The sequence below is a fragment of the Neophocaena asiaeorientalis genome, unplaced genomic scaffold (genome assembly GCF_003031525.2).
Source record: "Neophocaena asiaeorientalis asiaeorientalis breed wild unplaced genomic scaffold, Neophocaena_asiaeorientalis_V1.1 scaffold43, whole genome shotgun sequence".
In the NCBI taxonomy this organism is placed as follows: domain Eukaryota; kingdom Metazoa; phylum Chordata; class Mammalia; order Artiodactyla; family Phocoenidae; genus Neophocaena; species Neophocaena asiaeorientalis.
Genome location: NW_020173674.1, coordinates 10,382,461 through 10,454,549, shown reverse-complemented (window position 1 = coordinate 10,454,549; position 72,089 = coordinate 10,382,461). Strand labels below are relative to the sequence as shown.

At 39.9% G+C, this 72,089-nt stretch overlaps 1 protein-coding gene and 1 pseudogene across 1 annotated transcript; both read left to right on the top strand.

The window, feature by feature from the left end:
- Nucleotides 1–13,752: 13,752 nt before the first annotated feature.
- On the top strand, nt 13,753–28,607 carry LOC112402490 (B-lymphocyte antigen CD20-like). The gene is made up of 7 exons (XM_024749461.1): nt 13,753–13,918; nt 20,049–20,211; nt 20,661–20,780; nt 21,953–22,009; nt 23,728–23,964; nt 24,939–25,040; nt 25,904–28,607. Exons 2-7 carry the CDS (start codon nt 20,065–20,067, stop codon nt 26,135–26,137), a joined length of 897 nt encoding a protein of 298 aa, XP_024605229.1. The 5' UTR covers nt 13,753–13,918; nt 20,049–20,064; the 3' UTR covers nt 26,138–28,607.
- Nucleotides 28,608–61,948: 33,341 nt separating this feature from the next.
- LOC112402001 (membrane-spanning 4-domains subfamily A member 12-like) overlaps nt 61,949–72,089 on the top strand; it is a 10,909-nt pseudogene continuing 768 nt past the window's right edge.

The following is a 72,089-nucleotide window of genomic DNA, read 5'->3' as shown; positions in this document are numbered from 1 at the left end:
GTATGGATGCAGGGTGAGCCTGCAGCGGCAGAAGCTGGCGTGACATTGCAACAGTCTGAGGCACGCCGTGTATTCTCCCGGGGAAGGTGTCCCTGGACCACGGGACCCTGGAAGTGGTGGGCTGCACAGGTTCCTGGTAGGGGAGGTGTAGATTGTGATCTGTGCTTGCACACAGGCTTCTTGTTGGCTGCAGCAGCAGCCTTAGTGTTTCACGCCCGTCTGTGGTGTCCACACTGATAGCCGTGGCTTGTGCCTGTCTCTGGTGCTTGTTTAGGTGGTGCTCTGAATCCCCTCTCCTCGTGCACCCCGAAACAATGGTCTCTTGCCTCTTAGGCAGGTCCACACTTTTTCCCGGACTCCCTCTCGGCTAGCTGTGTTGCACTAGCCTCCTTCAGGCTGTGCTCACACAGCCAACCCCCGTCCTCTCCCTGGGATCTGAACTCTGAAGCCTGAGCCTCAGCTCCCAGCCCCCGCCCACCCCAGCAGGTGAGCAGACAAGCCTCTCGGGCTGGTGAGTGCTGGTCGGCACCGATCCTCTGTGCAGGAATCTCTCCGCTTTGCCCTCTGCACCCCTGTTGCTGAGCTCTCCTCTGTGGCTCCGAAGCTTCCCCCGCTGCCCACTCCGCATCTCCGCCAGTGAAGGGGCTTCCTAGTGTATGGAAACTTTTTGTCCTTCACAGCTCCCTCCCAGAGGTGCAGGTCACATTCCTTTTTCTTTTGTCTCTGTTTTTTTTTTTTTTTCCTTTGCCCTACCCAGGTACGTGGGGAGTTTCTTGCCTTTTGGGAAGTCTGAGGCCTTCTGCCAGCGTTCAGTAGGTGTCCTGTAGGAGTTGTTCCACGTGTAGATGTATTTCTGATGTATTTGTGGGGAGGAAGGTGATCTCCGCGTCTTACTCCTCCGCCATCTTGAAGGTCTCTCTGGATGCTTTCTTTTTCTGCTTTATTGCCCTGGCTAGAACATCCAGCACAATGTTGAACTGAAGTTGCAAGAGCAGACACCCTTATCTTTTTCCTGTAGTTAGGGAGAAAGCATCTAGTCTTTCACCGTTAAGTATGATGGATGTTGGCGGAGGACTTTTTTCAGATGGACTTTATCATGTTGAGGACATTCTCCTCTCTTTCTAGTGTATTGCACATGTTTATAATGAGTGTTGAATTTAGTCAAATGCTTTTCTCTGCCTATTGAGATGATCTTGTGGTTTTTGTCCTTTATTCTATTGGTATGGTGTATGGCATTGATTTATTTTTTTTTATCTTAAATAGACCTTACATTCCTGGGATAAATCCCACTTGGTCATGGTGCATGACCCTTTTTAAATGTTGTTGGATTCAGTTTTCTAGTATTTTGTTAAAGACGTTTGCCTCTATATTTATAAGGGATATTGGTCTATAGTTGTCCTTTTTTGTGATGTCTTTGACTTTTTGTGTCTGGTTAAAACTGACCTTACAGAATTAGCTGGGAAATATTCTTTCCTTCTTATACTTTTTGGGAGATTTTGTGAAGTAATGGTATTAAATTTTCTATAAACGCTTGTAAGAATTCACCACTGAAGTCATCTGGGCTTGGGCTTCTCTTTGTGGGAATTTACAAAATTACTTGTTATAGGTATATTCAGATTTTCTATTTCTTCTTGAGTTAGTTTCAGTGGTTTGTGTCTTTCTAGGAGTTTGTCCCTTATTGTCAGCATGCAGGAATGAAGAAATATGCCAATACTAATTTTCAAAGAAGACCATCTTGGTAGTACCATGTTTGTAGGGTTGTTTATCAATATTCTAGAACATTGAACTAACCCAGAGAGGAGAAAATAGCCAAGAGGGTAAGCACATCACCATCAATGGCATCTGTCATTTGTTGGCGGGTGGGGGGGTGGAGTTTTGTTCCAATAGTCTTGAGTGAAAGCAATTTACTTGGTAATTCTGAGGTGCTTGGGCCACCTGTCTTTTAGCTGTCCTATCTTTTGGACCATTTACTTCTGGAGAAACTCTAGAGGACTACAGCTTTAGGTCAGTAAAGGTATGTGGTGGTAGTGATGGTGGTGGTGTTAGTAAGGTCTTATCTAACAAGGCTCAAGTGTACTCTTTCTCTGATGAAGTATCCGAAATAACCAATCTCCTGCCTAAGGTGACAAAGAATGATAAATAGCTGTCAAGGGAAAACAGTCCAGATCTGTTAGTGGAACAAACTGACAAATTTATTACATAATCCATATTCTCAGAATGGGAGTCAAATCATGCATTGACATATAACACAGAATTAATTTCTAAGGACTCAGTCAATGATTAACCAGGAAGTAAGAAGATATTAGGAACAGTGAGAGCCTTGGAAATCCACCCCTGCCTGCCGACATAAGGAATCAGCTGGCTCTGACAGGTGGAATTTGTGAAAAAGAATCTCTCTGACAGCCAATTTCTCGTACATAGACAAGACTAAAAAAAGTCTTCTAAGATTTTAATGAGTAATTAAAGATAGTTGGTGCTAGAACCGATATTGGTCAAAGAGACCTTTCACTCATTAGTCCCTGTAGCTGCCTAAGAAGACAGAATTATAAAATCTATCATGACTCCTGCCCTATGACTTCTTCTTATAGATGTACAAAAGTATAGATAAAACGCAGATGGGTGGACAGGATGGCTAGTGGCAAAGTTCTGGCAGAACTTCACTAGACGAAAAAGAAAACAAGAACAAATCTGAAGAGACAATGAAAAAGTCCTGGGAGACCAGAGTCCTAGGACAAATAAACCCTGATCAGTGACAAGTGCTACACTCACCTCACCAGCATGGATGTGCAAACCCCAGACAGGGAGGCTCACTGGGATCCAGTGAAATAGGCACTAGATGAGTCAAAGGACCAGGACCATAATGGTGAGGGGTCTGGCTAGACCTCTCTGGGGCCTCCATGACTGTCTGGCACCTTCAAAGACCACTAGGAAAATCTATGACAATTAAAAGCTTAATTTATTAAATTTGCTAACAGAGGAGAGTACAGAGTCTCAGACTCAACAGGGGAAAGTAGGGAAGGGTATTAATAGGGTTTCATCAGCTCGAGTTAGTCGTAAGGTGGTTTTAGGGGACAGTAACAGTAGTCTAGGAAGGAACTGGCTAGATTTGCAAACTACAAGAGTTGCAGGGACAGTCAATGGTCTTATTTTTGGAAAACATGAATTAACATAAAATTGCCATTAAAACAGTTCTCTGTGGTCTTATCTTGAATAATAATAAGGCTCTGAAAAACCTTATGTTAAAACCTTGAACTTAGATAATAGTCTTGCACACCATGCTTTGGTACACTTTATCAATTTGCTGAGTTATTTTTCAAACCATGGTTTCTTTTCATTTCTTAATTCTCAGTAATCATAAGTAAAACTGAAAAAAAATTCAAAGAATATGAAAATTACAAAAAGGAGAAAGTTGAAGCAACTAGATGGACAGCTAACTTCCCAAAAGCATTAATAAAAGCCAGAAGACAGCAGAACAATATCTTCAATATGCTGAATAAAATAACTGCCAACCAATAATCTATTGTTACACCCATTAAAATATCTTACAAGAATGAAGGTGATATGAAGAATTTTCAGAGATACAAAAATTGAGTTTGCCTCCTGCAGACCCACATTAAAGGAATAATAAAGAATGAACTCCAAATAGAAGGAAAATTATAGCACAATGAGATGCAACAAGTAATAAAGAACAAAGGATGGGATAAATATGTGGACACTCACAAACAAATCCTGCTTGTGTAATGCAGTAATAATAATATATACTAGGATTAAAAATAAAGTATTTAAAATACCAGGCAACATTAACATACAACTAGAAATGGGAGCAAATGATGTTTTTGCTATTTGTGTTTGCTAAGGGCTTTAGTTTTACCTGAGAAGAGGGTAAAGGTTTGAGGAACTTTAGACTTTGGTATGCTTTAATGCTTAAGATATCATCAAAAGTAAGAAACTAGAGCTAATAGATATATTTACCCAACAATGACAGAATACACATTTTATAGCACATACCAATAAAAATGACTATATATTGGTAAATAAAACAACTACAGATTAATACTGAAGGTTGAAGTCATACAGTGAATGTTTTATGCAAAAAAACCAGAGCAATTAGAAGTAAAGAAGGAAAAGAGAGGAGAGGAGAGGAGAGGGGAGGGAAGGGGAGGGGGGGGAAGGGGAGGAGAGGGGAGGGAAGGGGAGGGGGGGGAAGGGGAGGAGAGGGGAGGGAAAGGGGGGAGAGGAGGGCAGGGGAGAGGAGGGAAGGGGAGAGGAGGAGAGAGGCATCCAAATCAGAAAGGAAGAAATAAAACTGCATGTTTGTAGATGACATGATATTATATATAGAACACGCTGAATACTCCACAAAAAAATTGTTAAAACTAAGAAACAACTTCAGTAAAGTTGTAGGATATAGAATCAATAAACAAAAGTCAGTTGCATTTCTATACACTAACAAACTATCAGAAAGAAAAATTAAGGAAACAATCCCATTTAAAATTGCATCAAAAAAAGATAAAATGTACAGAAATAAATTTAACCAAGGAGGTGAAAGATTGGCACGCTGAAAACTATGACATTGATTAAAGAAATTAAAGAAGATATGAAGAAATGGAAAGATATTCCCTGCTCATGGATTAGAAGAATTAATATCATTAAAATGTCCATACTACCCAAAGCAATCAACAGAGTCAATGCAATCCCTACCAAAATTCCAATGGCATTTTTTACAAATATAGAAGAAAAATCCTAAAATTTGTATGGAACCACAAAAGACCAGAAATAGCCAAAGCAATCTTGAGAAAGAGAAAGCTGAAGGCATTACACTTCCTGATTTCAAACCATATTACAAAGCTATAGTCATCAAAACAGTACAGTATTGGCATAAAATCAGAGAGATGGATCAGTGGAACAGAATAGAGAGCCCAGAAATAAACCCACACGTATATGGTCAATTAATTTATGACAAAGGAGCCAAGAATATACAATGAGGAAAGGACAATCTCTCCAATAAATGGTGTTGGGAAAAACCAGACAGTCACTTGCAAAAGAATAAAACTGGACCACTATCTTACACCATACACAAAAATAAACTCAAAATGGATTAAAGACTTGAATGAAAGACCTAAAACCATAAAACTCCTAGAGGAAAACATAGGTGGTAATCTCCTTGACATTGGTCTTGGTAATGATTTTTTGGATTTGACACCAAAAGCAAAAGCAACAAAAGCAAAAATAAACAAGTGGAACAAAATCAAACTAAAAATCTTCTGCACAGAAAAGGAAACCATCAATAAGATAAAAAGTCAACCTATGGAATAGGAGAAAATATTTGCAAATAATATATCTGACACAGGTCTAATATAGAAAATATATTTGAAAAGCCAATCAACTCAACAGCAAAAAATAAATCCAATTAAAAAATGGGAAGAGGGTCTGAATAGATTTTTTTTTTTCCAGAGGACATACAAAAGGCCAATAGGTACATGAAAAGATGCTCAGCATCATGAATCATCAGGAAAATGCAAATCAAAACCACAATGAGATATCATCTCACACCGGGCAGAATGGCTATTTATCAAAAAGACAAGAAATAACAAGTGTTACAGCCAGAATGTGAAGAAAAGGGAACCCTTGTGCACTGTTAGTAGGAAAGTAAATTAGTGCCACCACTATAGAAAACAGTATGGAGGTTGCTAAAAAACAATTAAAAGTAGAACTACCATAGGATCTAGCAATTCCACTCTGGTATTTATCCAAAGTAAACTAAAACAGTAACTCAAGAAGTGTACCCCCATGTTCACTGCAGCATTATTTACAATAGCCAAGACATAGAAACAACCTGTCCACTGAGGGATGAATGCATAAAGAAAATATGATACACACACACACACACACACACACACACACACAGATATTATTCAGCCATGAAAAAGAAAGAAATCCTACCATTTGCAACAACATGGATGGACCTTGAGAACATTTTGCTGAGTGAGATATGTCAGACATTGAAAGACAAATACTGTATGATATCACTTATACATGGAATCCAGAGAAGTCAAATTTATAGAAACAGAGTAGAATGGTGTTTACCACGGGCTGGTGGGTGGGAGATTTGGGGAGACATTGGTCAAAGGGTATAAACTTCCATTTACAAGATGAGTAAGTTCTGGAGATCTAGTGCACAGCATAGTGATTACTGTTAGCACTACTGTATTACACACTTGAATGCTGTTAAGAGATTAGATTGTAAATGTTCTCATCACAGAAAAGAAATGATAATTATGTGACGTGACAGGTGGTGGCTAACGAACACTAAGGTGTAATATATAAATGTGTCAAATCAACATGTTGTACACCTTCAACTTACACAATATGTCAACTCTACCTCCATTTTTTTAAAGAAGTAAGTGAAAATGGAGGCACAGAATGGGAGATAATCTCCTCAATACATATATCTGACAGAGGACCCATATCCAGAATACATGAAGCACTCCAGAAAATAAATAATAAAAAGACCAAAAAATAAATGAGTAGGACCTGAAGAAGCAGTTCACAAAGAAAGACATACCAATAGCTAGTGAGCATGTAAGTATGTGCTCAACCTTATTAATTACCAGAGAAATGCAAATTAAAATCACAATTAAGATACCACTACACACACACCAGAATGACTTTAATTAAAAGAACTGGCAAAACCAAGTGCTGGCAGGAATGTGAAGCAAATGAAATTCTTATCCATTTTTGGTGGGAGTGTAAAATGGTTCAACCACCTTGGAAAATTATGTGGTAGCTTTTAACAAAATTAAGCATAGACCTGTTTTATGTCTCAGAAATACATACAAGAATGTTCTTGGGAAATCTATTCATAGCAATTAAAAACCTGAAACAATTCAAATGTCTATCAGCAACACAGTGGCTGAACAAACTGTGACTATTCAAACAACAGGATACTGATGCATGCAGCAACATGGATGAAATTCAATCCATTATACTGAACAAGCAAATTCAGATACAAAAATTAGCAGGCAAATTTAACAAATGGTGTTTGAAATCAGAATAGTGGTTCCCTCTAGAGGGGGTAGGGAGATTGACTAGGAAGAGACACTAGAGAACTTACTGAGGTGATGGAAATGTATGATATATCTGATCTAGAAAGCAAAAAAGGGTAAAAAATATATACATTGACATTAAAACTCTGGCATGATAAAAGAATTGGTAAACTATTTTTAAAGCAGACAACAGCAAAGTTTTAATGTTTTTATATACAAAGAGAAAACAGAAGTGACAAAAAGGCAAGAACAATGAAAAAATAGGCAAAGATTATGAGGAAGGAACAAAAATGCAAATGTAGCAGCCAAAGACACTCAGAGTGATGCTCAAATTCAATAGTAGGGAAGTGCCAAGTAAATTAACAATAGACTAGGATTTACATACACTTGATTGGCAAAAACTAAAGAGATATAAAAAATTACCACTGGCAGGGAAATGGTGAAAAGGATGCTCCTGGATTGTATATCAGTGGTAGAAATGTGAACTGTTACTACCTTTTTGAAAAGCAAGGAGACATTCACTTATATGAAAGATACACATAACTTTAACCCAGGTAGCCATCCCCACAGCAATTACATCACCTATATATAGGATATGGTGCAAGAATGCTTATTGCAGCATTGTTCAGAGTAGTAAAAACAGAAAACAGGCAAAAACACCCAAAGAAACAAAAAGCAGAAAAGAAGAGGAAATAAATTCTTTCCTGTCACTAAAGAATTAATGAATTATGGTAACTATACCAAGAGATACTATGTGACTCTAAAATAAACAATTCTTCAACCTAGAGTCAAAACATGCAAACATGACTGCAGAACAGAATGTTGACCATATTCACCTTTACAAACCTCTGCCAGCAAAATACAAGTGTGTCCAGCCTCTGGGCTCCTGAGGAGGTGTGCGTCCCTGTAGGCACTCTTAGTTATCAAAATACAAAATATTTTAAAGGTCTTTAGTGGTAACAAAAAGAACACAAGAAGTTACTATTAGCGTCTTTTGATGTGTCTTCTTCTGTATTTTCCTCTTTTTCTGAGCCTGTAGTTTTCTCTTCTCCCCTTTTTCTTTCCTTTTCTATTTTTGCTCCTTTTTCGTGCTTCTTAATCTTCTTTCTTTCTCCAACAGACCACTTTTTTTTGTGTGTGTGCGGTACGCGGGCCTCTCACTGTTGTGGCCTCTCCTGTTGCGGAGCACAGGCTCCGGACGCGCGGCTCAACGGCCATGGCTCACGGACCCAGCTGCTCCGCAGCATGTGGGATCTTCCCGGACCGGGGCACGAACCCGTGTCCCCTGCATCGGCAGGCGGACTCTCAACCACTGCGCCACCAGGGAAGACCAGACCACTTTTTAAATATTATTTCTTTGTATTGCATATATTTGTGAAATGGAGTATTTCCTACATGTAATTTAGAAAGTAGATGATTTTGTTTAACGTTCTCTAGAAAATAACATGCTGTTCTATACTGTGTTCCGCTGTGCCACGCTGTACCATACTGTGCTAAAATAGCTGCATGCTCTCCTGATCCTCCAGTAATTTGATTCCTGAGCATCAGATACACTTGAGACACGTGGAAGAGCTTTTCTTACCTGGGCACTGACAGCTACCTCATCATCATCAGAAATTACTATTATATTAGTATTACTGTACTAATACCATGACTCTTTTCTCTTCTTCTTCTGTTACAGGGAATTTTGATTAAATTGATGGCATTCAGCATTATTGAATTATTCATTTCCCTGTCTTTCTCAATGATGAGGGGACCAGCTGACCGTGGTGATTGTGAGGAATGCTGTTGACTAGCACTGTGAGAATAAAGACATGATATAATATTACTGAGAGGTGAATTATACTTGTGAGGAAAAGCCAGGAGGCACATAGAATCTTAAGGCCAGCAACTCCTTGAAGCAAAGGGGAGTGACTCAACGGAGTGGGGTCTGGGAACATTTTGGCTGATAAAACACATCCTGCCTCTTTGTAAGGCCATCTCCTCCTCTCCCCAAATCACATGGTTGCCTTGGTGTCACCTCCTTCGTTAGTCATGCATTCACTGAACAAAAGGACAGCAACGGGTTGGTTGTCACGGTTTAAACAGAGAAATGAACCAGAACCCAGGGTGTGGCGAGACCAGGTCCAAGACGTCTCCTGCTGCTTTCTCCAAGAGACTCTACCTAGGGGTTCCTGCTCCACTGCTGTGTGGGAAGATGAGTTGGCTGGAAGAATGGCTTGGCCCACAGGTTCTACATCGACCAATGCTGGCCACTTATAACAACTAGAATCGTTAACAATAATTAGGGCAAATAGTGGTGGAAGCCACTACAAGGTTCCAGGTGCCACGCTAAGTGCTCATTTAATCTCACAAAAATCTAAAGGGCAAATTTTATTATTATACTCATTTAACAGGCAATGAAGCTGAGGCACAGAGAGGGTACGTCATGTACCCAAGGTCACAAAGTGTGCAGTGGCAAAGTCATGGAATCAACAGGTGGTCTGGCTCCAGAGCCCAAGGTCTTACTCTCTATACCAACATACCAATGTCTCTTAAACTTTTGGTCTCAGAACCCCTTGACACTCTGAAAACTTATTCGACTCATTACACATTAATACAAGTAACATTTTTACTAAAAGAACTCTATTTTCCAAAATAAAAAAAATTAGTGTGGAGAGTGGCACTGATATAGTTTTGCAAATCTCTCTTTATTTTTAGGTTACTTGACACCCTTTTATTTTTATTTTTAACTTTATTAAGTTGTAGTTTATTCACCAAAAGCACTGCACACTTTTAACGTGTGCATATGCCCCAGTACCATCACCATCACCAAGGTACTAAGCATATCCATCACCTCCAACATGTTCCTTGTGTTCTTTTGTGGGGCCCTGGTCTCGGTTTTTGGTAGAAAACACTTAACATGAGGTCTATCCTCTTAACCTATTTTCAAGTACACAATTCCGTATTATTAACTATAAATACTCTGCTGTACAGCAGATCTCTAGAATTGACTCATCTTGTGTAACTTTACACCCACTGAAAAACAAATCCACATCTAATTTGACTGCACATTCAAGGGGAACTTTTAGAAGGCCCAGGGCACCGCACACCGCCACATACCAATTAAATCAGAATGTGGTGAGAGCCGAACATCGATCATTTTTGAAGGTTCCCAGGTGATTCCAATGCAGAGCAAAGCTTAGAAACCACTGCTTCACTCTGGCTTACCAGAAGACAGCTCGATTCTCCTGGCTGCTTTTGCATTCCATCTGTCCTAGTGTCGCATGTCCTGTAGCCCGTGGAGAATACTGCCGTAAGCCCGTGCAAAGGGGAAATAAGGCCTTAGCATTACGATGAAAATTGTTCTGAGGTCACAGACCCCCTACAAGGGTCTCAAGAACTCCCGGAGGTTCCCAGACCGCCCTTTAAGAACAGCTGCCTGACGTTATACTGCCTTCCACTGACAGAATACCTGAGAAGTGTTAAGGATCTTACCTCTATCATCATCTCAGTTACTTGTCATGACCGCCCTCTGACAGAGGTATAACTAGCCCAGGTCACAGACGTGAAACTGAAGCTCAGACTGGTTAACTTGTCTGAGACCACAGAAGCGAGTATGATTTAGAACAAGGATGTGATTCAAGATCCCTGACTCCAAATCCTATTACCCTCTGCCTCTTTTGGCATAGAAAAAACTCAGCACACTCCAAGAATAACCTAGCAGGCTTTCATTTCTGTGACAAACTGGGAGGAGAAAGGCCTACAGTTGCATAAGTGAAGGCAGGGGATGGGGGCCAGTGGGGTTCCTATGAAAAATATTTGGCAGCTTAGTTAGGTTCTGACGGGTGGGGTTTGAGATGTATTTAAGGGTGAGAGGCCTGGTCACCTAATGGTAAATAAGGGTTTTTAAGTCAGGCCTGGGTTTAAACGTTGGTTTTGCCATTTAAAGTAAAGTGACTTGAACAAATCATTTAACCTTTGTGAGCCTTACATTCCTCCACTAAAATGTAATAATAACACCCACCTGATGCGTTTTCTGTGCGCCTCAAATGAAACATGGGAACTGATTCTGTGAATGTTTGGAGCTTAAAAAACCACTCAGAAAATGGTAGGTTTTCTTTTAAATTTATAACTGAAGTTTTCTTGCTTCCCAAACATCACTATCACTTACTATGTGACTTTGAGCCAGTCTCCCCCCAAGTTCCCACTGAACTTTGGTTTCCACAATTACAACACTGTAGGTGTTATATGGACAGTGCCTGGCATATAAGCAGATATTCAACTAATGTTATTTTTTTAATGTAAAGTAGTCCCTCAGAACAGAAGGAAGGCCTCATAAACTACAAAGCTCTTAAGTACTCGAAATTATATTTTCCTTAGTAGTAATTATTTTTTATAAATACAACATTGGGACTTTCCAACTTATAACCAAGTTCTATTTGCAAAAAGATCTTTATAGTTTCACCTCCGAGGGACCCTGCGTCTCCTTTACCAATTCTCTGAAACCAAAACGCTCTAACACCGAATGATTCTGGGTACCAATGCCTTGTTGAACAGTTGGGAACACACCATAATATTACTTTCTGATACTGGATAGCATTGTGATAGTCATCTGGATGGGAGAAAAAAACCACATCAGGACCACCGCCTCTCACAGCACCGCAGAGAACATGGCGGTTCAGAAAAACCAGCCCTGCTTTCCAGAGACGCACAGGACAATGTCGGAATAGGGCAAGGACACAAACAATTATGACGTAGAATGTAGTTCTCATAAGAGTGGCAAAATGTCTCAAGGATAAAAAAGATGGGAGCGTTAGGAGGTGGGGGGAATAAAAGAAAGACAAATTCCTATGAGGCAAATATTAACTTAATAAAAGGTTAGTTAATAAACTTCGATGTAGACTTTAAGGAAGCAATCATCCTTTGGAAGCAGGAAAGCCACTAGACAATCACAAGAGGTTTAACCGAGAGAGAGAAATATTAGATGTGTAATAGACCTAATAAAATAAGCTCAAACATTACAGAGGGGAAAAAAAGATGGAATAAAGAAAGTCCTACTGAATCCAAATCCAGATCATAGGAGGATTTCAACACAAACACTGAAAGGTCAATTAATCCAAATTGGCACCAAGGTGAACGTTTATATAAATTCAAGTTCAAGCTTATTACAGGAAGAATCACACATAAAACCACCTACGTGATCTCACTGTAGCAAACCAGAGTAGCAAACACCCCAAGACAGGCTTGGGGAAAAACACAGGGCCTACACAGAGATAAGGATGTGAAAAATCCGGTTGTGAAACTCCAATTCAACCCTCATTAATGCATTGCGTTTGCCAAGTTCTGACCTGCTCCCACAGTCACTGAAATGAAGGCACACTCCTCCAGCCACCCGTAATCCAGGACTCAGACCTCCGGCCTCACAATCATCCACAACTCAGACCCAGTGTCATTAGCATCCCTACACCACCAACCATTCAAGCACTTCAGCAGATATCCATAGACCCCCAACCGGAACCTTAAATGGGTGGTGGATCTTATGTTTCCACTTCTCTTCTCTCTATAGCATTAATGAGAGGTGACCCCCTGGCTCTTACCTGTGTATACTTGATGACAGCAAGTTCTCTATTCAAACGTTAGCCTGTTCCACTAACGAACTGCTCCAATGGTGGGTGGGGACATGGCATTTTTTTCTATGTTGCCCCCAAATCAGCCTCTCCAGAATGACTTTTACCCATTGGTTCTAACCCTCTGATTCCAAACCATCTTAAAGAAAAGAGAGGCAGAGGGAGAATTGGAGAAGAGAGGAGAGAGAGTGAGAGAGAAGATATGAATGAACCTCAGATTCAGCAACAGAGCTGCCACGTTTCAGCCCTTTAGACTCGGCAAACGATTACCTAACGGCAGCCCTGGGTCGCTAATGAAATACATCAATGGATAAGAAAATGACAAAAGTAAGAAAACTCCAAAATATGAACATAAAGGTTGTATATGGTAGGGCAGTGGATACAATACCTTTGGGCAAAACTTTCTTTGATGCGTCTCCCAAATGTTTACTCTCCTGGCCACCAGCTTCCTCTGCTTCCTCACCTGATCTAGTGCTGGGCTTGATGGCCACACAGCTCTGGCCCTGACTGAAAAGAGAGGGGACGCTAGGGTACTAGACAGATGGAGGGAAAAGGTGGGTTTGTAGGTAAAAGTACTATTTCAATGTACATCCCCAAATATGGAACTCTTGCCTCAAGCTTCTGGGGACATGTTCCACAGCACCAAAAGATATTTTTAGGCCATTTCTACTAAATTCAACACGAGACATACACGGTCCCACTCGAACCCTAAGTGCGGCCAAATGAGGATGACATTTGAAGAGGATACACACGACACTTCCAAGGGTACGGGCTTAATAATTTTTCAATCTCTCTGCATGGATGCCTCCTTCCCACCCACCCATTCCTTAAAAAGTAACAGAAAAAGGTAAAAGTCCTAACAGCCCATCTTTGCAGAATTTCTAGAGCCCTTCGTGCCCTTGGGGACCCCCCATCCACACCTGCTTACAGGGTGGGGGCCTACATAGTTCTTCTAATTAAGGCAGTGTAAAGTACGCCCGGCAGTCCCCTGGGATCTTTTTCAAGAAGTGAAACCTCCTGGTAAGGCAGAAACTTTTTTGTATATCCTCTCCAGCTCTGATAAGTGTGTATTAAACTAAAGTAATTGGGGGCAAAACCCAAGGTAGCAGAAGCCACTAATTTCCTGTCACCTGGTATCTATCCGCAATCCCAGGCCTGGTCCATCTCACTCGCCCGCTGTGTACTTGAGAACCTGGCTGTCTAAGCGAACTCGGCAGCAAGCATCCACGTCAGCCCTTGAGCCTTACGACCTTGGAGACTCAGGTAAGGAATCCATTCGCCCTGCTTAAGTGTCTAAAAGGAGTGACAGATAAGGCATGAGGCATAGGATGGTTTGGGAGACTGGAGATTCTTGGCTTTAATTCTAGGGCTTCCCTGGTCAGGTCTTCTGATAGTGTCATCATTTGAGGAAAGGCGATACCAAGGCCTGCTGTCTGTCCACCTACTACCTTAACCACTCACTCTCTCTCTCTCTCTCTCTCTCTCTCTCTCTAGAATGACCCTGGCCAATCTACAAAAGTAGTAAATTGCCACATGTAGATTAAAGCACGGTTACTACCTGCTGGGCTCAAACCTGAGCTCTACCATCAACAAGCCATATAACCTCAGGCAAGTTACTAAACCTCTATGCTCCTCGGTTTCCTCACCTATAAAGCGGGGGCAATAGTAATACCCACTGCGTTATGAAGAATAAATGAGCTAAAATCCTAACGCTCTTAGAACAGCCTCGAACCAAATAAGAAAATAAACAGTCACGGCTGTAACGAAAATAACTCCACGCCTCTCGCTTTAAATGCTTTTGTCTCCAAAGCTATCCCACTAAATGTGAATACCCCTAGATGTTGTTAAGCCTCTCGGGCGAACATTTTCTGGAGGGGATTGGTGGACACCAAATCGAGCACAAAACCCTGCCTCAAATCCATCACAGAAACCGAGAGAGAGAGAGTGGGCACTGGAGACTAGAGGAAGATCTGATGAAGGCCGACAAAGACGACCTCTAACCCTGCCGTCACGGTCTCCTGAAACCAGTTTATAACATTCCCTTCCCCTGTTGCCCATAACATGGCTTGATCACACTGACTGACCGGTGAGAGGAAATCAATCACCTTTTGGTCCGACATCCCGAGTGTCTGTAAACCTGTCCCGAGGAAGTAGTTCAGTTTAATGTTCAGTTTACCATTTCTTGAGCTCATGGTGTACAGGAAACAGGTTCCCTGTGTAATCCCAGTAAGGCGTTCCCAAAAGGAATTTACACTCCATTAGAGGGACTAACAATATGACATGAGAAAGAGAACCCTTGGTGACAAGTAAGGAATGCAAAGAGCTGTGGGCTTTGAAGGAGAATTCCTGGCCAGGAAGAGCCTCGGGTGATGTGAACGTCTGATGGGCAGCGGCACTGAAAGTGAAGGGGGTGGGAGGAGAAGCATTTCAAAGTTGAGAGGGTTCAAAGAAGAAAGCGGGAGAGGCATCCAGACCAGTGGCTCTGTGGGGAGTAGTGGGATGTGAGCTTAAGAGATTACGGAGAGGCTGTGAGCGACCAGGTAAAGGGTTTTCCCTGGCAGGCAATGACAGATCAGAGATGAGTTCAAGTTCAGCGTCACTTCGGCAGGGATTTAAGGGAGTCTGATCTAGCTGCCTTGTGGGGGATGGGTTAGAAAAGAGAGAGACAGAAGGCAGAAAAGCAAGATTTCTGTGCTAAACCAGTAGAGGAAATGAGAGGAGAGGAAATGAGAATGAAACTCATGAGGTGACACTGGCACCTGCAAAATACGATACTTTACAGAGGTAGAAACTACCTGACTTAGCTTCCATGTGGGAGACGAAGGAGCTGGAGCGGAATATGGCTCCAACTTTTTAAGCCTGGGTGACAGGGATACAGATGTGAAGCCATCCGAGGGATGATGCCTGGCTTTGCAGCACGTTCTTTCTCTCGTGGAGCTTTTATGCCCCCACCTCGCAGCATGCGGGGTCGTAGTGGCATGCAGGATCTTAGTTCCCCAACCAGGGATCAGATCTGTGCCCCCTGCAGCAGAAGCACAGAGTCTTAACCACCGGGATGCCCGGGAAGACCCTGCAGCACAGTCTTTGAAGAAGGCAGTTTCACCTGAGTGGCTCTGGCAGGAAGCAGCCGCCGAGTGTCGAGGAGTGAGTGGGTAGTGAGGAAGTGGAAGCAGAGAGGAAGCTTTTAAGACGCTGGGAGTATAGGACTGGGGAGACTGGGCAGTGGCTGGGACAGTCCTGGATTAAAGGAAGGGGTTTTGGGACTGGGGAGACACCGCAGCACATTTTAATCATAACAGAGGTTCCAGGGATGATAATTATTCGTTGAGCCTTTAGTAGTTTATAAATTGCAAATTATCTCGTGTTCTCAAAACAAAACTTTGAATAGAGAGATCAGATCACAAAGGTAGCAAGCAACAGAGCTAGGACTAGCTCAATACTCCCCAAATATAGCAAGAGATTGAAGATGCAACCAATCTCTTTGAAGGACTAACGACACAGTAGAAGGAGACGGGCTGTAGAGCAAAGGCAGAGGAAAAGGAAGTATTAAGAATATTATTCCTCAGAGACAAGCGCACAGGAGGCCACAAGGGATGAAAATGCAAAACTATTTGAGCGGCAAAGGAGGAAGTGGAGGTAACAAAATCTGGGCAGCTTTGAACTTCTGAGTAAATGATGGAAGTATTAGACCTAAAAGTCATTATTCAAACCAAAGCCCATAAACGCTGTGAGATCTTCTTCAGTAGAAGGACATGGAAATAGTGGTGCCTTTTAAGAACCCAAGAAGATTTGCAGAAATTGCTGTAATAAAACAGGGCAGTGTCTGATAAACTGAGTCCTGATTTTAGCATAGTTCGGTGATAATAAAATCTTATGACCGCATTTTGACCAATGTGATCAGTAACCACTACTAGTGTACCAACTCGTCTTTGAGCATAACTGTGTGTTGGAAAACACACAGTTGGGACAAACAGTCATGGTGAACAATTAAAGAAAAAAAATATATAGGGTAAGGCTACAGGAATCTACAATAACCTGATGAGTCTGTGGTCTAGTTTCACATATTCCCATAGAATAAAATGAATAAAAGCTTTCATTACCCAGTCAGTCTACAATGACCTGGCATGCATATATATATACACACACACACACACACACACACACACACACATGCCATAAAAAATGAAGTAGCATAGAGAAACAAGTATGTTTGTGTTTATAAACTATTTTACAGTGGTATGTGTTGCAGGCTTTGTAGAAATATAGTGGCCATAGTGAGACATCATTTTAAGAGAAATAAAATATTCCCCTCCAATGGTCATTGTTGCCATTAGTCATGGCAGACAAAGCCCAAGTAGGACTTGTTCACATAAGAGGTTTATCTGACTAATAATATAGACACAGCCTTAGGCAGATGAAAAGTGAGAAGAAATTAGAACAATGGTAGTCCAGTCATCTCCTTCTGTCCAGATAATTGATGACCTTTGCTTTATAAGTTGTCCTCATTAAAACGAGCCCTCTGGAGAGGAGTGTGGTAACCTCAGCTCATTCCATACTTACGGTGGGAAAATTAATTAAGCTCTCAGAAGCCCCATTTCCACAACTGCAGAAAAGAAGAAACTGCCCACTTAGCAGGGAAGGTGCGGGAGGGTGGGAACTAAGTAGCACAGAGTGCGCGCTCAGTGAGCAACTCTAACTGTGTGGTCCAGCCCGAGGTGCAGCAGAGAAAGCACGAGCCTCGGAGCCCTAGGGGCTGCCGTTCTGGCTTGGTTCCATCACTAAGTGCAAGGTCTTTAACAAGGCATGTCTCATCCTTGGGCCACAGTTTCCTCATTTATCAAATGAACGGAATGGTTTCTGAGGTCTGACTGGCCCTAAAAACTCTGCCTGAATCCGTCTGTAAACACCTTAGTGGTCTATATTAAAATATTCCCTCCTGTTGGTGGTCTTGCGGGGTGGTTTGTGGTGCAAAGCGGATCCCTAAGAGCACATGACATCTGGTAATCTAGGGCTGGGGTAAAATCAGGTGTGAAGCTCCCACAGCCTCCCCTCTTCCCCTTCAGCCATGGCCCAGACAGATACTCTGTTTTCAACTGATTTATAGTCATCCAAATCGCACATCTATTTGAAGGAAAAGGAAGAGATTCATAAGTGAAAGGCTGAATTCCTATTCCCCACGGGGGACAAAGCAGCCTGGTACCACAGAGACCTTGTTGGCTAGGTCCAAGCCCTCATTTTAAATCTCTGATGGTTGTGTAACTTTGAACAAGTTACCTAACTTCTCGGTGCCCTTGTTACCCTTTCTACAAAACAGAGGCCACGATTCATCCCTTGTCTGCCCTGTGAGGCTCAGATGAGATGCCAGATGTGAAATGTCTTTGTTACTAGGAAGTGGGTACAGATGTGAGGCCTGGGAGACTCCCGAGCCCCTGTCTTCCAGCATACCTGCAGGTGCCCAGCCCTGTGTGACTTTAGGAAGATAAGTAAGCTGGACAGACAGCCTTGGCCTCCAAGGCCCCTTACGTGACTTACAGTCGGTAAAGACAAGACCAAAATTGCGTCCCTAAAGAGAGATTTCCAGGTCCCAGGAAAGACCCAATAGAATTCATGAAAGTAACTGACATAAAGAAATGAATACTGAAGGGAATCACGTGATGAAGAAGGTAGAACAGTCTTAAAATGTTAGAGCTGGAAAGGGACATTTCTATTCAGAAATTGATCACGATGAAGGACGAACAGCATTTACTACTTTCTGCCTGTGTACTAGGCACTTTCACTTACGTTAACTTATTTATTTCTCACAACATGTCTCTGAAAGTGGTATTGTTCTCATTTTTCAGATGGGAAAAATAGAAACTACTGCTCCTAAAGGTAAAAATATTAAGAACAAGAACAAAAACAAAAGCAGCTAATAATGATTCAGACATGGGTGCTTTTTTTTTTTTTTTCTTTTGCGGTACGCGGGCCTCTCACTGCTGTGGCCTCTCCCGTTGCGGAGCACAGGCTCCGGACGTGCAGGCCCAGCGGCCATGGCTCACGGGCCCAGCCGCTCCGCGGCATGTGGGATCTTCCCGGACCGGGGCACGAACCCGTGTCCCCTGCATCGGCCGGCGGACTCTCAACCACTGCACCACCAGGGAAGCCCCAGACATGGGTGTTTTGCATACATTTACTTCTTCAATAATATTCATGAAGAAACTACTAAATCCAGGCATAATTTTAAATACTAAACAAGAGAGAACACAAGGAATTTATATTCTAGTGGGGAGAGACTGACAGTAAACAAGCAAGCAAATACAGTAATTCCTCACAGTGATAAGTGCTACCAAATAAATAAAATGGGATGTTGTGAGAGAGATGCATTGTGGATTGAGGGTTCAGGAAAGGGTTCTTTGAGAGGCTGACATTTGAGCTATCCCTGAACGGAAAGAAACCAGCCATGCACACACCATCAGCCCATTTAAGTCTCACAGCAACCCTATGAGATAAGAATGATTACTATCCCCATTTTACAGTTGGAGAAGTTGAGGCCCAGAGAGTTTAAAGAACTTACCCAGAGTTTCACAGCAAATAGAAGAATCATGATCTAAACCTAGGCAGTCTGATTCAGAGGCCACAGTCTCACACAGAACCTTCAAGAGCCTCCTTGAAGTGATTTACTCAAGGTGGCAGAGTTAGCGGGAGGAGGGAAGATTGACTTGGCCCCTCTCGACTCCAACAGTCTTCACCATCCTCCATCACGGTGACTTTGGCCCATCCCAATGGACAAAAGCAGGTAAGCAAAGGGACAAGGACGAGCCCACACAGAACACATTTTCCAATATGAAAGCACGAGAAAAGCATCCAGAAATGACAGACACACAGAACATAGAGAATATGAGCGTGACGTTCTCAACAAAGAGAAAACATGTCCCAAATGTGTCTGTCAAGAATACTGGCAGGGGCTTCCCTGGTGGCGCAGTGGTTGAGAGTCCGCCTGCCGATGCAGGGGACACGGGTTTGTGCCCCGGTCCGGGAAGATCCCACATGCCGCGGAGCAACTGGGCCCGTGAGCCATGGCCGCTGAGCCTGCGCGTCCGGAGCCTGTGCTCCGCAACGGGAGAGGCCACAACAGTGAGAGGCCCGCGTACCGCAAAAAAAAAAAAAAAAAAAAATACTGGCTGGGATCCCTGGGCCCATAAACCCTTGCATGAGATGCCCCCTCCAGATCCTGCCTTAGAACATGGCAGGAGGCCTTGCTTTAGATCCAAAGTCACTAGGAAGAGGCCGTGTCTGCCTTCAGTGACACCCACAGAGAGAATACAGAGGAAAGTATTCAGGTGTACAACACGAGATAAAAGACTGCCAAGAATCCTGTTCTCTCTCCTCATTTTATTATTTGTTTTATTTTTAGGACTTTTGAGGGTGAAATGACGACGCCCAGAAATTCCATGAGTGGAGCTTTCCCGGCAGGCCCTATTGCCATGCAGCCTGTTCAGAAACTAATTCCCAGGAGGGTGCCTTCAGTGGTGGGCGCCACACAGAGCTTCTTCATGAGGGAATCTAAGGCTTTGGGGGTAAGTCAGTTGCCCTCCATTCCACATCCTAGGGACTCTCTGGCCTACAGAAGCAGATGCTGTAGGCCAGGTACAAAATTCAGTCCGACTGGAAGGTATCTGATTCCACCTGAGGTGATCTTTATGTCTGACACAGGGGGCCAAATCAGGGACGTACAGAGAGACTATCATGGTGATCGTATGCCCCCACTTGATCTTGAGGCTTGCATAGTTAGGGGTCTTCCATCCCAGTTCATCACCAGCATACCACATATACCTGCCTTGGAAACGCCCCAGGTGGTGGGGAAAATGAATCAGAACAAGAAAAAGGTCTTGGCACCTTCACCGCTTGCTTTGGACATCTTACACAGCCCCATCCAGGTCAGGAACCAGGGCTTCCGGCCTCACTTTCACTTTCTGACCTGACGATGACGTCAGTTCATCCATCAGTGCCCCTATTCTCTCCCCAGGCTGTCCAGATTATGAATGGGCTCTTCCACATTGCCCTGGGCGGCCTCCTGTTGCTTCACGCGGAGGTCTATGCACCCATCTGCGTAACTCTGTGGTACCCTCTCTGGGGAGGCATTATGGTAAGTAAAAACTAACAACCATTTGGGGGGCGATACAGACAAAAAGGTTAAAAAGCGCCACAGAAATATACCAGGTTATTTCTGTGTTGAGGAAAGCACAGGAGTAGGGAACAGGTTATCTGGTTGACGTGATTTAGTGGAAAGAGAGGTTGACTGCATTGAGCATGAATCCCATGGTTGAGAGTCAGTGGTCATGCTTCATGGGAATTCAGAGAAAGCTGCCCTACATGGATCTACACAGGGAGGAAAGACTTCTCAGAGCAGGACCTCTCCAAAGTCAATGTCCAGCATGAAGCGGGCTGGGTACTATACGTTTGGACTGTAGAGCATGGTGTTTCAGAAAGCAAACTTCCTCCCACCTGGTCCTTCTTCCCTACAATTCTCTTTAGTTACTATCTCACGTGGTGAAATTAGTCCCATCCCAAGTAAATCTCCCCTCACTTATCAGCAGAGTAGTACTCCTTATGGCTGTTTCACATGCCTGTTTTCCAAGCTTGTAACCCTGTCTGGATGTGGTATGGGACGGTGATGTTTTCATCACCATTACACCTTCATAGATGTGACTGTGAAGACAGGTCCAGGATTGAAATTTTCAGCACAAGGAGAGATGGATTAGTGAAAGAGTTTCCTCCATCTTACAGCTTGAATAGTAGAAAAGGAAGATGAGAAATAATGACCACTTCCTGTAGCAGCCCATGTTTGAATGAAGTGCCTACGACATTCAGGCCAAGTATTCCTTCTACATCAATTCACTCATCATTGCCATCAACGCCATTTAAAACACTGTGAACTCCAAAGAGCAATTCCCCAAATTACAAAAAGGAAAACTGAAAATAAAACTTTTAGATTCACAGTGTGAGTACTAATTGACGTGGAAATGTGAATTCTGCCTCTGGTCTTACTATATTCCTAGTCACAGCTCCCCATCTGATTGAATAAAAGGCATGGACTGCATGGCATTGAGCTGAATAAAGGAGAAATATGCTGAAAAATGAATAAATCCATTAAAAAGGACGGGATAGCTTAGTGAAAGTGGTTGAAAGTGTGGATAGCTTTTTTACAACCAGTTCTCAATGTTAAAAAGTGATCTCCTTCTCTGCCCCCCTCTCTCTCTCTGCTGCTTCTCCCGTCTCGCCCCTGCCCTTCCCCACCCACCACCTCTCTTTTTACAGTATATCATTTCTGGATCACTCCTGGCAGCAGCGGAGAAAAACTCCATGAAGAGTTTGGCAAGTAATCGTATGTCCTTTCCCACACATCAGAGAAGTAGCTATTTTCTCAGTTGAAAAGAAGGACCCTTGAAGACCTTTGGAGTTACAGTAGCACTGAGTTATCGCTCAATCCGAAGAAGCAAAAGATCCTCTATGATGCCGTTGTGATTTCATTCATAAAAAACATGGAAATGAGATATTCATGGAAACAGAATTAAAGGCAGATCGTTGAAGAGCATGCTTATGGTCTTAGGAATGTGAGATGCTGTGTGAGACTGAGATTTCTTTCAAAATCTTGTCATTTCTCTCAGACCAGCATTTAGGAAAACTGTTTAATCAACGCTATGACTGACTCAAGTCCTAGTTAACCTTCAGCTGTAACCCTGAGCAAGTCAGTTTACCCCTATGTACCTCTGAATTTTATTTTATTTTTTGCGGTACGCGGGCCTCTCACTGTTGTGGCCTCTCCCGTTGCGGAGCACAGGCTCCGGACACGCAGGCTCAGCGGCCATGGCTCACGGGCCCAGCCGCTCCACGGCATGTGGGATCTTCCCAGACCGGGGCACGAACCCGTGTCCCCTGCATCGGCAGGCAGACTCTCAACCACTGAGCCACCAGGGAAGCCCTGTACCTCTGAATTTTAACCTATAAAATGGAGATAATAGTCCTTGCTACCATATGAAACTCTCCTGAGGATAAAATGGAGTAATATATATGAGGGTGCTTCAGAGGCTATAAAGAGCTAGAGTGGTCTTGTGCATATAACCCCTCAGGACACATTTACACCCAGAAAGAACCCCGATTCTGTACAGGTCAAGAGCTTACCAGCAAGCTTCCTTCTTCAACTTTTCTCCACTTACTAAGCTGTTACTAATTTGAGTCACTTCCGAAGTCAATGGAGATAGAGGAGATTGAGATGGCTCCTGTCTAGAGGTGGTCTGACAAACTCAGTTTGGGGGAAAAGAAAAACTGTTTATGAAGATCAAGTTGTATTTATTCTCCAAATACAGTCAGTCCTACTGACTTGCCATCTGTAGGTCATACAACCAGGGATGAAATATGTGTCTTAAGATAATGATCAATAACCCCACACCATTATGGTACTTTTTGCACATACCTTCTTGTTTCGAACTCTTATCATCTCGGCAAGGTAGAACATTCACACTGACATCCTCTTACCTGTGCTACCCGGAGACATCAGCCTTAATTGTATTTTGAAAGATGATAGACTGGGGCTGACTGCAACCTGGGGCGAGAGGGAGGGAATAGGTGTTACCATTTGCTTGTTTCCACTTGATGGTACAGACCTAGAGGGCTCTATGTGCTCTTTCCCTACCTATACCCACAATACCATCCTGCTTCACTGTGATCTAATCTGAATACTATTCATTTCATTTACTCAACAATTGTGTATTGAATGTCTACTAGTATTCTGGTGGCAGTGGCAGTGAAAGGAAGTACAAGGATTACTCCTAGGATGTTTTCTTGATGAACTGATTGGATGGTGGTGGCATAAGTGAGATGGGGAAATCTGCGAAAGGGACAAGGTTCAGACATGAAGCTTTTCATTTTATAGTGACAAAGAGACTAAAAACAACTGAGAGAAATAGAACTTAGTATGATTTAGGTGTAGTGCCTTTCTGAGTCAGGGGAATGGGATCTGGAATTCCTTCCTAGCTTATATTCTTCAATTGGTAATTAAACTCAATTAATAAATCTTTATGTCTCTATTTCAGGTCAGAGGGAGAATAATAATGAACTCATTGAGCCTCTTTGCTGCTATTTCTGGAATAATCTTTTTGATCATGGACATATTTAATCTGACAATTTCCCATTTTTTTAAAATGGAGAATCTGAACCTTACTAAGGCTCCCACACCACACATTAACATATACAACTGTGAACCAGCTAACCCCGCTGACAAAAACTCTCTATCTATGCAATATTGTGACAGCATACGGTTTTTGTTCTTGGTAAGTGTGAAACTGGATTTATTTTCAGGGAGGAAGTATGGCATTTTTCTTATGACCATCAACTCTAGATCCAGACTGTCTGTGTCTGCTACTTATTGCCTATATGGCGTTGAGCAAGAATTCTGATCACATTGTCTCATTTTCTTCAACTGTAAAATGGGGAAGGTGATAGTATTTATTACTGTTTATAGTATTTATAGGGCTGTTTTGAGGGATGAGTTAATACATGGAAAGCACTTAGAACAGTGTCTGGTACAAAGAAAGTGCTATTTAAGTGTTTGCTTTAACATTTATTATTATTATATCATTAACAGAAAATTTATTATTATTATTGATTAAGATGAACACTGAAGAACCTAAGTTGTATTAAACATCATTTGCCTCAAGGAGTTTTTTTTTTTTTTTGCGGTACGCGGGGCTCTCACTGCGGTGGCCTCTCCCGTTGCGGAGCACAGGCTCCGGAACGCACAGGCTCAGCGGCCATGGCTCACGGGCCCAGCCGCTCCGCGGCATGTGGGATCTTCCCGGACCGGGGCACGAACCCGTGACCCCTGCATCGGCAGGTGGATTCCCAACCACTGCGCCACCAGGGAAGCCCCCTCAAGGAGTTTTTAGTGTAGAGCTTGAAGGGGAGAAAAATGCATCTCCCAAGTGTGGAGAGGTTTCCTTAGTGTGATACTATACCACCTAAAGCTGGATACAGTTCAATTTGGGACTCAATAATTGTTCTCGCCTACACAGAATTGATTCTTCAACTAATTATTACTGCTTTACTTTCTGTCAGCAACATGCCCTATCTGTTATGTGCCAGGAGTTGTGCTAAGGGTTAGGGTTATGCGGATACTAGCAGTTCTCACAGTCAGTCATTATTTCCCTAAAGAATCGATCTTTCAGTCCACAGTCACTTACTGAGCACCAGCCATGTTCTTGTATTTTCATTATTACCTTTTCACCCTCACTTTTCTGTTCTTCAGGGCATTTTTGCAGTGATGTTGCTCTTTGCCTTCCTCCAGAAACTTGTGACAGCTGGCACTGTTGAGAACGAATGGAAAAAAATATGCTCCAGACCCAAAGCTGTAAGTAGAAGCCATGCTGTTCACAAACTCCCTGTAGGAAAATCACATCTACAAAGAGTCATTGACGCAGAGTGTAATCTGATGAGCCTGGGAACATCACGAAAAGTGATCCTAGCATATTTCTGGAAAGCAGAAAATACCAGTAATGGAGAAAAGTGTCTTGAAATCTGAAATAGATTTAAAGGTTAGACAGAGGATACAGTCCTATGCTATGTACATCCTCTTACTAACCTTGCTGGACTTCAAGTCATCCCTCTTGACTTCAGAATTCCATACTTAATGCATAAAAACAAGATGGCTGAAGGCTGATTAAAGCCACTATTTCTTGCACCTCATTTCTCAGTATTCCCTTCTCCTCCCCTCTTTCTTTCTAATCCCTCTTCCAAAACAATAGGTTCAAAGAGGCTCCACAATTGGGAGATATGAATATCCCAGTGACAGGTCTATTATCAACTGCTTCAGAACCATAGGATGTTAGCTTTGGAAGAGAATTTAGAAATCATCGTCAATTCCTTCATTTTGCAGATGAGGAAGGCAGGATTGGAGAGAGAAAGTTACTTTCCCAAGGTTATCTCCAATAAAGGCCAGTCAAAACTAAAATCTAAATTCCTCTATTATTGCAGTGTTATTTCCCAGACACTGTGCTATCATTCCAGGCAAGTGTCTGCTCGCCTTGAGGATGAGCCTTGATAAGTGATTTGATAAGGATCTGAGCATCTGGGAGATCAATCCTGGTACTGGGAAGCATATAGAAAGTAACATGAATAGCATAAAAACCAGGAGGCATTTGATATGCATACAGATTGTTGAGAAATGTGCCAGTGATAAAGGTCAAGAAAAGTTGGTTCAATTTTGTGTTCCAGAACGTAGTTCTCCTGTCAGCAGAAGAAAAAAAGGAACAGGCAATTGAAATAAAAGAAGAAGTGGTTGAGCAGATTGAAATTTCTTCCCAACCAAAGAATGAAGAGGACATTGAAATTATTCCAGTCCAAGAAGAAGAAGAAGAAGAAGAAGAAGAAGAAGAAACAGAAATAACCTTTCCAGAACCTCCCCAAGATCAGGAAGCCTCACCAACAGAAAATGATAGTGTCCCTTAAACTAGTTTTTTTCTGTTTTCTGTTTTCTTTTTTTTTAGACATTAACATTCACAGCTTCCAAGAGACTTATTTACCCCCATTTCTGAAGGCACTCTGCACGCAGCCTCCATGTCGCTCTGGTCTTTGCATGGAGTGACCACAGCTCCCTTCGCCCCGTCCTCATTCAGAGGATGAACATAGGCCATTGTAGTAGACTGTATCATCATGTTTCTTGTTTAGGACAGCTTTCTTACGTTAAAAAAATAGGCTGAATAAGGGCTTCAGAATGTGGTTTCTCACTGGCCTGTTCCTTGGATAAGGTGTAGTAGTAGTCACAGCAGTAGTAGTTCGTTTGTTTTTTCATTTTTTCCCTCTGCAATAGGGAGACTCTGCACCAGATGAAAAATGTAAGTGACTGCTCCATGCCGTCCCTAAGCTATCTTTAATTCCTTCCACATCTACATTTTTCGAGGAGTCTCTTTTGCACCACTGCTTTCAGGAAAGCAAAAAATAATAATGAGGTACAATAAAGATCCCATTCCGTCTATCTTTATATGGGGCTGACACTGTGGCTTCCACACCCCACTGGGGCAGCTCTAAGTGGCCAGTCCTCACCCCTGTCTTTGTACAAACTGCACCGCTTACACATCTCCGTCTGTCTTAACTTCCCCTAACTCCTCTTCTAGGCTCTTGGTTGCACTGTCTACCTACTTCTAGCCTTTAGGCAAAGGAAGAAAGAATGATAGAAAAAGTGCCATGAGGAGTACCCAAATTACAAAGGATAATCAATACTTGTATTTGTATAATATTTTCCAGTTCACCAAGTATTTTATCAAATAATTGCAATTGAGCTTCCACGATCAAGGAAAAAAAATCCCTATCCCTATTTTACAAATGTTCAAAGAGAAAATAAGTAAATAAATAAGTAAAGGTAATTTGTCAGTGGTCACAGCAAGTAATTTTGAGAGCCTGTTTCATACCTAGATCTTCTTATTCAAATGCTATAATGCTTGAAATAACCAAATTGCCTATCCAATGTCTACATAAACTACTAGAGCCAAGTCAACAGGTTTTATCAGCACCTGCTCTCTGACCAGCATGAAACAGGTGTTGAGAAACACACAAAAGAGTCAGAAGTCAGGTTTTACCCCTTGGGGACAAAAAGACTTAGACATTCACAACCTTTGAAAAATCATTAATATACAATTAGCTGTCAGATTATAGAATGCAGACACTAAGTGCTATAGACATTCTGAGAAAGAAGATCATGCTTGAAAATAACATAATTACTTATGATGCCAAATCTCAGGGAATATTTACCCTATTTCTAGATTCTTTTTCATACTCAGAGACGTTACTACCCTACATAAAAAGAATGTTAAAATAGGAAGACGTCACTATAAGCTATCAGCTACATTTGAGCATTTGCTACATGCCGAGTGCTGTCAGACTCTGGTAGGTACACAGACAATGTAATTTCCACTCTCAGTGCTATTTCCACTTTGACCACCAATGGAAGATAATTCCTGTGATTAGGAAAAAAAAAAAAAAAAAGGAGGTGGGACGTTTCAGTCTATGTCCTCGAAAATGGCTTTAAATGAATAAAACTATATGTGTGTTCTCTTCTACAGCAGATGACTCCAACATGGTGTTTCTCTAATCTTCTTTACTCTTGTAACATTCTGACCATGGGTGGCTCCAGCAGCCTTAAGCTCATATTCACATAATCCCAATCTGGGTTTGAACTGTAAGATGTCAAGACATCGACTATTCACGTCAACATATTCTACCACACACACATATTCCTGTAGAAAATTTTCCTGGAACAGGTCATTAATAACACATTCCTTGCTGTCTGCGGTCCAGAATGTGACTGGAATATATGGTGGTAGACTAGGACCAGTGCCTGCCTTGGACTAGGGGAAAGGGAAGAGGTTGTGGCAATGGCAGACTCAAGGCAAAATTCAGTGAGAAAACCTTCAAAAGAGACAAGATCTTATTTCTATCTCATTTTCTCCACTTCTGAAATATATATGAGCATCCTTCTCCAAACTCATGGTTTCCTTAAGAATTTTAGTTTATTTTATTCATTTTTATGACCTCAAATAGTTAGTTTTTTCTGACCTCACATTAACTCCTTATAACGAGACACCACTGATGTCTACTCTTAGAAAAGAATGAAAATCCTTGCTATGACCTTCTCCCCAATTATCTCTTAGGCAATTTGTTCATAGTAGGGTGACGGACCACCCCACTCTGCTCAGGACTGAGAGATTTCCTGGGATACAGGACTTTTAGTGCTAAAAACCAGATAGCCCGAGGCAAACCAGGATGGTTGATCACCTTAGTTCACAACAGTACATAATTTTACCTAGTTGCAATCATTGCACAATGTAATCTTTTTATACTTAAATTTATATCATAAATATGTTTCTTTACTGGTATATAATTTTCTTAAGTATTATTTTTAGTTGCAACTTGGCACTTCATTGAATCAATATAGAATAAATTCACCCTTCCTCTATAATTGGATACTTAGCGTATTTCCTTTTTTTCTTTTGCAAATCACTTTTATAGCTGCAGAAACCATGAGCAAGGAAGAAACATATTTCCTGTTCTCATTATTCAAAATGTGTTTTCACACATTAGGCCTTGTCAAAGCCCACCAATAGGAAGTACTGGCACTGGTTAAAAACCAGGGAATTCATTTTTATTACACTTTCAGAAGAGAAAAGTCCAATACACAGAAATGGTAGCTTGGATTTGATTTGTTTTAAATTCTTGGTACATCACCTAAAACACAAATCGGAAAATTTCCTAAGTCTAAACCTTAAAGGGGTTTCCTTTCATTCAAAACCTGGTTATGTGTTCTGAGCTTAAGAGGACCAAACAATCTAAAATGAATATGGTAGAATCATATGGTGGCAAAATCAAAGCTAAGCTAGGATTTTCCCATGGAGTCATGTTTGCCCCTTGTTCACCTCTTCCCTTGGTGACTTACTGTAAGAAAATTACTCTTACCTAGTATGCATCCTGCTGCAAGGGAGAACAAAAATCCTGAAGTAAGACACGAACTCATCATTGGGAAATCATTAATTCAATCATCCAAAAGTACTTACTGATCCCAGCCTACCGGTAAGCAAAAATAAGCAAGTCCTCTCATTTTAAGAGCTTACTATCTGGTTGGAAAGACAGACGTTAGTAATCTATCCATCAGACACCTACTATGGGTAGGGCAACCTGTTAAGTACAGAGGGTATACCTAAATATAAGAGAAACCCCCTGCCCTCAAAAATCTTACTGCCTAACTAGAGGTGATAAAAACTATATATGTTAAAAGGTAAGCAGTAGGGATCCAAGAAAATTCAATGGGAAAAGAATAATATTTTAAAAAACCGTGGTGGGAAAACTGGGTAGCCACATGCAAAAAAGAATGAAATTGGACACTTACCTCATATCACATACAAAAATTAACTCAAAATGAATCAGAGGCCTAAATATAAGAGCAAAAACTACAAAACTCAGAAGAAAACATAGGTATAAACTTCATAACCTTGGGTTAGACAATGGTTTCTTAGGTATGACAACAAAAGCATAAACAAATTAAAAAGTGAACATCATCAAAATTAAAAACTTTTGTGCTGCAAAGGGCACTGAAAAGAAAGTGAAAACAACCTACAGAAGGGGAGAAAATATCTGCAAATTATATATCTGATAAGGGTCTAGTATCCAGAACGTATAAAGAAAGCTTACAGCTCAGCAATAAAAAGACAAATAACACATTTAAACTTGGGCAAAGGATTTGAATATATACTTGTCCAAAGAAAATACACAAATGGTCAATAAGCATATGAAAAGATGCCCATCACTAGTCACTAGGGAAATGCAAATCAAAACCACAATGAGATATGACTTCACACCCATGGGGATGGCTATAATCAAAAAGAAAGTAACGAGCTTGGTGAGGATTTGGAAAAATTAGAACCCTCAAACATTGCTGGTGGTAATGTAAAATGGTGTAGCTGCTTTGAAACATTGTTTGGCAGTTCCTCAAAAAGCTAAACATAGAATTACTATAAGGTAAGGCTCAGTAGTCCACTACTAGGTATATACCTAGGAAAAGTGAAAACACAGGATCACACACAAACTTTTATACAAATGTTCATAGGAGCGTTATTCATAATAGGCAAAAAGTGGAAACAACCCAGATGTCTATCAACTGATGAACAGATAAAGAAAATGTGGTATATCCATATAATGAAACATTATTCAGCCATGAAAGGAATGATGTACCGGTACATGTCATAACATACATGAGCCTTAAAAATATCATTTTAAGTATAAGAAGTCAGATATAAGAAACTATATATTATATGATTCCATTTATATGAAATGCACATAATAGGTAAATCCATAAAAACAAAAAATAGATATAGGCAGAAGACAGGGGGGCAGGAGAAACAGAAAGTGATTGTTAATTAGTTGGGTTTCCTTTGGCAAGATGAAAATATTCTGTAATTATATAATGGTGCAATGATGGTTGTATAATTTTGTGAATATATTTAAAAAATTTTAAAAGATGTGTGAATTGTATTCCAATAAAAATAATTTTAAAAGAGATGATAAGTGACATAAGATAGCCAGGAAGGACTAAGTAACAGTAAAAGGCTCCAATGCCTAGCACAAAATAATTGCTCCATAATATTATAGGAACGAGCTCAATGAAGGCTAGGATATTACCAGGAAATCTCATGGAATAGAAGGGATTTGAGTTGAATCTTAGGGAATAAGTAGAAATTATATAATAAGAGAAAAAGAACATTCCAGGTAGGAGGAACAATACCTACACAGGATGAAACAGAAACATTCTAGTTGTGTTCACAGCCAATCAGAAGAGCCTAGATGGATCATGGTTAAATCAGGGTGTAATTAACTTAAGGCAATAGACAAAGGCTGGAACCACACTATGCAGGGTCTTAAATGCTCATGGCATCTGGACTTTAATCCATAAGCATTAGAGAATCATTGGAGGTGAACTGAGAAGGGAAGAAAGAAATTACAATTAATAGTTTATAAAACAAGTGAGACAATAGGAGTAAACAAGGAGCTAGACCTGAATTAAAGACTAGAAATAAAGGTGGGGGGCTATATTTTAGACATTTGGGGGTAGAAAGGATTTAATAAATGTGAAGGAATTTATTAGATATAAGGAGTGAAAAAGAGGAAGAAATCAAAACATCTCTCAGCTTTGGGTTTGGATGATGGGAAGTAGGAAGGGCATTAGACGGTGATGATGCTAAAAGAGGGAGATAGGAAGCTGAGAAAGGAGAAGCATGGGAACTGGATCATGAGCTCAGAATGGAGCAGTTCTATGATTTCACATCATAGATTGAAGATTCATTATGATATGCATTGCAAATCGCTGGAAATGCAAGCTTGAAAATCAGATGAGAGAACAGGATTGAAAGAACATGGCACTGCATGAAGAATTCACCTAAAATTGGTAAGTTATGGGAATGAATGAGAGTTCCCAGGGGAGGGTGACACCTTGTAAGGAATGCTCACATCTGGCTGTCTGAGAAAGTGAAATTAGTGAAGATGAAATTGAGGATGTCAAAGAAAGTAGGAAAGGGATTTAAGAGAATGTCCTGTTTGGGAAGCTAAGGAAGGACAAGCATCTCAAAGGGCCAGGAGGAAGCAGAGCAGTGTTGTTGAGAAATCCTAAAGAACAGGGATTGAATAGAGCTCACTGGATACAGCTAACAGGTCGTCACTAGCAGTATTAGGGGAAACAATTTTAGAAAGGTATTAAGATGAGAAGAAAGACTGCAATTCACTGAAAATTGAATGTGACATGGAAACATTTAAGCTGTGAGAGAAGATTCTGCTTTGGGAATGTTTGGTTGTAAAAGATGGTAGAGAGATAACCGATGGTTTGAGAAACAGGGCAAGAAGTTACCCAGAACAGTGGGTGGTCTAAAACCTGCAAGCACAGATAGGCACAGGGTACCTTTCATTTAACAAATTCAAATATTTATTGCACGTGGGCCTGGTTCTAAGTGATGAGGATATAAGCAGTGAACAACACAGACAAAAATTCCTGCCTTTATCGAATTTACATCATTAAATTTCATTAAGGCATTAATCTGCTGTCACTGGTGAGCAGTCAAGAGGATATTGGAAAGTTTGGACACTTTTCACTTCAGGCGTTTCACTGCCAACTTATTAACATTCTAACAACTGACTGACAACTGTGTGTGGCTTTTACAGTGTTTTTGATCTTCAAAACAATATTTCCTCAGCTTTGATAGGAACAACCAGCACAGCCAATATGGTAGAAACAAATTTGTGGGCTGCAGCATCAGACAGGAGCAGTATTACTCCAGGAACCAGGTGAGATCAAGGAAGGGAGAAGTAACTGGCCCCCTAAGATGTCAAGAAGCACTCATAGCATAACTATTGGGCACCATTTTTCATCAGCTTCTGCAGGGAAAGAGCTGCCCAGGGATCCATCAACAACTCTCTGTGCTTTTATCTGTACAGGAAATGAAACTTAAAGTTATGCTTTTGCATTTTGCAGGAAACAGCTGCAGTAAATCTACGTTTATGACAGGAACAATCCAAGTCATAAGATGGTAAAAAAACTTCATTAAAACTTATTCAATGAAGCAGACACATAATTCTTTTTTCTTTTAAGAAAACTTGCATTTTTAAAAACTCTCATGTGATTCTAATGTGTAGCAGTTTGAGGTCCACTATTCTAAGTTCCTTCTATGGAATCCAAATAAGATGTTAAGAAAATAGGTAACTAGTTATCACTTTAAATGACTTCTGAGAGATTGGTCCAAGATGTCAGAGTAGAAGGACATGCTCTCACGCCCTCTTGCAGGAGAGCCAGAATCACAACTAACTGCTGAACAATCATTGACAGGAAGACACTGGAACTCGCCAAAAAAGATACTCCACATCCAAAGACAAAGGAGACGCCGCAATGAGATGGTAGGAGGGGCGCAATCACAATAAAATCAAATCCCATAACTGCTGGGTGGGTGACTCACAAACTGGAGAACAATTATACCACAGAAGTCTACCCACTGGAGGGAAGGTTCTGAGCCCCACGTCAGGCTTCCCAACCTGGGGGTCTGGCAACGGCAGGGGGAATTCCTAGAGAATCAGACTTTGAAGGCAGGCGGGATTTGACTGCAGGACTTCGACAGGACTGGGGGAAACAGAGACTCCACCCTTGCAGGGCACACACAAAGGAGTGTGCGCATCAGGACCCAGGGGAAGGAGCAGTGACCCCACTGGAGACTGAACCAGACCCACCTGCTAGTGTTGGAGGGTCTCCTGCAGAGGCAGGGGGTGGCTGTGTCTCACTGTGAGGACAAGGACACTGGCAGCAGAAGTTCTGGGAAGTATGCCTTGGTGTAAGCCCTCCCAGAGTCCACCATTAGCTCCACTAAAGAGCCCGGGTAGGGTCCAGTATTGGGTCACCTCAGGCCAAACAACCAACAGGGAGGGAACTCAGCCCCACCGGTCAGCAGACAAGCACATTAAAGATTTACTGAGCTCTGCCCACCACAGCAACAGCCAGCTCTACCCAACACCAGGCCCTCCCATCAGGAAACTTGCACAAGCCTCTTAGATAGCCACATCCACTAGAGGGCAGACAGCAGAAGCAAGAACTACAACCTTGCAGCCTGTGGAACAAAGACCACAATCACAGAAAGATAGACAAGATGAAAAGGCAGAGGGCTATGTACCAGATGAAGTAACAAGACAAAACCACAGGTAAGAGAAAAACAAATATCGTATATTAACACATATATGTAGAACCTAGAAAAATGGTACAGATGAACTGGTTTGCAGGGCAGAAATTGAGACACAGATGTAGAGAACAAACGTATGGACACCAAAGGGGGAAAGTTGTGGGGGGATGATGGTGTGAAAAATTAGGAGATTGGGATTGACATATATACACTGATATGTATAAAATGGAGAACTAATAAGACCCTCCTGTATAAAAAAATAACTAAAATAAAATTCAAAAAAAAATAAAATAAATAACTTCTAAAATATACTTTTGAATTGTAAAAACAATGAAGAATTTTGAAGACATGACAGAGAAAAAGAAATGACAAAAAACTCCATCAAATAAATAGAATGGAGAAAATACAAGAAACGTTTAAAAAGGACCTAGAAGTAAAGAGCAAACAAACAATGATGAACAACTCAATAAATGAAATTAAACATTCTCCAGAAGGAATCAATAGCAGAATAACTGAGGCTGAAGAACAGATAAGTGACCTGGAAGATAAAATAGTGGAAATAACTACCACAGAGCAGAATAAAGAAAAAAGAATGAAAAGAATTGAGGACAGTCTCAGAGACCTCTGGCACAACATTAAATACCAACATTCGAATTATAGGGATCCCAGAAGAAGAAGAGAAAAAGAAAAGGACTGAGAAAATATTTGAATAGATTGTAGTTGAAAACTTCCCTAATAAGGGAAAGGAAATACTCGATCAAGTCCAGGAAGCACACAGAATCCCATACAGGATAAATCCAAGGAGAAACACAAGACCCATATTAATCAAACTATCAAAAATTAAATAGAAAGAAAAAATATTAAAAGCAGAAAGGGAAAAGCAACAAATAACACACAAGGGAATCCCCATAAGGTTAACAGCTGACCTTTCAACAGAAACTCTGCAAGCCAGAATGGTATTGCAGGACGTATTTAAAGTGATGAAAGGGAAAAAACCTACAACCAAGATTACCCAGCAAGGATCTCATTCAGATTCGATGGAGAAATTAAAACCTTTACAGACAAGAAAAGGCTAAAATTCAGCACCACCAAACCAGGTTTACAACAAATGCTAAAGGAACTTCTCTAGGGGAAACACAAGAGAAGAAAATGACCTACAATAACAAACCCAAAGCAATTTAAAAAATGGTAATAGGACATACATATCGATAATTACCTTAAATGTAAATGGATTAAATGCTACAACCAAAAGACATAGACTGGAGGAATGGATACAAAAACAAGATCCATATATATGCTGTCTACAAGAGACCCACTTCAGACCTAGGGACACATACAGACTGAAAGTGAGGGGATGGAAAAATATATTCCATGCAAATGGAAATCAAATGAAAGCTGGAGTAGCAATTCTCATATCAGACAAAACAGACTTTAAAAGAAAGACTATTACAAGAGACAAAGAAGGACACTATATAAACATCAAAGGATCAATCCAAGAAGAAAATATAACAATCGTAAATATTTATGCACCTAACATAGGAGCACCACAATACATAAGGCAAATGCTAACAGCCATAATAGGGGAAATTGATAGTAACACAATCATAGTAGGGGACTTTAACACCCCACTTTCACCAATGGACAGATCATCCAAAATGAAAATAAATAAGGAAACACAAGCTTTAAATGATACATTAAACAAGAAGGACTTAATTGATATTTATAGGACATTCCATCCAAAAACAACAGAATACACTTTCTTCTCAAGTGCTCATGGAACATTCTCCAGGATAGATCATATCTTGACTCACAAATCAAGCCTTGGTAAATTTAAGAAAATTGAAATCATATCAAGTATCTTTTACGACCACAACGCTATGAGACTAGATATCAATGACATGAAAAAAACTGTAAAAAATACAAACATATGGAGGGTAAACAATACACTACTAAATGACCAAGAGATCCCTGAAGAAATCAAAGAGGAAAGCAAAAAATGCCTAGAAATAAATCACAAAGAAAACACGACGACCCAAAAAGCTATGGGATGCAGCAAAAGCAGTTCTAAGAGGGAAATTTATAGCAATACAATCCTACCTCAAGAAACAAGAAACATCTCAAGTAAACAACATAACTTTACACCTAAAGGAATTAGAAGAAGAAGAACAAGAAAACCCCGAAGTTAGCAGAAGGAAAGAAATCATAAAGGTCAGATCCGAAATAAATGAAAAAGAAATGAAGGAAACAATAGCAAATATCAATAAAACTAAAAACTGGTTCTTTGGGAAAACAAACATAATTGATAAATGATTAGCCAGACTCATCAAAAAAAAAAAGGGAGAAGACTCAAGTCAACAGAATTAGAAATGAAAAAGAAGTAGCAACTGACACTGCAGAAATACAAAGGATCATGAGAGATTACTACAACCAACTTTATGCCAATAAAATGGACAACCTGGAAGAAATGGACAAATTCTTAGAAAAGAACAACCTCCTGAGACTGAACCGAAGAAATAGAAAATATAAACAGACCAATCACAAGCACTGAAATTGAAGCTATGATTAACAATCTTGCAACAAACAAAAGCTCCGGGCCACATGGCTTCACAGGCGAATTCTATCAAATATTTAGAGAAGACCTAATACCTATCCTTCTCAAATTCTTCCAAAATATAGCAGAGGGAGGAACACTCCCCAAGTCATTCTATGAGACCACCATCACCCTGATACCAAAACCAGACAAAGATGGCACAAAAAAGGAAAACTACAGGCCAATATCACTGATGAACATAGATGCAAAGTCCTCGACAAAATACTAGCAAACAGAATCCAGCAGCACATTAAAAGGATCATACACCATAATCAAGTGGGGTTTATCCCAGGAATGCAAGCATTCTTCAGTATACGGAAATCAATCAATGTGATAAACCATATTATCAAATTGAAGGAGAAAAACCATATGATCATCTCAATAGATGCAGAAAAAGCTTCTGAAAAAAATTCAACACCCATTTATGATAAAAAACCCTCCAGAAAGTAGGCATAGACGAAACTTACCTCAACATAATAAAGGCCAGGTATGAAAAACCCACAGCCAACATCGTTCTCAACGGTGAAAAACTGAAACCATTTCCACTAAGATCAGGGACAAGACAAGGTTGCCACTCTCACCACTATTATTCAACATAGTTTTGCAAGTTTTAGCCACAGCAGTCAGAGGTGAGAAAGAAATAAAAGGAATCCAAATCAGAAAAGAAGAAGTAAAACTGTCACTGTTTGCAGATGACTTGATACTATACATAGAGAATCCTAAAGATGCTACCAGAAAAATACTAGAGCTAATCAATGGATTTGGTAAAGTAGCAGGTTACAAAATTAAAGCACAGAAATCTCTTGCATTCCTAAACACTAATGATGAAAAATCTGAAGGAGAAATTAAAGAAACACTCCCATTTACCACTGCAACAAAAAGAATAAAATACCTAGGAATAAACCTACCTAAGGAGGTAAAACACCTATCCTCAGAAAACTATAAGACACTGATGAAAGAAATTAAAGATAATACGATGGAGAGATATACTATGGTCTTGGATTGGAGGAATCAACACTGTGAAAATGGCTATATGATCCAAAGCACTCTGCAGATTCAATGCAATCCCTATCAAACTACCACTGGCATTTTTCACAAAACTAGAACAAAAAATTTCACAATTTGTATGGAAATACAAAAGACCCAAAATAGCCAAAGAAATCTTGAGAAAGAAAAATGGAGCTGGAGGAATCAGGCTCCCTGACTTAAGACTATACTACAAAGCTACAGTAATCAAGACAGTATGGTACTGGCACAAAAACAGAAATATAGATCAATGGAACAGGGTAGAAATCCCAGAGATAAACCCACACACATATGGTCACCTTGTCTTTGATAAAGGAGGCAAGAGTATACAAGGGAGAAAAGAGAGCCTCTTCAATAAGTGGTACTGGGAAAACTGGACAGCTATATGTAAAAGAATGAAATTAGAACACTCCCTAACCTCATACACAAAAATAAACTCAACATGGATTAAAAACCTAAATATAAAGCCAGACACTATAAAACTCTTAGAGGAAAACATTGGAAGAACACTCTATGACATAAACCACAGTAAGATCCTTTTTGACCCACCTCCTAGAGTAAGGGAAATAAAACCAAAAATAAACAAATGGGACCAAATGAAACTTCAAAGCTTTTGCACAGCAAAGGAAACCATAAAGAAGATGGAAAGACAACCCTCAGAGTGGGAGAAAATATTTGCAAGCGAAGCAAAGACAAAAGATTAATCTCCAAATATACAAGCAGCTCATGCAGCTCAATATCAAAAAAACAAACAACCCAATCCAAACACGGGCAGTAGACCTAAATAGACATTTCTCCAAAGAAGATATACAGTTTGCCAACAAACACATGAAAGGATGCTCAACATCACTAATCATTAGAGAAATGCAAATCAAAAGTACAATGAGGTATCACCTTACACCAATCAAAATGGCCATCATCAAAAAATCTACAAACAATAATTGCTGGAGCGGGTGTGGAGAAAAAGGAACCCTCTTGCACTGTTGGTGGGAATGTAAATTGATACAGCCACTATGTAGAACAGTATGGAGGTTCCTTAAAAAACTAAAAATAGAACTACCATACCACCCAACAATCCCACTACCAGGCATATACCCTGAGAAAAGCATAATTCAAGAAGAGTCATGTACCACAATGTTCACTGCAGCTTTATTTACAATAGCCAGGACATGGAAGAAACCTAAACATCCATCGACAGATTAATAGGTAAAGAAGATGTGGTACATATATACAAGGGAATGTTACTCAGCCATAAAAAGAAATGAAATTGAGTTATTTGTAGTGAGGTGGATGAACCTGGAGTCTGTCATACAGAGTGAAGTAAGTCAGAAAGAGAAAAACAAATACTGTATGCTAACACATACATATGGAATCTAAAAGAAAAAAAAAATGGTCCTGAAGAACCTAGGGGCAGGACAGGAATAAAGACGCAGAAGTAGAGCATGGACCTGAGGACACAGAGAGGGGGAAGGGTAAGCTGGGACGAAGTAAGAGAGTGGCATGGACATATATACACTACCTAGTGCAAAATAGATAGCTAGTGGGAAGCAGCCTCATCCACAGGGAGATCAGCTTGGTGCTTTGTGTCCAGCTAGAGGGGTGGGATAGGGAGGGTGTGACGGAGACACAAGAGGGAGGAGACATGGGGATATATGTATACCTATAGCTGATTCACTTTGTTATACAGCAGAAACTAATACACCATTGTAAAGCAATTATACTCCAATAAAGATGTTTAAAAAAATAAAAGTAGCACCCTGAATCCCTATCAAAATATCAATGGCATTTTTCACAGAGCTAGAACAAATAATTCTAAAATTTGTATGGATACACAAAATACCCTGAATAGCCAAAACTATCTTGAGAAAGAACAAAGCAGGATGTATCATGCTCCCTGACTTCAACCTATACCTCAAAGCTACAGTAATCCAAGCAGTATGGTACTGGCACAAAGCCAGACACATAGATCAGTGGAGCAGAATAGAGAGCTCAGAAATAAACCCACACATTTATGGTCAATTAATCTACAACAAGGGAGGCAAGAATAAATAATACAATGAGGAAAAAACTGCCCCATCAGTAAATGGTGTTGGGAAGCTGTACAGCTACATGCAAAAGAATCAAATTACGTTTTCACACGATATTCAAAAATAAACTCAAAATGGATTAAAGACTTAAATGTAAGATCTGAAACCATAAAACTCCTAGAAGAAGATAGGCAGTATATTCTTTGACGTGGTCTTGGCAATATTTTTTTGAGATGACTCCTCAGGCAAGAAAGATAAAAGCAAAAATAAACAAACGGGACTACATCAGACTAAAAAGCTTTTGCACAGTGAAGGAAACTATCAACAAAATACAAAGGCAGCCTACGAAATGGGAGAACATATTTGCAAACAATGTATCTGATAAGGGGTTAATACCCCAAATATACAAAGAACTCTTACAACTCAACATCAGAAAACAAACAACCCGATTAAAAAATAAGCCGAGGACCTAAAGAGACATTTTCCAAAAGAAGACATACAGAATGCCAACAGACACAGGAAAAGATGCTTAATGTCACTAATCATCAAGGAAATACAAATAAAAACTACAATGAGATATCTCAGACCTCTGAGAATGGCTGTTCTCAAAAAGACAAGTTATGAGTGTTAGTGAGGACGTGGAGAAAAGGGAATCTTCATGCTTTGTTGATGGGGATGTAAATTGGTACAGCCAGTATGGAAAACAGTATGTAGATTCCTCAAAAAATTAAAAGTAGAACTACCATATGATCCAGCAATTCCACTTCTGGATATTTTTCCAAAGAAAACAAAAACACTAATTTGAAAAGATATGTGCACCCTATGTTCATTGCAGCATTAGCTACAATAGCCAAGAGATGGAAGGAACCTAAGTGTTGACTGATGGATGAATGGATAAAGAAGATGTGGCATGTATACACAGCGGAATATTAGCCATAAAGCAGAATGAAATCTTGCCATTTGCGACAACATGGACGGACCTAGAGGGTATTATTCCAAGTGAAATAAGTCAAGCAGAGGAAGACAAATACCATATGATTTTGCTTATATGTGGAATCTAAAAACACAAGTGAACAAACATAAGAAAACAGAAATTGAATCATAGATATGGAGAACAAACAGGTGGTTGCCAGAGGGGAGCTGGGTGGGGGGATGAGTAAAATAGGTGAGAGAGATTAAGAGTTACAAACTTCCAGTTACGAAATAAATGAGTCATGGGGATGAAATGTACAGCATGAGGAATATAGTCAATAATACTGTAATAACCTTGTAAAGTGACAGATGGTAACTAGACTTATTGTGTGATCATTCTGCAACGTATAAAAATATTGAATTATTATGTCGTACACCTGGAACTAATATATGTTGTAGGTCAGTTATACTTAAATTTTTCAAAAAAAGTAGCAGCATGAGAATTTAATTTTGGCCAATACTGTGGGCCACGAAAACATGGGCCATTAATGGTGCCTTTGTGTCAATAATTGACTCTTCCCCAGATCTGGGTCCCACATATTAGAAAGGATGAGCATCCTGGTCATGTTTGGTGGTTACCTTTTATATTCACACTGGGGGTTGTGAGTGGGAGAAATGGAGCCTGATCCCATCCCAACATTAGCAAGCAGAGGTGAGGGAGTGGGGAACATAGGACTGGCCTGCCCCAATCTCCATCACCAGATGGACATCCTGTTCTCTTCCTCTTCTCCCCCAGTTATTGCTTTCTGGAGTAAGAGGTGAAGGAGATGCATTATGGACCTAATCTCTCAGGGTTCCTGAGTTTTTTTCTCCATGATCCTTCTCTAACTTTACAAGACACCCCCAAACACACCTTAGCTTTTGCATTATTAATGAGAAATTCTTTTTGTGGGTACAGTATGTCATATAATGTTCATATTTTTCAGACAAGCAAAGCAAAAGTGTTTCCTTAGAAAATGATTTTTGTCGTGTTGGAAGGTAGAATATTTCTGAGACAAAGCCATCATTTATTTAAGCTAAACAAAGAAGCCACCTCTTGGAAATTTTATATTCCAGATGCCTGCTGTCCATCCAAGAGTGAATATTCAAATCTAAAAACTTTATTATTTTAAAAATATCTCTGTCTGAGAGGGGAGAGGTAGTTCAAATCACCATTTGTAGGGAATCCTCTTCTCTGTATCTTTTAATGTCCTGTCCCCCACACCAGCTGGTAAGTCCCATCTGTGTCTTCTATATGTCAAGAATCCTCCTCCAATGAACAGCAACCCTGACCCAGTCTCTCCATGACGATTCTGCCGCTGCTCTGGGATCCTGCACTTGCCCTTTTCCCCACAGCCACTTAACCTGAGCCTTGACGATACTTTCCCCACGTCTAAGCAAATAAAGAAAGTTTTTTGAGTCTTTCCCATGTGTCAAACACTATACTGTTTTACATACATATTTGCGTGTCCCCTTCACAATAACCCTTTCTTTGGCATAGATACTGCTATTTCCCCATTTCAAACACAAGTTGACTAAAGCACGGAGAAGTTAACTAATCTGTCCAGGGTCACATGCAGCAAGAGACAGAGTAGGAATCTGAACCAGTGTGTCTGCATTATATTCCATCATGTCGTTAACCTCTACGGGCTCTAACTTCCCTCTCTCTTTTTCAAACACGATCTTTAATGCTTACATTTACAACCTCACATCCACCTAGGTTTGTTTTGTTGTTGTTTTTGTTTTTACTTTTTATTTCGAAACGAATTTAGATTCACGTTGAAGTTGCTAAAATAGTACAAAAGCTCCTGGGTACCCTTCTCCCAGCTTCCCCGATGTTCATATCTTAAATAATCATAATACAATTTACCAAAACCAGGAAATTGACATTTGTACAGTATTGTACAATTAACTAAACCTTAGAACTTATTTGGATTTTATCTGCTTTTACAGTACATACACTTGAGTGTGTGTATATTTATCACATGTGTAGACTCATGTAACGACCGCCACAATCAGAACCCAGAACAATTCTACTATCCCAAAAAATACTCCCTTGAGAATACAGAACGCTTCCATGACCACAAAGAAACTCCCTTGTATCATCCCCTCATAGTTGCACCCCCATACCTGACCTCTGGCAATCACCATCAAATATTTTGTCATTTTAAGAATAGTTAATAGATGACATTATACAGTGTGTAGCCTTCTGAGATTGGCTTTTTTCACTCAGCATAATACCCTTGCAATCCATCAGTGTTGTATGGATCAATAGCTTGTTATGTTTTATTGTTGTGTAGTATCCCATTGAATGAGTACACAGTTTTTTGTTTTGTTTTGTATTTGAATTTTTGTATTTTATTTATTTTTTTATACAGAAGGTTCTTATTAGTCATCAGTTTTATACACAACAGTGTATACATGTCAATCCCCATCACCCAATTCACCATACCACCATGCCAACCCCACCGTGGCCTTCCCCCCTTGGTGTCCATACGTTTGTTCTCTACATCTGTGTCTCCACTTCTGCCCCACAAACCGGTTCATCTGTACCATCTTTCTAGGTTCCACATACATGCGTTAATATACAATATTTATTTTTCTCTTTCTAACTTACTTCACTCTGTATGACAGTCTCTAGATCCATCCATATCTCTACAAATGACCCAATTTCATTCCTTTTTATGGCTGAGTAATACTCCATTGTATATATGTACCACATCTTCTTTACCCATTCGTCTGTCCATGGGCATTTAGGTTGCTTCCATGACCTGGCTATGGTATATAGTGCTACAATGAACATTGGGGTGCATGTGTCTTTTTGAATTATGGCTTTGTCTGGGTATATGCCCAGTAGTGGGATTGCTGGATCATATGGTAATTCTATTTTTAGTTTTTTAAGGAACCTCCATACTGTTCTCCACAGTGGCTTTATCAACTTACATTCCCCCCAACAGTGCAAGAGGGTTCCCTTTTCTCCACACCCTCTCCAGCATTTGTTGTTTGTAGATTTTCTGATGATGCCCATTCTAACCAGTGTGAGGTGATACCTCATTGGAGTTTTGTTTGCATTTCTCTAATAATTAGTGATGTTGAGCAGCTTTTCATGTGCTTCTTGGCCATCTGTATTTCTTCTTTGGAGAAATGTCTATTTAGGTCTTAGGCCCATTTTTGGATTGGGTTGTTTGTTTCTTTAATATTGAGGTGCATGAGCTGTTTATATATTTTGGAGATTAATCCTTTGTCAATTGATTCGTTTGCAAATATTTTCTCCCACTCTGAGGGTGGTCTTTTCGTCTTGCTTATGGTTTCCTTTGCTATGCAAAAGCTTTGAAGTTTCATTAGGACTCATTTGTTTATTTTTGTTTTTATTTCCATTACTCTAGGAGGTGGGTCAAAAAGGATCATCCTGTGATCTATGTCATAGAGTGTTTTTCCTATGCTTTCCTCTAAGAGTTTTATAGTGTCTGGCCTTACATTTAGGTCTTTAATCCATTTTGAGCTTATTTTTGTGTATGGTGTTAGGAAGCTTTCTAATTTCATTCTTTTACTTGTAGCTGTCCAGCTTTCCCAGCACCACTTATTGAAGAGGCTCCCTTTTCTCCGTTTTATATTCTTGCCTCCTTTATCAAAGATAAGGTGACCATATACGCATGGGTTTATCTCTGGGCTTTCTATCCTGTTCCATTGATCCACATTTCCATTTTTGTGCCAGTACCATATTGTCTTGATTACTGTAGCTTTGTAGTATAGTCTTAAGTCAGGGAGTCTGATTCCTCCAGCTCCGTGTTTCTTTCTCAAGATTGCTTTGGCTATTCGGGGTCTTTTGTGTGTACATACAAATTGTGAAATATTTTGTTCTAGTTCTGTGAAAAATACCAGTGGTAGCATGATAGGGATTGCATTGAATCTGTAGATTGCTTTGGGTAGTAGAGTCATTTTCACAATGTTGTTTCTTCTAATCCAAGAACATGGTATATCTCTCCATCTATTTATATCATCTTTAATTTCCTTAATCAGTGTCTTATACTTTTCTGCATACAGGTCTTTTGTCTCCCTAGGTAGGTTTATTCCTAGGTATTTTATTCTTTCTGTTGCCATGGTAAATGGGAGTGTTTCCTTAATTGCTCTTTCAGATTTTTCATCCTTAGTGTATAGGACTGCAAGAAATCTCTGCACATTAATTTTGTATCCTGCAACTTTACCAAATTCATTGATTAACTCTACTAGTTTTCTGGTGGCACTTTTAGGATTCTCTATGTATAGTATCATATCATCTGCAAACAGTGACAGTTTTACTTCTTCTTTTCCAATTTGTATTCCTTTTATTTATTTTTCTTCTCTGATTGCCGTGGCTAGGACTTCCAAAACTATGTTGAATAATAGTGGTGAGAGTGGACATCCTTGTCTTGTTCCTGATTTAGAGTTAATGTTTTCAGTTTTTCACCATTGAGAGTGATGTTTGCTGTGGGTTTGTGGTATATGGCCTTTATTAGGTTGAGTTAGGTTCCGTCTACACCCACTTTCTGGAGAGTTTTTATCATAAATGGGTGTTGAATTTTGTCAAAAGCTTTTTCTGCATTCATTTAAAGCTTCTGCTTCTTGGGCTTCCCTGGTGGCGCAGTGGTTGAGAGTCCGCCTGCCGATGCAGGGGACACGGGTTGGTGCCCCGGTCCGGGAAGATCCCACATGCTGTGGTGTGGCTGGGCCCATGAGCCATGGCCGCTGAGCCTGCGCATCCGGACCCTGTGCTCCACAACAGGAGAGGCCACAACAGTGAGACCACCGCGTACTGCAAAAAAAAATAAAAAATAAAAAGCTTCTGCTTCTTTATTTATTTTCATTTTGGATCATCTGTCCACTGGTGTAAGTGAGGTGTTAAAGCTCCCCACTATTATTGTGTTACTGTCGATTTCCTCTTTTATAGCTGTTAGCAGTTGCCTTATGTATTGAGATGCTCCTACGTTGGGTGCATATATATTTATAATTGTTATACCTTCTTCTTGGATTGGTCCCTTGATCGCTATGTAGTGTCCTTCCTTCTCTCTTGTAACATTCTTTATTTTAAAGTCTATTTTATCTGATATGAGTGTTGCTACTCCAGCTTTCTTTTGATTTCCATTTGCATGGAATATCTTTTTCCATCCCCTCACTTTCAGTCTGTATGTGTCCCTAGGTCTGAAGTGGGTCTCTTGTAGACAGCATATAGATGGGTCTTGTTTTTGTATCCATTCAGCAAACCTGTGTCTTTTGGTTGGAGCATTTAATCCATTCACATTTAAGGTAATTATCAATATGTATGTTCCTATTATCAGTTTCTTAATTCTTTTGGGTTAGTTTTTGTACGTCCTTTTCTTCTCTTGTTTTTCCCACTTAGAGAAGTTCATTTAGCATCTGCTGTAGAGCTGGTTTGGTGGTGCTGAATTCTCTTAGCTTTAGCTTGTCTGTAAAGCTTTTGATTTCTCCATCGAATCTGAATGAAATCCTTGCTGGGTAGAGTAATCTTGGTTGTAGGTTCTTCCCTTTCATCACTTTATATATATTGTGACACCCCCTGCTGGCTTGTAGAGTTTCTGCTGAGAAATCAGCTGTTAACTTTCTGGGAGTTCCCTTGTATGTTGTTTGTCATTTTTCCCTGCTGCTTTCAATAATATTTCTTTCTCTTTAATTTTTGCCAATTTGATTACTATTTGTCTCAGTGTGTTTCTCCTTGGGTTTAGCCTGTATGGGACTCACTGCGCTTCCTGGACTTGGGTGGCTATTTCCTTTCCCATGTTAGGGAAGTTTTCGACTATAATCTCTTCAAATATATTCTCGGGTCCAAAAGTGTTTGTTTACTGAAGACCTTGAATTAAGGACTAATTAGTTTTGTGACTCTAGTCCTTTGTGAGCCATGGCCGCTGAGCCTGCACGTCCGGGGCCTGTGCTCCGCAACGGGAGAGGCCACAACAGTGAGAGGCCCGCGTACCGCAAAATAAATAAATAAAAATTAAAAAAAACAAAAAACACTTTCTCCTTAACTTCCATAACAGCATACCCTTCTTGTTTTCTCTGTTGCTGCTAACTTTATCCTATCTCAGCTTTACCTTCCTCTGCCTAGATGTTAAATACTTGACAAACACTTTCTTTAGGTTCAAGTCACTTGACCCAAATACACGTACTTGCAAGCAATATTATAAGATTCCCAACTATCTGTCACTTTCTAGGCTTGCACAGTGCCAGGGGAGGAGAAAAAGGACACATTTTCTTGCCTTGTCAAGGTTCCAAGGTAACTTCCTGGTACCTCAGAAAAAGAATAGAAAGTGTAATTGCCCAAAACATGCAAGAAATTTAAAAAAAAAAGGCAAAGATTAACCATGAAGGACATCTGGCGGTGAAATCTGTCACCATCGTGTCATGGTTGCGTCTCAGGACCACACTTGCCACTAGAGGGCGCTACTCAGGATTAGCCGCCATACAAAGTTTCCGAAGCCTTGTGAAAAGCCACACCATAGAAGCCCTATGCGTTCATTCATTCCGGAGTGCCTTCTGCCTCTGTCTGACTCCACTCTTCCTGGTTGGCTCATACTGACCTGCAGACCCAGTCAGACCCAGTTCCCTACAGATGCACAGCTTCAAGACAGATTTTGACATACGTGGACACAGACCTTCTAACCCTCACACATTACCTGACTGTACGATCTTAATCAGGTTGCTCACCATGCTCACTCGTGTGTAAAATGGCACTTAAATCTATTACAGGATTTTCATGAGAATTAAATAACAGAGATTAATGTAAAGCCGAATAGTGTCCAATAGATGGCATGTGACGTTATTTCTAAACCAATTCTAACCTGATATCAAATATACCACCATCCTTTGACCACTAGAGATTGAGGTTTAGAATCTGTCTTATTTTTCCACAGACCTTCTAGGAGCCCTAAGCATTCTGGCTCTCCTCCTCCTATCCTTATTCTGACCCAGTTTGTATGACTGGGCCTTGGTTTCTTTACTGAGACCTCCAGCCCGAGTGACCTATCCCTCAACCATTCCCCTTCCCAGAAAGCTGGATCTGGCCTCCTGTACCTCTGGCTGCAGGATGAAGCCTGTCTGGAAAACATGGAGCCATGATGCTTGACATAGGCTGGTGCTCCTCAAACCACAGAACTCAGACCACTGGTGGAATGCTCTTTAAAAAAAAAAAACAAAAAAAAAACCAGTTAGTAAGAAGATAAATACAGAAAACAAGAGTCAAGCATTTAGTGATTCTCACCTCACTGGATAAGGTACAGACCCGTGTGGTTATTGTCAGAGTTGTGTAGCAAGCTGCATGTGGTGTGGTCATGTTGGTTGTGCCCCACAGGTCCACATTACAACATGCGATATGTTAAGGTTGGTTTCACAGGTACACCTGCCACCCTCCCCCAAACAACATGAAAAATTGAGAAAATGTAAGCATTATTTATAAGTTACTATTCAATGAGAAAATTCTGTTGAGAATATTTGAACCAGGGAATGAACTGTTTGTGTTTCCCCAAGATAAGAAGACGGTTCAGTCTCAACTTTTCAAAACTGTCACTATGACCAGACTCGCTTATTTGATTGAGATCTTCAGTATTTAAATGATCTTAATCATTCCAGGCCAAGAAGGACTGCAACATGTTTTACAAAGGTAGGTAAGGTACAAGGGCAAAAAACACCAGAAGGTTAGACAAACAGAATGTTTGTGGATACTGACCACAGGTAGCCTAACTGAACAACAACTAGGAAGGAAACGGTTGATGCTTTTGATATTACACATCTGCAAGAATCTATTAGTAATCACCTTTTGAATTTTATATTCCATCAAAAGAAGGTCCACAAATTAAAAGTTCATCTTTCCAGAATCCATTTTTTTTGTCAAAGGAAAAAAAGTTATTCTATAACTTTACAAGATAAATTGTTGAAACTAACTACTATTGGACTGGAATGTATTATGAAAATACAGCATCACTTACCTTATTTGGGGTCAAATTTTAAAATAAATATCCTGTGTTTGCTGAAATTATTCTAAAATCTCTTCTGTTCCTGTCAACATACTACCGTGAAAATGATTTCTCTACTCTGGGTGTTATTAAAATAAAAGATAGAAACAGTTTAAAAATACAGAGGATTTTTTCTTAACTCCTCTGCAAGCAGCACTCCCGTCAATCCAATTTAGATTAAACAAATTAAGCAAGGGGAAAAAAAGGTCATTTAAATGTGGGACTTTATATAGTAGCATACACAATGTTCATTCCAAGTGTGAGTACAGATTTTTAATATGGTACCTTCTTCCTTTGTTACTTTATGTTATAATAAATATAATCTAAACAAACATAACTTGAGAAAATAGAAAACAATCATAAATTTGAAAATGTTGACTAATAGGCAATTAATATATTACATTTTGTGTCCTTTCAAAACGGTAGGTAAACCAAAAGTTACAAAGGAAGAACAAAATATTATGCCTACTGATTCTAACAAAAGAATTGGACTTGGGCTTCCCTGGTGGCGCAGCGGTTGAGAGTCCGCCTGCCGATGCAGGGGACACGGGTTCGTGCCCCGGTCCGGGAAGATCTCACATGCGGCGGAGTGGCTGGGCCCGTGAGCCGTAGTCGCTGAGCCTGCGCGTCCGGAGCCTGTGCTCCACAATGGGAGAGGCCACAGCGGTGAGATGCCCGCGTACCGCAAAAAAAAAAAAAAAAAAATTGGACTTGAAATGTTGTCTTTTTAATTTTATTTTCCTAGTAAGTCATTATTTTCATATTTTACAAAAGCGTTGGCCCACAATGGATTGGAAATTTTTTAATGGTCTTTCTTCACAGATAGTCTGTGAAGCACTGAGCTGGAGGGCTGTCTCCTGGGCCGGTGATCCTGATACTTGACTCCACTGTAGAACCAGGCATGGAGCCTCACACCTGCAGAAATCAAGCTCATGGACCACGTCTCTCAGGATTTTGCCCGAAATTTGGACTGTTGGTTCATTTCTCAGGAATCCAGCTCCACAGTTAGGCCAATTTCCCCAGACTTAAAACTTTCTAAAATGATTTGCTTATTAGAAAAGCTAACTAGAGAAGTATTTTCATTGTATTTAAATTGTAATAACAGATCCGATGGTTATACAATCGAGTATTAATAAGCATAAACACACTAAAATTTTACTGCCCAAAAGAACAAATCATTTGCTTCCATAATATTTTTCCCATATAAGTTCACCCAGTTATTTACATGCAAATCCTAGAAGATTGTGCTTATTTTAATAAACAGACCAGCAATTTATCTGCTACAAGCTATCTTTATACAGCAACAAACAGGAGAAAACAGGAAACAGCTAACCACTTTGTGGTACCCAGAAAGCTACCTTAGCAGATAGCCTGCACTGCTCAGATGCTACACCAAAAAGACAGCAGACTTTGGGAATCCACACAGCATTCTCTCACAGGGCCCATACCACTCTTTTGACTGTTCCAGTTTTTGAGAAATCAAGTAGGCACAGATTAATGTACTTCTAAAATGATAATTCAGCGACAATATAAAGCCAGTGAAATATTATATATAATTGCAACAGTGATTTGGCAAGAAAAATTGAATGCAACCTCTGTCCACTTGTTGGAGAAATGGAGTGGGAGAGTACTTTGAGTTGACTGAAAAATTAATATGATTCATGTAAACAACATGAGAGTACTTGAAATCCTGCTGAAAATTCATTTTAATAAGTAAGGGTATTATGTTGTTGGTAAAAAGAAAGTAGCTCTTTAAAAAAGGCATGTTAGCCTTTGACTTGAGAATGAATATTAACAAAACATAACTCAGTGGTTCATGCATCACCATCTTATTTTCCTTCTATGTAACAAAGGGATGTGATGAAGAAAGTGGTAGACAAAAGAAATGTGGATTATGACATAGCTACCCAAGGTAGTACCCCTAAGGTACAAAACCTACTGAGAGAATTCCATTCAAAAAATGTTGGAAGGAACATATTTGTATACTTAAAGGGCTGATGCTCATTTTTCTAGAGAAATTACTAAAGTCAGAGAGCAGCCCAATTTCCCAACCACACTATGAAAGTCAGGTGTTACAACATATATAAGAGTGGTACTGGCAGGGCCTTAGCTTTCGGCATTTACTAGCTGTTATGACCCTGGCAAGCTGCTTAACCTCTCTAAGTTTCAAGAGGTTAATCGACGAGAAAAGCCTAGAACTAGGTGTATCAAAGTGTAAGTTTTTAATAATTGTTTTACTTTTCTTTCTTATTTATTTTTTATACAGCAGGTTCTTATTAGTTATCTATTTTATACATGTTAGTGTATGTATGTCAATCCCAATCTCCCAATTCGTCCCACCACCACTACTCTATCCCTGCTTCCCCGCTTTGCTGTCCATACATTTGTTCTCTACATCTGTGTCTCTATTTCTGCCTTGCAAACCAGTTCATCTGTACCATTTTTCTAGATTCCACATATATGCGTTAATATATGATATTTGTTTTTCTTTTTCTGACTTACTTCACTCTGTATGACAGTCTCTAGGTCCATCCACGTCCCAATTTCATTCTATATTATGGCTGAGTAGTATTCCATTGTATATATGTACCACATCTTCTTTATCCATTCGTCTGTCCATGGGCAGTTAGGTTGCTTCCATGAGCTGGCTATTGTAAACAGTGCTGCCATAAAAACTTGGGTGCATGTGTCTTTTTGAATTATGGTTTTCTCTGGGTATATGCCCAGTAGTGGGATTGCTGGATCATATGGTAATTCTATTTTTAGTTTTTTAAGGAACCTCCATACTGTTCTCCATAGTGGCTGTATCAATTTACATTCCCACCAACAGTGCAAGAGGGTTCCCTTTTCTCCACACCCTCTCCAGCATTTGTTGTTTGTAGATTTTCTGATAATGCCCATTCTAACTGGTGTGAGGTGATACCTCATTGTAGTTTTGGTTTGCATTTCCCTAATAATTAGTGATGTTGAGCAGCTTTTCATGTGCCTCTTGGTCATGGTCTTCTGCCCACTTTTGGATTGGGTTGTTTGTTTTTTTAATATTGATCAGCATGAACTGTTTATATATTTTGGAGGTTAATCCTTTATCTGTTGATTCATTTGCAAATATTTTCTCCCATTCTGAGGGTTGTCTTTTTATCTTGTTTATAGTTTCCTTTGCTCTGCAAAAGCTTTTAAGTTTCATTAGGTCCCATTTGTTTATTTTTGTTTTTATTTCCATTACTCTAGGAGGTGGATCAGAAAGGATCTTGCTGTGATTTATGTCAAAGAGTGTTCTGCCTATGTTTTCCTCTAAGAGTTTTATAGTGACTGGCCTTACATTTAGGTCTTTAATTCATTTTGAGTTTATTTTTGAGTATGGGGTTAGGGAGTATTCTAATTTCATTCTTTTACATGTAGCTGTCCAGTTTTCCCAGCACCACTTACTGAAGAAACTGTCTTTTCTTCATTGTATATCCTTGCCTCCTTTGTCATAAATTAGTTGAACACAGGTGCATGGGTTTATCTCTGGGATTGCTATCCTGTTCAATTGATCTATATTTCTGTTTTTCTGCCAGTACCATATTGTCTTGATTTCTGTAGCTTTGTAGCATAGTCTGAAGTCAGGGAGTCTGATTCCTCCAGATCTTTTTCCCTCAAGATTGCTTTGGCTATTTGGGGTCTTTTGTGTTTCCATACAAATTTTAAGACTTTTTGTTCTAGTTCCGTAAAAAATGCTCCTGGTAATTTGATAGGGATTGCATTGAATCTGTAGATTGCTTTGGATAGTACAGTCATTTTCACAATGTTGATTCTTCTAATCCAAGAACATGGTATATCTCTCCATCTATTTATATCATCTTTAATTTCCTTCATCAGTGTCTTATAATTTTCTGCATACAGGTCTTTTGTCTCCCTAGGTAGGTTTATTCCTAGGTATTTTATTCTTTCTGTTACCATGGTAAATGGGAGTGTTTCCTTAATTGCTCTTTCAGATTTTTCATCCTTAGTGTATAGGACTGCAAGAAATTTCTGCACATTAATTTTGTATCCTGCAACTTTACCAAATTCATTGATTAACTCTACTAGTTTTCTGGTGGCACTTTTAGGATTCTCTATGTATAGTATCATATCATCTGCAAACAGTGACAGTTTTACTTCTTCTTTTCCAGTATTTATTCATTTCTTTTTCTTCTCTGATTGCCATGGCTAACACTTCCAAAACTACGTTCAATAATAGTGGTGAGAGTGGATATCCTTGTCTTGTTCCTGATCTTAGAGGAAATTCTTTCAGTTTTTCACCATTGAGAGTGATGTTTGCTGTGGGTTTGTCAGATATGGCCTTTATCATGTTGAGGTAGGTTCCCTCTAGTCCACTTTCTGGAGAGTTTTTATCATAAATGGGTGTTGAATTTTGTCAAAAGCTTTTTCTGCATCTATTGAGATGACCATATGGTTTTGATTCTTCAATTTGTTAATATGGTGTATCACACTGATTGATATGCATATATTGAAGAATCTTTGCATGCCTGGGATAAATCCCACTTGATTATGGTGTACGATCCTTTTAATGTGTTGTTAGATTGTGATTGCTAGTATTTTGTTGAGGATTTTTGCATCTATATTCATCAGTGATACTGGTCTGTAATTTTCTTTTTTTTGTAGTATCTTTGTCTGGTTTTGGTATCAGGGTGATGGTGGCCTCGTAGAATGAGTTTGGGAGTATTCTTTCCTCTGCAATTTTTTGGAAGAGTTTGAGAAGGATGGGTGTTAGCTTTTCTCTAAATGTTTGATAGAATTCACCTGTGAAGTCATCTGGTCCTGGACTTTTGTTTGTTGGAAGATTTTTAATCACAGTTTCAATTTCATTACTTGTGATTGGTCTGTTCATATTTTCTATTTCTTCCTGGTTCAGTCTTGGAAGTTATACCTTTCTAAGAACTTGTCCATTTCTTCCACGTTGTCCATTTTATTGTCATAGAGTTGCTTGTAGTAGTCTCTTAGGATGCTTTGTATCTCTGCGGTGTCCACTGTAACTTCTCCTTTGTTTCTAACTTTATTGATTTGAGTCCTCTTCCTCTTTTTCTTGATGAGTCTAGCTAAAGGTTTATCAAAGTTGTTTATCTTCTCAAAGAATCAGCTTTTAATTTTATTGATCTTTGCTACTCTTTTCTTTGTTTCTATTTCATTTATTTCTGCTCTGATCTTTATGATTTCTATCCTTCTACTAACTTTGGATTTTGTTTGTTCTTCTTTCTCTAGTTCCTTTAGGTGTAAGCTTAGGTTTTTATTTGAGATTTTTCTTGTTTCTTGAGGTAGGGTTGTATTGCTATAAACTTCCCTCTTAGAACTGCTTTTGCTGCATCCCATAGGTTTTGGATCATCGTGTTTTCGTTGTCATTTGTCTCTAGGTTTTTTTTGCCTTCCTCATTGACTTCTTCAGTGATCTCTTGGTAATTTAGTATCATATTGTGTAGCCTCCATGTGTTTCTGTTTTTTACGTTTTTATCCCTGTTATTTATTTGTAATTTATCCTATTGCATTGTGGGCAGAAAAGCTGCTTGATAAGATTTCAATTTTCTGAAATTTACTGAGGCTTGATTTGTGACCCAAGATGTGATATATTCTGGAGACTGTTCCTTGTGCACTTGAGAAGAAAATGTAATCTTCTGTTTTTGGATGGAATGTCCTATAAATGTCAATTAAATCCATCTGATCTATTGTGTTTCCTTATTAATTTTCTGTCTGGATGATCTTTCCATTGGTGTCAGTGAGGTGCTAAAGTCCCCCACTATTATTGTGTTACTGTCAAGTTCCTCTTTTATAGCTGTTAGCAGTTGCCTTATGTATTGAGGTGTTCCTATGTTGGGTGCATATATAATTGTTATATCTTCTTCTTGTATTGCTCATGATCATTATACAGTGTCCTTCTTGTCTCTTGTAACATTATTTTAAGTCTATTTTATCTGATATGAGTATTCCTACTCCAGCTTTCTTTTGATTTCCATTTGCATGGAATATCTTTTTCCATCCACTCACTTTCAGTCTGTATGTGTCCCGTGGTCTGAAGTGGGTCTCTTGTAGACAGCATATAGATGGGTCTTGTTTTTGTATCCATTCAGCAAACCTGTGTCTTTTGGTTGGAGCATTTAATCCATTCACATTTAAGGTAATTATCAATATGTATGTTCCTATTATCAGTTTCTTAATTCTTTTGGGTTAGTTTTTGTAGGTCCTTTTCTTCTCTTGTTTTTCCCACTTAGAGAAGTTCATTTAGCATCTGCTGTAGAGCTGGTTTGGTGATGCTGAATTTTCTTAGCTTTATTAGTTGTGATTCCGGTGCTCTCGCAAGAGGGAGTGAGAGCACGTCCTTCTACTCCACCATCTTGAACCAATCTCCTAGTTTTTAATAATTGCTATCTCCATTATCATAATAATAATAGTCACTACTATTAAATGCCCCTTGTTTAATTGGAAGTTCATTATCTACTGATAAAATGTCCATACTTTCTCTGCAGATCCTTCCAGTCACAGGTCATAAAATTGCAATCCCAAACCCACAGGTTGCCACCACGGGTATAACTTTCTCTCACCTAGTTGAAAGGATCACTAAAGGTGGGGAACATAATTTTCTAGAACACTTACAGTTACTGGTAGCCCTTATTTCCAAACTCTAAACTCTGAACAATGAGCTCCATATTGGCTTAAGAAAGAAGCTTTCGCTTCCATTATAAAAATGAATCATTATATTTCAAAACTTAATGTTTAATTAGTAACATTAGTCACTTTTCTGTAAAGCTCAGTTTTACGAACATGTTGCTAAACTAATAATGCAAAAGAGATTATAAAATGATACTACAGCTCTTGGCTTCTTACAAATAGGGTGGTTGAAGAAATAAGAATCAAAATAATACCTGGCACAATCACATCACTATTGGCACCAACCACACAGTTATAAGACCAGGAAGGAGAGAGAACAATGCAGAAGTCTTATTAGTAAGATTCACTGCATGGAGGTGGGTCTGGAAGGTCACCAGAAGAGAGATCATTCTGGGCTTAAAAAAACACCATTCATAGAGTTTTCTGCCTATGTTTTCCTCTAGGAGTTTTATAGTGTCTGGCCTTACATTTAGGTCTTCAATCCATTTTGCGTTTATTTTTGTGTGTGGTGTTAGGCAGTGTTCTAATTTCATTCTTTTAAATGTAGCTGTCCAGTTTTCCCAGCACTACCTATTGAAGAGGCTCTCTTTTCTCCATTGTATATTGTTGCCTCCTTTTTCAAAAACAAGTTGACAATATGTGCATGCGTTTATCTCTGGGCTTTCTATCCTGTTCCATTGATGTATATTTCTGTTTTTGTGCCATCACAGCAAGATCCTTTTTGACCCACCTCCTAGAGAAATGGAAATAAAAACAAAAATAAACATATGGGACCTAATGAAACTTCAAACCTTTTGCACAGCAAAGGAAACCATGAACAACACAAAAAGACAACCCACAGAATGGGAGAAAATATTTGAAAATGAAGCAACTGACAAAGGATTAATCTCCAAAATATACATACAGTTCACGCAGCTCAATATCAAAAAAACAAACAATGGGATAGGGAGGGTGGGAGGGAGACGCAAGAGGGAGGGGATATGGGGATATATGTATTGGTATAGCTGATTCACTTTGCTATACAACAGAAACTAACACAACAATGTAAAGTAATTATACCCAGTAAAGATGTTAAATTAATTAATTAATTTAATTTAATGCAAAAAACAAAAAAACCACCATTCATTTTACCGTTCTCTTTCTGCTGCCTGGATAACGTGAATCACACAAATGATGAGTCACCATGATTCTGTGGTCTTTCTAAAACAAAGCTGAGTTCGTGTTCTCTAAATTACCTTCAGCCTTTGAGCAGTATTGTTGCCTGAAATTGTCACTTTCTAAAGCTCAAAGCATTAATAAATCTTCAGTATCTTTTTTGTCCATTTTACATAAGGGAAAAAAAAACATGGAAGAGGAATCTGTATTCACCATAACTTGTTCAACATACATGTAATGAGTTTACCACGTCTGAGACACTACAGAACACAGGGTGGGGGTGGGGACAGACATCGGCCCTGCCCCAAGGATCTCTGCCCGCAAGACATTTATTTGTATCTGTGAGACAGGACTGAAAATAAATAATTGGAATGTAACAGGACACTTCCGACAAATGGAATAGCACGCCACTGTTAAAAATGTAATGTACAAAAAAAAAAAAAAAATGTAATGTACAGCACAGGGAACACAGTCAATATTTTATAATAACTTTGTATGGATGAAATCTATACAAATATCAAATTACTATGTACACCTGAAACCAATATACTATTGTAAGTCAACTATACTTCAATTAAAAAAAGAATTACAGTAAATATTTGTTGACATGAAAAAGGTGTTCAGAAGACATTAAGCTAAACAACATGATCCTAATTGGGTGATTTTCAAAATCATGTGTCTCTATGTGAAATACCTATTGACATACAAGCATTTAAAAATCTAAATAAAACTATTACCATTGAGTTGTGGCATTATGGATGCTTTTTTTTTCTTACTCTTGCTTTTTTACTATCTGTATTTTCCAATTTTGTTTAGTTAACATATAGGGCATTAAAAGGCAATATGATTCTGCACTAATGAATATCAAAGAGTGCAAAGAGGTTGGAGAAAATGAGCACTTAAGGGTTTGGGGGTTTCAGAAAAGACTTCCCAGTACAAAGGAGAGGGAAGTTGAAAGCACAGCATGTTCCAAAGTTTACCAATGGGCCTATGTATCCACTTAGGGTAGAAGAGTCAATGGTAAAAGGACTTTGGAATTAAATAAAGGTAGGAGACAGGTTGGTTTGAAACAAGGAAGTTAAAAAGTACTAATAATATCCAAGTAAGTATCTCAGACCACGTCAGAGCTTGGAAAACGACAGAAAGCAGAGAGGTGCCAAAGGAACGGAGTGAGTCCACTGACACATCTTTACCTATTTCTTCACTCAAATCAATGGGCATCAACGGTGGGGCTGGTCTACCTGCGTGGGTTCTCTGCAGCGTTCCGTTTTCCAGGCTGGAGAAATGGTGCCAACTCTTGACTCTCTGTTGGGCGAGTAGATAAGAAACCATAAGAGGGATGAAGCAGGAAAGAAATGCGACAAGGGACGAAAGAAAACCAGGAGAGGAATGAAAGAGAACGGCAGTTACTATAAAACAGGTAAAAGATACTTCAAGAAAAAACAATCAAAAGTTAATGCTAAAAAAGGTGACAGGAGGTTCAAATGTATGCCATTCCATGAAGATTAATCAAGGAGGAAGCCGCTGTGAGCAAGTGACGATGGTGTGCAGATCACCCAACGACAGCACCAGCAGGAAAACCGCAGCACTTCGTTCTGTAATGCATTTTAATGAAGGGGCTTTTTTTAATGGCAAAAACAAAAACAGGTGGGGAAAATCACTCATTTTGACTAGGTCGGTATCGTTATTTGCAGATACACTGGGTGATACTGTGGAAATGATCTGGTGTTAAGTTTCACTATATGCTACAATGTCTTCTCACAGACAGTAGTCAACTTCACCCCGTAATGTTAAAAGTGAAATTAGTGTGGAAGGGAGGTAGAAAGAAACTAGAAACAAGTAAATTTTTCCAATTTTTATTTGAAATTATCTAATCAGAGCAACTTGCTGAGCTTCCCTCTTATCGCTAACAGTCCTGCCTTTTTATCCCATTGGACCTTCTGTTTTTTGCTGTGTTCCTTGTGCTTAAAAATAAATACATTTGCTCTAATTTTTAGGTGGAAAAAAAGGCAACCAACAGTAAATATCTAACCAAAGGTCAAGAGAAAAATTGTACTAAGCCAGTAGGTGGAATCTAAGAAAAGAGCTTATTCATTGGTTTCCCTTTTCTTCTATCATTTACGGGATTATCCTCATTTCAACTGAATAACTGCTTAGTTATTCCCCCAAGCATTCTACCCTCCCTTTGTAACAAACTATAGAGCCATTAAGGCTGTTTACACCTTAAGTCACTTTGGCATAAACTGAAAGAATTGAGACTGGCTCAGCTCTTTAACCCTTTTTATAAAACCAGAATTTGAACCAGGAAAAAAATGCATCTGAGACCAGTGTAATCTTTATAAAACTATTAATAATTTGGGTTCTATATGGAACTAATAGGCCTTGGTCTAGGAACTAAACAGCAGATATGAAGTTTAAAAATGTTGATAAATAGATGACAAGTCTAGAGTTTTCTTGTCAAATTACTCGATGAGACAAAAAAAATTACAGTGATCAATAACCAAAAAAGGAGGTAATGAGATCACATACATGTAGAAATAGTTTGGTTTTTTTATTTTTTAATTTTTGGCCACACCACGTGGCTTGTGAGATCTTAGTGGAAGCGTGGAAGCGTGGAGTCATGACCACTACACCGCCAGGGAATTCCTGAAAGAGTTTGTTTTAATACTTTTTTAAAAACTCAAGAAAATTCTTGTTCTGGTTAATTATTGTACTGTGCGTCCCCATCTCCTATCTCCACTGACCTTCTGAAGTTCAATTTCTATGATAAACTTTCCATATGGCACATCCATTGTTTAAACAGGGATAGAAGACTTTTGGCTCTAATAATAGAATGACAGTTACCTTTTCTCAAGCTCTTGCCGACAGTGCTGGGCACTATTCCAACAGCTTCCCAGGACTTAAGGACTTAGGAGTATCTGATTTTCCCGCCAGCCCCTTTGAACGGCATCATTAGTCTCACTTTACAGCTGCGTCACAGGGACTAACAGGGATCTAGTTAAGAAAGTTAAGTTCCCACAGTTAGCGAAGTAGCAGATTGGGGATTAGTGAAGTAGCAGATTAGGAGAGTTTGAACACTAAGTGGCCACAGAAACCAGATCCATGGGATATAAAAACTTCATATTCTCAAATGTCATTTCAGAGCTATAGTGAGTCACTCCAAGAATCCTAGCTGTGGAACCGATTCTTTTTCCATGTTTCAATAACCATCTGTAGATTAAAATGTTTCCACTTTGAAAAAGTAGTCCCTTTGGCATCAGATGTTTCCAAAATGTGTTTTCTGCCTTTATAGTGAGTGTTCAACCTTTTTCAATTGTATCCAGCGTCTGAGCAGCTTAGGGTAAGGGTTATGAGTGTAGGTTCTGGATTTAATTATCTCACTGTGAAACGGGGATGATGTTATTAGTACCTACCTCATGGGTGTTTGTAAGAACTTAGAGAGATAATATATCTCACCTATTTAACACAGCAATAATAATATAGCCAACCCATGCAGTTGTAACAGGTCCAATTCTAAACACTTTACATGGAATAACTCTTTAACACTCTAAAGCGACCCTATAAGGAGTATATTCTTATTATCCTCATTGTACAGACAAGGAACTAAGGCAGAGAGTGGCTAACAAACCTGCCAAAGACAGAGCTGGTGTTGGAGCCAGAATGCTAACCCCAAGTTCATGCTCATAACCATGACACGCGACAGCCCCCACTGTACTTACCGTAAGCGCTTAATGAAATGCTAGCTCTCTGGACAGCTCACCCGAGGCTCGCTGGGCAGAGGCCTTGCTAACTTAATTACTGAATCACTGAGAAGTCAGTCTGGTTTATAAAGTCCTCCCCACAGCATCAGAAACCAGTAGTTTTGTTTGCTGGGTAGTTACAGGTGCAGCGTCAATCCCCCGTCACTCGGTGGCCTGGAAGGCAAGCTCTGTAAGCCTTCTGGGTGAGCAGAGTGGCTGGAGGGGGCCCCCCACCAGCACTCAAGAGCCCATATTGTAGTCCTGACCCCGCCACACGTGGCCTGTATAACCCTGACCCATGCATTTCACCTGTCGTGGCTTCAGTGTTTCCTCTGTAAACCAAGGGGAATGGGATAGGGTAAGGCTCTTTCCTACCCTGAAATTTCAGGATTCTATGAGGACAAGGTCTTAATAAATGTTCCTGTTAAAACACCAGTGGTGCAAAGCTCCAGTAGGCTAATCACACTTCAAACCAGGGATGAGGGCATCCACAACGCCTACCTTCTTGAGATTCATGATGTACAAGAAAATGGTTTGAGGAGGAGGTCTCAAAAAAGGAATCTAAGGACAAAGAAGACAATTTTTTTGTGTCATGATTTTTTTTTCAAGGATTAATAATGATTGCTGTCCATATCTAATTGTGCTGATTTATTTCCAATAAAATTCCCACCAAGGACTTAAGATACTCTATGCTTCCAGAAGGACAAAAATGAATAGGGAATCTCAAGGGTACTTTTCTTAAAGAATGAGAGAATTAACTTAATTGGTCATAGGTGAATTATCTACCGGAAAAGTATTAACAAATCATTTTAAATCTTGGACTGCCTTTCATATTCCAATCATATTCTTGACCTCTATATTCATTTTCTATTCATTGATATGACAAATTACCAGAAACTTAGTGGCTTAAAACAACACAACTTCATCATCTGACAGTTCTGTAGGTCAGAAATCCAACACCAGTTTCACTGACTAAGATCAAGGTGTCAGCAGAGCTGCATTCCTTTCTGACATCTCTAGGAAAGAATCTGTTTTCCTTGTTTTCTCTAGCTTCTAGAGGCCACCATATCCCTTGCCTCATGGCTCACTTCCTCCTCTTTAAAGCCCGCAGCACAGCATCTCTCTAACTCTACCTCCATCATCACATCTCTTTCTCTGACTCTCTTCTACCTCCCTCTTCCACTTTTAAGGACCCTTGTGATGGCACTGGGCCCACCCAAATAATCCAGGAAAATCTCCCTGTTTTAAAGTCAGCTGATTATCAATCTCAATGCCATCTGCAACCTTAAATACCTCTGCCATGTAACCTAACATATTCACAATTTCCTAGATTAGAATGTGGACATCTTTGGGGAAAGGAGAAGGGTGCATTATTCTGCCTACCACCATCTCTTCCCTCTTTCTGTTGTCCTTCAGATGCAATGAACTCACAGAAGATCAATATATATAAACACTTTACAAAATCAAATAGGAAGGGCTTCCCTGGTGGCGCAGTGGTGGAAGGTCCGCCTGCCGATGCAGGGGACGTGGGCTCGTGCCCCGGTCCGGGAAGGTCCCACATGCCGCGGAGCGGTTGGGCCCGTGAGCCATGGCCGCTGAGCCTGTGCGTCCGGAGCCTGTGCTCCGCAACGGGAAAGGCCACAACAGTGAGAGGCCCGGCGACCCCCAAAAAAAAAAAAAAAAAAAAAAAAATCAAATGGGAATTGGAAAGTAAATGTATCCTAATCTTCCCCTCCTTCCGTTCTTTAAAACTGTAGGATGTACAGGATTCCAAAGTCAAATAAGTATCACTCATATTGGTTGTCATTGCCCATTAACTGCTCACTTGCTTTCCTTCATTTGCATAGATAATGGACATTTGACAAGATTTTCTTTAGTTTCCTTTCTGGGTAAATTTATCATTTTGCTATGTTTTGTAATACTTAGGACATAATGATGTCATCCAAGCCAACAGCCTTCCCCAGAATGTGTGAAACCAAACCTAATCCCTACCCACCAAGCTACTCTACGGCTCCTGGGTCTCAACAACCTTTGAGTTTCATCAGCCTAGGAAACCAAGCGTAGAGTGGTCAGCCTCCCTTCATTACTTCTTCAGGAACCTTCACCAACAGTCGGCAGGCTCCAGGAAATATACAAATGGTAAATTAAGCTAGAGAAGCAGCTACAAGCTTTAAAGAAGAAGCAAAGGCACTAGGGGTAAGTCTACTTACTACTAGAATTTTTATTTTGCATTTGTAAGGTTTTATTGTGCTTATAAGCTATAGGTGGAGAGAAGTTTATGATCTCATGACATACGCCCAATCATTAGAAAGGCTGGAATGCTACCCTGAAAACAGTATCCCTTTTAGGTAGAAATAATTAGTCTGCATGTAGATTCATTTTACTTTGGATTCAAGCAAAAATCTAATGGGTGACAAAGGATTCTTCATAGCAGGATGATGCAGTAACACTGACATTCTGGAAATGCCACCACTTCTAGCTTGATCTCACTTTTGCAAAGGATATTCTGGGTACCCTCCATCCTGTCTCTGGATTAGTTTCAAGCCTGGTATTTGTATAGAGGCAAGCTCATATTGAGGGCTGCCTTAAAAACAGAAGGGACTACAAATGGGCTGTCTGGGGAAACTGGGTGTGAAAGAACTAGGGGCCATTCCATCTGCTCTCCCCTCACCCAGTGCCCATGGAGATGTTATGACTTAACTGCAGGTCAATTCCATACGGGGCACTTTGACCACTCCTAATCTAGTTCATAGAGGCACTGCAAATAAAATAAGCCCTATAAGTACATGAAGACTCCACTGGCATAGGTGGCATTATTCGCTCCTTTGCTGTGCTTTTGAAGAACCTCTTTCACGCCACTAACACAACTCCTCCAAGTGGTACTGTCCCTCCCTGTGTGCAGCTCTAACTTCTCTGCTAGAGGCTTCCATAAATTATATTGAGTGCCCATTACATGCCAGAACTCTTCTAGCCATCACAGGAAAGTAAAACTGAGCGTCGGCCCCCCTGCAGCAGGCAGATGTAAGCTGGGAGGTGGCCTCTCAGATCCTCCTCCTGCCAGAGAGAGGAAGTTCCCTGCTCCCATTGGGCCACTGGCACAAACTAGCACACCACACAGCTGGCCCCATACAGGCGCTGGGACTACGGCAGAGAACAAATCAGGCATAACCTCTGCCCTCATGGAGCTCAGAACCTAGTGGGAGAATCAGACTACATACATAATAAAGAATTAAGGTACACAGTGTGCTGGAAGCTGATAAAATATACGGAAAGAATAAAGAAGTGTGAAAGGGATAAACAGTTCCAGGCAGTGAGGGGGTAGCAGTTTCAAGCTGGTCAGAGCAAGCTTTCCTTAGAAGACGACATGTGAGCAAAGACATGAAGTGAGGAGTAAGCCTTGTGGATGTCAGGCAAGAGGTTCCTGGTAAAGTCAGAAGGTCTTTCGAGGAAAATGTGGCATGTTTGAAGAACAGGGAGGAGGCAGATAAAGTAGAATAGAGGGCTTCCCTGGTGGCGCAGTGGTTGAGGGTCCGTCTCCGATGCAGGGGACACGGGTTCATGCCCCAGTCCGGGAGGATCCCACATGCCACGGATATGGATATGGAAGAATGGTTTTTTAGGGGAGAAGACTCACAGCTTTTATCAGAGTCTCAACTTCATTATTCAAAAAATATTAATCTCTTAGCATTGTTTAGGAAGCTGTGGGGTTCTTTTCTAACCCTGATTCAATTTAATTGCATTTGGTAGCTACTTGTTAAAGAAATAAACACAGCAATCACTGTATTTTCAGTATTCCTGGACAGATAAGATGTAAACTTTGAAAGAAACAATTAACGTCCAGTCCAATCTAGCAACAGTTATCTCTCACAAATCTGTTTATCAAGGATGAAAGAAGGTATACTAAGAGGTACTAAGATGTATCCACTGTCTGAGAATACATGATGGGCCAATAAGGAAATGTTTGCATACCTGCAATTTGAAAAAGAACAATATAAATGAGTATAAAACTAAGAAATAAGGTGTGTGATTATTATCACAAGATACAACAGAATTTAAAAAAGAAAAACAAGATAGCTTAAATTCACTGGTACAATCAAGAAGAGCTCATGGAAGGAGTGAAGCTGAGCCTGAGGGGATAGTTAAGACATGGGCTCTGGAGTCAATTTGCTGCATTAAATTCCCAGGTCTGGGGCTTCCCTGGTGGCGCAGTGGTTGAGAGTCTGCCTGCCGATGCAGGGGACACAGGTTCATGCCCCGGTCCGGGAAGATCCCACATGCCGCTGAGCGGCTGGGCCCGTGAGCCATGGCCACTGAGCCTGCACGTCCGGAGCCTGTGCTCCACAACGGGAGAGGCCACAACAGTGAGAGGCCCACATACCACACACACACACAAAAAAATTCTCAGGTCTGCCCCTCAGTAGTTGTGTGACCTTGGGCACTGCTATGGTCTGAATGTTTCTGTCCGCCTCCAAAATTCATAAGTTGAAGTCCTAACTCTCAAAGATGATAGTATTAGGAGGTAGGCCTTTGGGAGGTGCTTATTAGGTCATGAGAGTGGAGTGCGCGTGAATGAGATTATTGCCTTATAAAAGAGACTCCTGAGAGATCACTCACCCTTTGCACCATGTGAAGACACAGAGGCACGGGCTGTGAACAGGAAGAGGGCCCTCACCACAAGGTGACTGTGCTGGAATCTTGAACTTGGACTTCCCAGCTTCCAGAACTGTGCACATTAAATTCTGTTGTTTATAAACCACACAGTCTGTGGTATTTTGTTACAGCAGCCTGAACAGAGTAAGACAGATACCTAATTTCTTAAAGTCTCTGTGTCTCCATCCCATTGTTTGGGAGGATTACATGTACAATAAATGTAAAGTGCTTAGAAATTATCAAGCATATTGTTAATGCCTAATAAATTGTTTTTTCTTCATTGATACTTTCCCCAGAACTCGGATTACCCAAGCAGAGAACTGGTCCATTTGCAAAACACAGTCATTGAAGTCACAGTTACAGCAATTTTTTTCTAAGAGTCTTGGAAGCTCTCAGGGGATGCTAATGCATGCCTATGCGGTAGTACTTTTTGAAGAATCCTTGGGCCACATGAACAAGCCTCCCCAAATACCTCAAACAAGGCTTTACTGAAAACTTCCCTAATATGGGAAAGGAAAGAGTCAATCAAGTCCAGGAAGCGCAGACAGTCCCAGGCAGGATAAATCCAAGGAGAAACATGTCAAGCAAGACACATACTAATCAAAGTATCAAAAATTAAATACAAAGAAAAAATATTAAAAGCAGCAAGGGAAAAACAACAAATAACATACAAGGGAATCTCCATAAGGTTAACAGCTGATCTTTCAGCAGAAACTCTGCAAGCCAGAAGGGTGTGGTAGGACAAATATAAAGTGATGAAAGGGAAAAAACTACAACCAAGGTTACTCTACACAGCAAGGATCTCATTCAGATTTGACAGAGAAATTAAAACCTTTACGGACAAGCAAAAACTAAGAGAATTCAGCACCACCAAACCAGCTTTACAACAAATGCTAAAGGAACTTCTCTAGGCAGGAAACACAAGAGAAGTAAAAGACCTACAATAACAAACCCAAAACAATTAAGAAAATGGTCATAGGAACATACATATCGATAATTACCTTAAATGTAAATGCATTAAATGCTCCAACCAAAAGACACAGACTGGCTGAATGGATACAAAAACAAGATCTGGATATATGCTGTCGACAAGAGACCCACTTCAGACCTAGGGACACATACAAACTGAAAGTGACGGGATGGAAAAAGATATTCCATGCAAATGAAAATCAAAAGAATGCTGGAGTTAGCAATACTCCTATCAGACAAAATAGACTTTAAAATAGAGATTATTACAAGAGACAAAGAAGGACACAACATAATGATCAAGGGATCAAACCAAGAAGAAGATACAACAATTGTAAATATTTATGCACCCAACATAGGAGCACCTCAATACATAAGGCAAATGCTAACAGCCATATAAGGGAAATTGACAGTAACACAATCATAGTAGGGGACTTTAACACCCCACTTTCACCAAAGGACAGATCATCCAAAATGAAAATAAAAAAGAAAACAAAAGCTTTAAATGATACATTAAAAAACATGGACTTAATTGACATTTATAGGACATTCCATCCAAAAACAACAGAATACATTTTCTTCTCAAGTGCTCATGGAACATTCTCCAGGATAGATCATATCTTGACTCACAAATCAAGCCTTGGTAAATTTAAAAATATTGAAATCATATCAAGTATCTTTTCCAACCACAACGCTATGAGACTAGATATCAATGACAGGAAAAAATCTGTAAAAAATACAAACATATGGAGGCTAAACAATACATTGCTAGGTAACCAAGTGACCACTGAGGAAATCAAAGAGGAAATCAAAAAATACCTAGAAACAAATGACAAAGAAAACACAACAACCCAAAACCTATGGGATGCAGCAAAAGCATTTCTACAGCAAAGGAAAACATAAACAAGATGAAAAGACAACCCTCAGAATGGGAGAAAATATTTTGCAAATGAAGCAACTGACAAAGGACTAATCTCCAAAATTTACAAGCAGCTCATGCAGCTCAATATCAAAAAAACAAACAACCCAATCCAAAAAGGAGCAGAAGACCTAAATACACATTTCTCCAAAGAAGACATACAGATTGCCAACAAACACATGTAAGGATGCTCAACATCACTAATCATTAGAGAAATGCAAATCAAAACTACAATGAGGTATCACCTCACACTAGTCAGAATGGCCATCATCAAAAAATCTACAAACAATAAATGCTGGAGAAGTGGGAATGTAAATTGATACAGCCACTATGGAGAACAGTATGGAGGTTCCTTAAAAAACTAAAAATAGAACTGCCATACGACCCAGCAATCCCACTACTGGGCATATACCCTGAGAAAACCATTATTCAAAAAGAGTCACGTACCACAGTGTTCATTGCCGTTCTATTTACAATAGCCTGGAGATGTAAGCAACCTAAGTGTCCTTTGACAGATGAATGGATAAAGAAGATGTGGCACATATATACAATGGAATATTACTCAGCCATAAAAGGAAACAAAATTGAGTTATTTGTAGTGAGGTGGATGGACCTAGAGTCTGTCATACAGAGTAAAGTAATTCAGAAAGAGAAAAACAAATACCGTATGCTAACACATACATATGGAATCTAAAATAAAAAAATAAAAAAAAGTTTTTGAAGAACCAAGGGGCAGGACAGGAATAAAGACGCAGACGTAGATAATGGACTTGAGGACACGGGGAGGGGAAAGGGTAAGCTGGGACGAAGTGAGAGAGTGGCATGGACATATATACACTAACAAATGTAAAATAGATAGCTAGTGGGAAGCAGCCGCATAGCATAGGGAGATCAGCCCGGTGCTTTTTGACCACCTAGAGGGGTGGGATAGGGAGGGTGGGAGGGAGGGAGACACAAGAGGGAAAAGATATGGGAACATATGTATATGTATAGCTCATTCACTTTGTTATGAAGCAGAAACTCACACACCATTGTAAAGCAATTATACTCCAATAAAGATGTGAAGAAAAGAAAGAAAAAAACAAGGCTTTACGCTGAGGCCATGGCCCTAGCGTATGTCAAAGTCTTAATGGCCCACCTCCTGTAGAGGTATAGCTAAATGACAGCATGGATCTTGACAGAGTTGACAATAAATGAGGAGCAGCAGCAATGATAGTGATGTCTCAGTGGTGCCTGAAGATGAGGAAGCAATTTTTTAATGTCCGTTTTCTTTTTTCAGGCAATCCAGATCATGACTGGATTGACGCACAATTGACTTCGGAATTATTTGGGGTATAATGGCCTCTATTTATAACCAAGAGTTGGGTTTTGCTTCCTTGTCTTTTATTGACGGATATCCATTCTGGGGCGACCTCTCTGTGAGTAGCCTGCTGCAACAGCTGTCCTTCTCAGCTTATCAAGTATAGCTGTCCCCAGTCTATGTACAACTCATCTTTTAATAAGCCCTGCATCTGATCAGCTGGAGAATTTAGATACTAGATATTAATATTAGATATTAATTAGATAGAGAATTAAATAAAGAAGAGCTTTTGTTCTCCATTTTAACTTGCAGCCTAAACTCACACCCTAAAGTTTACACTAATCAAGTAACCAGCAAACCAAAGTTTTATTTCCCTATTACATTTTAGATGGAAATGTATGTGCTGGGTGGACAGTGGCAAAAAGAGGTGATCGGGAACATGATTAAAAATATGCAATTGATCATGAGAAGAGACTGAGCAGTGAGGTCAGAAGTCATCCGAACAAGGAAAACTTACAAGGGAATGAGATCTTTTTATGAGAGAAACTAAGGAGAAAAAAGAAAAGGATGTCAAAAGGACATAGAAACCTCGAGAGTTACTCCAAAAAATTGAGAAGTACAAGAGGAATTTTTGAGAGGGAAATATAAATAGGTCAACCTTTCATCATATAAAGAGAAGTATTTCCCAGGAAAAATCAAAGGACCCATCATTTCACAAATAAATTTGTTTCTTTCTACAGTTCATTATTACTGGAGCACTCTCTATTTCGGCATCCAAGCAGTTTTCCCCTTGTCTGGTAAGTTAGAATGTTTCTACTTTTCAACCCCTTTAAAGATTAACTTATTTGGGTAAGAAAACTGAGAAGGCAGATTCAGCAAATAAGAAGGGGAGCATTTTTTTCCCAGAAGTATCTGTGGGTTGCCTCCATGGTACGTATGCCCTCACATGGTCTACACAATTTACCACTCAGAAATGGCAGAGCTCAACATCCCGACTCCTTAATTCACAAGAGTGGAAATTAGTAAAGATGGGGTTGTTTACTTCCAAGGCTCCCTGGTTCAGTGGGGTCACACTGCATGGGGGAAACTCCAAACAGAAACAAAGAAGCCAGGGGACACCCTCTTGCCACTTCAGTATCGAAGACTCTACTATGCATTTGCTATTTCGCAGTTCTGCCTTGCCTTGTATTGTTATTTTTTCTTTGTGCATGTCTCCTAGTCTTATCCAGATTTGACTTTTGTTTTATAGTTCTTCAGATCATCATGAAAAACACCTAGCTCAGTACCTATGAAGAGTCCATAAATCCCTGGGACAGGCCTTTCAATTCTTTCTGTCACAGCACTCCACCTTTTGCAATCTCCTGGTCCACTTTTGAAACAGGAGAAAGAAAATGGTTTGCCAAGAACTAGAGACAACTAGAACAGAAGTGGTTTCAAGATTATATTTAATCCATCACAAGAGGGAAGAACTGGAAAACAGAAACACAGAGTCATGTTACTCAGACTTTCCCAGACTAGAGTACACTTGACTAAAAATAAAATAAAATAAATCAGTCTAATCTTGACTACTCTTGTTGTAAACCAAAAACAAAATAAAATATCCTTTCACCGCATGATTTAGAGATCCTTCCCTCTAACTACGCTTGTCCAAGCATAGAATCTGTCCATTTGGAGAAGAGAGCTAAAATTATACCTAAAGCGATTCTTCTAGGAGCCCTTTAGAGGCCTTCAGAAGACTATCTAAGGCATGCTGAAGCAGTAGTACATTCCAAAGAACTCCTAACAAGTCAGCTGAGGACTTGGTTTCACAATTATTCTGCTGAATTTCAAAGCCTTCTTGTAGAAACTGGGGAACGTTTTATACTCTGCCCATTTACCCCTACCCTCAAAAGCCTAACAAGTTCCTCATTCTGTATCTATCTAGTCCTTAGAAAGACAAGGGTTTCATGAATTCCTAAATTTATCAACACAGATTTTTTTGTGTGTATATACTTTTCCATCTATAAAATGGGATGCTATATAGTACCACCTCATATAGTGGTTGTAAGAGTTCTACGAAATAACGCCTTTACATGATTCAGTGCAGTGACTGTCACAGAAAAAATGCTCGTTATAAGTTTGTCATTTTATTGTTTTAAAAAGGGAATATAATTGTTATTTTGCATGAGGCTTAGACAAATATAATAGATGAGCTTCTGCTTTGTATTATTTACATTTTTCTACAGATCTTAGAAATACCCTACATTTAGGTGGCATATAGAATAGTTTTCATGGTAACTATCCAGAAGGGAAGAGGAAAAAAATCATTTCAATTTTTTTTTCAAGATTTCAAAGATTAAGAACCGTTAGATTTAACTGCTTCTTATTTCATTTAATTTCACTCATCTTACATATGATTTACTTTGCCTGCCATCTCCCTCAGATAAAAGGCAGCCTAGGAATGAACATTGTTAATTCTGTCTTTGCCTTCATTGGGGTGATTCTGTTGCTGGTGGATGTGAGCATTAATGGGCTGCCTAATCAAGACTACTGGGCAGTGGTAAGTATCCCATCACCTACCATGTGCCTCCTCTCTTTCCACTCACTTAGAGTGGATCTATATTTTATTTCTTATTACTGTACAGCAGCTCTAGTAGTAAATCCCTTTTTCTATTCCAGCCCTACTCCTGGTCATGTGATCTCTAGGACTAGAGAATAAAGTGGGAGAGTCACCTCTGTAGATGGACTAGGGCAGAAAGGGCACCCCTTCGTGGTCCATCTCATGGGTAGTCACATAGGGAAGACTCCTAAAGGGTATACAGAAATACTGGGAAAAAAAGCTCCTGGAAATAAAAGAGTAACTGAATTTGCACGCTGAATGAGAATAACCTATACTAGGAGAAAGAGATGCAAAATAAGTGAGATACAGATACAGATACATAGATATCAATATTGATATTGATACATATTGAAATATATGTATCCTTGTTAAGGCATAAGGTATAGAAAAGGATTCTTTGAGGTTTTAGGCAGAAAAATCAAATTACTTACAAGCAGGAAAAAAAATCAGCTTGACTCAGTCTCTACTACAACAACATTCAGTGAGGGAAAATCATGGAGCAATATCTATAAAGTTTTGATGAAAAGAAAATGTGACTCAAGAATAACAAGTCCAGGGACTTCCCTGGTGGTGCAGTGGTTAAGAATCCGCCTGCCAATGCAGGGGATATGGGTTCAAGCCCTAGTCCGGGAAGATCCCACATGCCATGGAGCAACTAAGCCCCGTGTGCCACAACTACTGAGCCTGCTAGCCACAACTGCTGAGCCCGCGAGCCACAACTACTGAAGTCCACACGCCTAGAGCCTGTGTTCCACAACAAGAGAAGCCACTGCAATGAGAAGCCCATTCACTGCAACGAAGAGTAGCCCCCTACTCGCTACAGCTAGAGAAAGACCGCACGCAGCAACAAAGACCCAATGCAGCCAAAAATAAATAAATAAAATTTTTAAAAAACTTTAAAAATAAAAAAAGAATAACACGTCCAATAAAATCCTTGTGAAAGTATAAAAGCAACAAGAAGATACTCTCAGTAAAACAACAATAACACACATGGGCACTGCTGCTGAAAAAAAAAAAGAATAGTAATATTCAACCATACACGAGGTAGATTAAATCAAGAATGTAGAAATGCAAGGAGAAGCTGTGTAAGGAGATTCATGAAAGGCACAAAAACTGGAAGGTGAAGAGAGAGGTGAAGAGAGAAGATGAGAGGTAAAACAAGCATGCTAATCTCTCATTTTTCATAATAAACAATCATCTAATAACTGCCTCAAACTGAAACTTGTAGGTTTAAAATGATGTCAACTTCTTCGTGGATTTCGTAAACTTGACTTCTTTTTGTTCTTTTAAAATCGGGTAATACTTTTATTTCAAAATAGGAAGTAAAAACGATTCCATTATTAAAAAACGGTGTTTCCCTCTATTGCTCTCTCATTCCCTCCCTTGCTTGTTCTCCTTTTTTCTCTCTCTTGCTGTCTCTCCATGCAACCACTTTTCTTTTTTTTTTTTCTATTTTTTTGTCTGCCCTGCACGGCATGCCAGATCTTAGTTCCCCGGCCAGGAATCGAACCTGCGCCCCCTGCAGTGGAATCACAGAGTCCCAACCACTGGACCACCAGGGAAGTCCCTGCATCCGACTTTTCTATTTGCCTTTCGCCCATACATAGAGTTCTAGAAAAACAGGTCTCAGATGTTCATT

Excerpts from the sequence above, each read along its gene's own strand:
- LOC112402490 (XM_024749461.1), top strand. The coding sequence starts at position 20,065 with ATGACGACGCCCAGAAATTCCATGAGTGGAGCTTTCCCGGCAGGCCCT. Across the intron at positions 22,010-23,727 it reads AAAACTCCATGAAGAGTTTG|GTCAGAGGGAGAATAATAAT; the intron begins GCAAGTAATCGT and ends TCTCTATTTCAG. Across the intron at positions 25,041-25,903 it reads TATGCTCCAGACCCAAAGCT|AACGTAGTTCTCCTGTCAGC; the intron begins GTAAGTAGAAGC and ends TTTGTGTTCCAG.